We start from the raw sequence: 71,442 nt of genomic DNA, 5'->3' as shown, positions 1-71,442 counted from the left end.
TCAGGATGGAATTGTGCCTGAGACAGCAAAGAGATAGCAGGGTGGGTTATGGAGGAAGGGAATACATTAAAGTCTGGCACAAAGACACTGGCTCTGACTGTGAACATGCCCAGTCTTCTCCGTGGCCCAGGCCCTGAAAATACACAGCTCCTCTTTGACATGGCCCCTTTAAATACTTGGTACCATTCTGGTACTTGCTCTGGGAATACCCTGTTCCTCTCTAGTATTGACTCTGCACTTTCTCTGCCTTTGTGTGGTGATTAAACACAGTCCCACTGCATGTACCTTCCATAATGATCAGCCACTATGCCCACAGTGAGCGCTGAGACAGTGGCCCCCAAAGCCAAGGTGCTGACAGTGAAGGACCAAAGCATGGTGAGTGCATGGAGAGACATGGGTTCCTGGAATCGCTCCTTCCAGGTCTGGTTGAAGAACTCCTCAATCACCTGTGTAGGAGAGAAACAATTCATGCCAACTTCTTCTCAGCAGTCTTTCTCGCACCTACATTATGCCCAATGTGCATTCCGCTTTGCTAGTGAAACCACTCACTTCCTCATTGATCAGTTCAGTGATAGCATCTCAGGCAGGCTGGGACTTGAGCTGCCATCTGCCATTGTCATCACTGCTCGCAGCTCTGCTCAGCCTTCGTTCCATTCCTGTCACTCCTCATTTCCTCCAACCTCCAGTCTCTTCCCCTTCATCTCAGGACAACCCTATATTTCTTACCAATCTTTTCCTTCTTTCTTCATCCTCCTTCTTCCTGTTCTGTCTACCTTTACCCCTCCTTCCTTTCATCCCCGTTACCCCTCCAACTCCATCCTCCTCTCTCAGTCACCTTCCTTTCTCCTCGGACTTTATCAATGTCTTCATCTTTCCATAAGCCTCAATTCTCCTCTCCTCATCCTTCATCCCATCCCTACACTCAATCTTCATCACTCCGCCTCAGCCTTCCGCAGCTCCTTCTCAGCGATCATCTCATCATACCTTCTTACTCCTCACCATCTCCTTCCATCTTCCTTCAATTCCCTTCAGCCTTCACCCCCTCGCCCTCCATCTTCCTCCACATCAGCCCCCCCCTTTACTCCCCCTCAGCTTTCAGCGACTGAAAAGTGTTGACACCAAGGAGGCAGAGAAATTGTTCAGGGACTGGTGATGCAAAGGAAGCAAATGGGATGAAACTGAGCCAAGTGTGAAGATTTCAGACTGGATCATCAGGAAACATTTCCTGACAGTGAGGGGTTTGAGACTAGAGTCTCCCCAAGGGAAGAGATGGAAGCCCCATTGCTTGGGATAGTTAAAACAAGGACTGGACAAAGCCCTGGAGAACAACTGTAGGGAACCACCCTGTCCTGGGGGGGGGGGGGGTGGGCTGTACTGTTCTAAATAACAATGTTAAGATAAATTAACACTGTGCTTTTTAAAGCTGATGGCCTAAGTTCACCGTCAGTGAAGAAAATATCCTGTAATGAAAAGGAAGGATGGTCCAAGAGTTAGGACACTAACCAGGGAGTTTAAAGACCTATGTTCATGTCCCTGGTTTTCCTCTGTGACCTTGGTCAAGTCCCTTAGTCTCCCTTTGCCTCAGGTCACCATTTGTAAAATGTAGATAATAGCACTGCCCTGCCTCACAAGGGGGTGGTGAGGATAAAGACATTAAATATTGCGAGGTACTCAGATAAATATGGCAATGGGGGCCAGAGAAGTACTACAGAGAGAATGTCCTGTTAAGTGAGTTCTGTGGAGGGCGCTCTGCTCAGAGCAGACCTACATCCTTTCCTGCAACGGTGAACATTAAATAAATGTTTCATTAAAATGCAAGAAATTGATTGAAATCTTGCCTGCTTTTCAGAGTGTGCTAGCGCCCACCTTTCACAAGGTGGGCCTGAGATAAGGCCTAATGTATGGTTTTCCTGTCACTTAGTTGTAGGAGTCAGTCCCTCTCTGCTCCTCAGCACCGCACATCCCATTTTCCAAGCTCCATGCCATATTTCCTTCTCCTGGACATTTACCATCTGTGGGGCATTGATGTTTCCTGTGTGGTAACCAATTTGCAACGATCTCAGCACTGAGGCCATCACTGACAGCACCAGGGACCATGTGACTGTTTGCTAAACAAGAAAATAATTGCACAACATGGTCAGTAAACAGGAGCTCAGCATTTCAGTCATGTGTCTACCAGACACTTGGGGGAAAGCATGGGTTTTTAAATATACCACTTAACACATCTCAATGTCCTGTAGTGTAGATAGTGAACACATAGGGTCAGCCATGACCAGCTGATGTCTTTTAAAGGTGCTAAGCCCTGTCTACACTAGATACTAACATGTTTATAACCAGTACTTAATTCAAATGTGTTTTTAAAACACAATTTCTTTTTCTAGTCTAGACAATGGGATCATTCCCCATCTCCAAGCTCTGCAACCTCAAAGCATCATCCTCTGCAGGGTGCTTCCACTCTTCTTATAACACCTGTCTCTGGGGGCAGGGACAGATTAAAGCATAGGCATTACAGGCCTGTGCCTAGTATCCCAGCTCTTCAAGTCCGAATTTCAGCTGTTTTGTTTCTAGCCCTGCTGGTTGTGAACAAAAACCTTGAAAGTGTGAGCTGAGTGTTATCAATGCAGTGGCGCCTGCCTGATTCAGGAGAGCCTGAAACAATATTCAGAGAGGTTTGAGCTGCTACATGCATCTCAACTGGGTGTTAAGTCTGCTACAGGTGGGGGCCCTACTCACTCACTCTACCCCAGTAGAGGATGCTGTAGTGGGGAGCCCTCACTGCTGCCTCCCCATCACAGGTCTGCTGGGGTATTGTCAACAGAGATCCCCACACAGTACCTTCTGCTTGTGTGGGTGGGTTTGAGCCCTCTCCCCTCCCGGGATGGACTGCAGAACATGACTCTCAGTTGGGTAGCTCCTGCCACTACTACCCCAAGCAGTGTGGGGCCTTGAGGGCCCCACTGAAGGGTATGCCTACTATGGCCTAGAATTGCCTTAATCTAGCCCTGCCTGGGACTCTGCCCCCTCACACCTCTACTCCCCCATGTAAAGCTGTTAATTTCCTGTGATATCCCCAGTCTCCAGAAGGTGGAAAGGAGGGCATTTAGCCCCAGTACAATCCAATCTCACATTCAATCTCACATAAAAGGAACTACTTTTCTTGTCTGATGTAAGGATACCTTTACCACAAAGTAAATCTGGATCGTATTTACCTTGTTCCAAACCATACAATGGTGCCGGCACCCTCAGTCCTGGCCAATGTGTGGGGCAATGGGGTTGTGTGTGACCCTGTCAATCCCTGGCAGGAGATTTCTCTCTGGATATTTTCCCCTTAAAAGGATTCTCCAGTGGTCAGCTCACTCAGCCACCCCCTAGGGCCTCCTGGGAGAGAAGGCAGGTCCCAGTTTTCTGGGCAACATGGGATTTGTTTGTGTGTAGCGTCATCACTGCCCATCAGCCAGCAGGTGGGATGGGACTGGCATCAAGGCTGGCCCTGTGTTCTCATGACTCTACCGCCACCTGCCCTATGACATCACAAAAGGCTCTGATAGCCTCAAGGTTCCACAACACAGGAGGCTGGGGAGGATGTTCATCCTTCCTTCCTTTCTCCCCGGTAACACCATGTAATGCTTCTCTGGTTTTGTTCATCCCAAAGCACTGTGTGCTCTACCAGCACTGACATGCAACCAGCTCTGGTGGAAGGCAGCAAGCAGCCAGAGCTCACCATGCTGCACAACAGGCAATGAAGGATAGTTTGGCTGTAAAAAGCCATCCCCACTGCTAACCCTGGCTCTTACAATTCAAGGGTATGAGCTCAGATTTAAGGTTGCATCTGAGACACTTGCACACAGCATGGAACGCTAATGATCTGTCTCAGAAAAGGGCCAAGACAACTCTGCTGGGATTTCAACTGGGCTTTCTGCCCGGTGAGTGCTCCTTAGCTGATTCTCAGACCCCTAAACCATCCCCTCGCTAAGTACATGCTCGCAACCGCAAAAACAAACATCAGCTGGAAAACCACAGCACTCAAAACCAGAAGGTTTTGGAAGGCCCATTCTGGAGAGAAATTGGTGTTACCCTGGGCCTGTTGAGATAGGAAAGGATTTACCTGGTTCTCAGCTGCTCCAGATGGCTCTTGTTGTGCAGTCTGTCTGCTGATGTTGGTTTTAATTAATCCAATTCTTCCCCTATGGTATCTTGAGTTTCCTTGTCTCTCTCCCCAGCCCTCTTACCTTTGAGTGACTTTCTCCCTCTAAGCTTCTTGATCTGCCCTTCTCTTGTTTTCTTCCTGACAGAAACACACACATAGAGTCCCGCTGAACGTCTCAGGCAGGTACATGATCCCAGGATGGGGTGATGAGGCAAGGGGTGCACAGAGATTGGGGGAAGAGGAGTGGCAAGGCGTTGAGTGCTGCATGTGTGTGGGGGTTGCATTATCTTACATCTGCTCTTCACATTCAGCAGAGGGGCTGGTGGGGGGAGCGTGGCATTCTGCACCAACTTGCGTATGTCAGAAATGCCATTGCTGCCCCAGGAATAAGGATAAATAGTGACTTCTCCATCCAATGGGCTTTCCTCCTTATCACCCTAAAGCCCATCCCTTGCTCCCTCTGTACACCTTACAAGTGAGTGAGACTCAGGGCATGTCTACACCACAGCCCCAAGTCGGCCTACGTTAGGCCAACTAACAGCCACCGCAGTAATCACTGCAGTGATGCATGTCCACACTACCCTCCTTCTTTCAGTGGTGCGTGTCCTCGCCAGGAGCGAGAGAGAGAGGCGGGGGTGTGTGTGGGGGGGTGCTGACAGGCAGTGCTCTTAGCTCCACGCAGCTCCCCACCAGGAGCCCAGCTGCCCCCTGGGCTTCTTGCCTCTCCGCTCCCAGCTGGGAGCAGGGGCCAGCCACCCCGGCTTCTCAGCTTCCTAAACATGGAGCTTCCGGGCAGCAGCCCGGCTTGGAGTGTGGGAAGCCAGGGCGAAGCTGGGTTCTAGCTGCCCGGCTTTCATGGAGCCATTAAGTTGACAGACAGCCAACAGCCGATGTAAGGGATGTAGTGTCTACACAGACGCTGGGTCACCCTAACTACACTGACATAAGTGCTCTGCCTCTCGTGGAGGTGGAGTTATTATGTCGGTGTAGTAAGGCACTTACATCGGAGGGACAAGACTGTAGTGTTTACACTGACATCATTAAGTCAACATAAGCTGCCTTACATCAACCTAACCAGTCTAGACTAGACCTCAGAGGAGAAGACTCTCTAGAAGATACCTGCAGAGGGACTGGACAGACCAGCGCAGGGAAACCCCCTTTTTAACATCTTCCTACAGAGAAATGTAGAGAGGTGAATTTTTAGAGGACATATACACAGGGGCTGAAAGAAACATTACCATTGGCCAGTCAGCACCACAGTGATGTAGGAAGCCCAGCACTGGAATAGCAGGGGATCCACAGGCAGGATTAAGGGGCACTGGCAGAGCTGGGTGGAGAGCCCAGCACTGGAATAGCAGGGGGGCTGCAGGGCAGGACTGAGGGGCTTTGGCAGAGCTGTGTGTGTTCCAAGGACTGGTGCTATTACTGGTTTGGAATGAGGGGAGGTAACAAACCCAGAAGCGGATCTGTAATATTTACATCCACCGTTTTTATTTTAGAAACATGTAACACAATCACAAATTAATAATAAGCATATAAAACCCTTCAGAAATACTCATAATGCAGACATAGAGAAAGAGAGAGAGAGAAAGAGACAGACTAAGATAGAGTGAGAGTCCAAGGCATCATACAAACGCCCTGATGTGCTGTATGGAATGCTCTAGTGCCCAGCTGGAGGGGAATTTCCTTTCCTTAGATACAGACATACAACCAGAAAGCTGTATCTTCCACAAATGATCAAGCGATCAGAGTTATGAGGAGAATCAAAGGAATGAAATCTGTATAATTTAGCCAAATGATGAAAGAGGGGAGTGTAACCGTCTATAAACTCTGAAAGACGTAAACAGCAAGGAGGGAGAGGAAGTCTGATGAAATTGAGCAACGAGGGAAATGTTCTTGTTAAATCACAGGAAATATTTTCCAGCAGCAAAATTTACTGGACTTTGTAATCATTGTCCACAAGGGAAGGGGTGGAGGCTCCATCACTTGAGTCATTTAAAACTCAGATTAGAGCAAACCCTGGAGAATATACGGTAAGGAACCTTGGGTGTGGTTCTTGAGGGCAATAGACAAGATGTGCCCTCAGATGATTTGGGGAGCATTGTTGTAGTTTTGTTTTCTTTAGCCAGCTATGGGATGACGAGGTCAGGCATATTAACTTCCCTGCTCAGTGTTGTATGAAGTCCAGCCATGTGATTCTAGCTTTGGTGTAAATGGACCCAACCTATTAATTCAGATCCAGAGTTTGTTTCAATCCAAAAATGCAGAGGTGCTCAGTGCTGGAGTTTGAGTTTGGACTTCCTACACAGATGTTGATGGAGTGTCAATGGGCATAACCACACTGGACTCTCCTTCCTTCTCCCTACTGAGTATTCCATTCAGTGAAACAGAGCTCTCAACCCTCAGATTCAAATGTACTATATGCACTAATGACAGGTTTCAGAGTAGCAGCCGTGTTAGTCTGTATCCGTAAAAAGAACAGGAGTACTTGTGGCACCTTAGAGACTAACAAATTTATAAATATTTATAAATATTTATTCCACTCTGTATGCATCCGAAGAAGTGGGCTATAGTCCACGAAAGCTTATGCTCTAATAAATTTGTTAGTCTCTAAGGTGCCACAAGTACTCCTGTTCTTTATATGCACTAAGTCTTGCTCTGCTAAGCTAAAGCAACTTTTCAGTCCTCTGGCAACTAAGAGATGAGAGTAGGGACCATTATTAACTGAATGTGTCTGACATACCCCATCAAGTAGAGGGCAGTAGTGTACACACACACACATACATAAACACAATACATTACAGTATTCCCTGGAGCCTCCAGAATGGATAGCCCAGCACCTGTAGCAAAAATTTACTCTATAGCCATGGACTAAACATCTTTCCGCCTGCCTGTCAGGTTTCAGGAGCTTTGGTCTCTATTCCTGCATTTCTACCTTTACAGAGTCCTATGTGTCTTGGATGACTAGTCCTGTATCCAGAAGGTTCATGCTACTTGCCTTTGTCTAAAGTTTAACTATAGGAACAATTGATAAGAATATACAGTTTTGGAATTGTTTTTATACTCACATCTCTTTAAATTACAATTTGTCTCTTTCAGACTTCCTTTACTGTTAGAAAAGAGGAACAGAGAAGCCAATTTTCAAGAAAAGAGGGTTGAATGCGTCAGCGTCTGGCCTGAAATCATCACCCAGCCTCCACAGGAACTAATAGTGGCTGAAAATAGTGTCAACTAACAATGCCCTTTTGCTGTAATACTTCAATTTTCAAGTAATCCTTGTGACTGTTATTAACATAGCCACCAAAAAGTCCTGAAGAACATAAGAACTTCACAAATACTGTCACATGCTTATTCTCTCTAGTACTCTTTTTTTTTTTTTAATTTGTGTCTGGAGGACAGAAATGTCCTTTAATGGAGCTGTGCATAATCAACTCCATTTCATGTACCAACCAGAGTGCCCTTTTTTCTCTTTAGTACCACATTTCTGCTTTACAGTTTTATTGCACCTCAAACCTACAGTATCATCTCTTAGAATAACTATATATCATAAACATCTTCTTCTTCTTCATTATTGTACATATTTTTACATATTGAAAAAAATAAATATTTACAATTAAACTGACACACAAATAAATAAACCAATGAAAACTGAGCTTTCAGACTAGCTGTACAAAAAGAAAAGGGGTAAAAAAACCCCGCTCTGGTAACTTGGTCCCCTTCTCCTGAGGCACCCACCAGACAGTATATATGACATGATGGCTTTTTGCATTTTGGTAATTACATTAAATTCCAGCGTAATACTGCACACAGACGGTGGAACTGAATTAAAAGTGGGAAGGGATGGCACTGCGGAGTTGTTTGGTTGCTTTAGCTCACTGTACAAAAATAATAAGTTTAAAAAACATAAGAGGTTGCTATGCACAAAAATACCTTAATCCCTAGGAGCAATTAAAGGTGAGAGCAGCAAAAATATTGCCCATATGTTCTCCTTCTCAGGTGCATAGCAGGTGGAGATGAGGTTATTTTTGCTGTAGCTCCTGATGACCTCAAGTGTTGAAAGCAGATGAGACCTCTCCACTTCAGACCATCTTAACACTGGCAGGGCTTGGCAGAAATGTGGAAGGGAGTGGTGCGAGGGGAAGAATAAAATAGCAGCAATTTTTAAATTGTTCTAGATTTTCTCCTGACATATATCTCTGCCCAGTCCTTGAAAGATTCTCCGCTTATTTCTTTAACAATGAAAAAGGGTCAAGAAGGGGGGTGTTAAATATTTGAGGTAACATCATTAGCAGATTCTATGCCCTTCAGTTCCACCATGGGGCTTTTCTCCACTGCTGCAATGACGCCACTTCCTTCCGCTTGTCCTTCAAAGCCCCTGGAGATGTCTTCAAAAGTCCTGCCCCTGGTCTCTGGGACTTTGAAGAAGGTGAAGACAAAGAAGATGACCAGGAAAACAATGAAGATGATGAAGACATAGGGACCACACAATTTCTACAGGGGGGAAAGAAGGGAAAGATTATAATTTGAAAAGTGCATAGGCCTAAAATCAAGGTACAGTCATTATCTCCTAAGATCAGAATCACAACACCCTCCCCAAAATATGGACTTATTTACTTTTAACGTAGCATTTTTAAAGGAACACCCCAGGCCATTTAAGGGTTTCTTAAAGCTTGATTCTGAACTTTGAATGCTATCATGACTGACAAAAATTGTGGCTTTCAAAGGGGGCTATGTTGACTGGCTATGTTGACAAAGTGTCCAGCTATTTGTGGATTATAAACATTAAGTGAAAACAAAGGAGTGGGGATGTTGTTTAAAGTGCAATACTCTCTTATTAGTAGCTAACGATCAGATCAACACAATGCTTTCCAGACTGTGTCTTACCTCTGCATAGGGGAAGAGCATTCCCACCAAGAAATTGGAGGTCCAATTGGAGCAACCAGCCACTGCCACAGCTGCAGGACGGGGACCTTGACTGAAGAGTTCAGCCACAATGAACCAGGGAATAGGACCAGGGCCAATTTCAAAAAAGGCCACAAAGCCAAAGATGGCAACGATGCTGATATAGCTAATCCAGCTCAAGACATCCTGCAAGGGAGGGAAACATGAATAGCTGTAATTTGACAAGCAAACATGGGATAACAGAACACATGCTCCAACATCTCTATGTCCTTAATTGTGGTATATAGTTCCCACTGTATGGGAATGTATATTCCCCCAAATCCCAACTGTACCCCCACTATAGATTCTCCTTTATTTATACTCAAGAGTCCCCTGTCTCCATACTCACCCCAATCCCTCTGAAGATGCCCTTTCCTTTACCTTTGGGTCCCCTCAGTTTCCCTCTGCATCCCTAACGACATCTCAACTCTACAAGAATGGGCAATTTGATTGCTATCAACTCACCTTAAGTGTCAAAGCTATGGTCATGAGAACGGCACAGAGAGCCATGCCTCCCAAGCCGACCAAATGAAGAGTCCTGCGCCCTGCACGCTCCACCAGGAACAGCTGCAAAAGTGGCAGGAGAGAAAAACATTAGATTAGAAAGTAACAGCCAAAGGGGCTGGCTCCCACATCATGACAAGCTCTGCAACCCCATCCCCAAGGAGTTTATCTCCTGTTTACCTCCACCTCTCCAGTGCTCATGTGGTCAGTGGCAGCCTAAATGGATGGGGACATAGGATACTATGTCTCGCCCTACCCCTTCACCCAGCGTTTTTCTATTTCTTTCCCCACTCTTTCCTCCCCCAATTCTTCCTCTGACTTTTACCCTTGTCCATATCTCTTCTATACCCTTCTATCTCACCCTCTCTTCCTCTTTCCTTCTTCTAGTATGCTCACGTTCCCTCCTGCCTTGCTCTCCTCTCCTGCTCTTTCACACTTCCCTTTGTGCCTCCCCTCTCCCTTCTGCAAATCTCAGCCACAGTTTGGCTGAAGAGAAAAAAACTGGCTCCAGGATAACTAACTTCAACTATTTTCCCCAAAATCTCCCTCCATGCAGATCAACACCAGCCATCATCTCACCAACCGCTCTCCGCAGAGCTACTTACCGATACGACAGTGAAGACTGTGTTAACCACACCAGCACCAATGGTGGCATAGACGGGCTGCTTGACGCCAGCTTTTTCGAAAATCCCCGTGGAGTAATAAAACACCTGGGAGCAGAAGAAGCAATTGGATATTGTTACAAGTTCCTGCACCTGAAGGGATGCCCCTTATTTTTATGCCTCTCTCTCCATGTGTCCAATAAGAGTTCAGACAAAAAGGTATATATTTCAATTCATGATCATGCAAGGACCATATATTGTCATACACAGGTATAACAATTTTCCATGGGAAAAACAAACACTGTAGGGAAGCATCCCTTTAAAATAATCTTTGTTCCCTGTTGTTCATGTAGTTATCCTTGAAATGGAGGTGGTCATGCTAATTCCTAGCTACACATCTCCATTGATGTGCTGAGCAGCCCCTTTCTAGAGCTGGGTTATAAAACACAATCGGATCCTGATGAGTTCCTGACGTCACTGAAGGTTTTATGGATCTCCCTTGACTCCAAGTGACCTGCTTCCAGGGGCGAGCTATAACATGCCTTCAGTGCCTGATGAGGTCATAAGGCAGCTGAATATTTCAGGGGGCTCTTTTTGGCAGGGAGTATCACAAAAATTGACCTCAACCGAAGACAGGAAGTGGAGTTCAGGAGCCCAGATTCTCTTGCTGTTGTATCTGGCTGACTCTCACTGAAGTCAATAGGAGACACTCATACGAAGCAGCAAGAGAACTGAGCCCAAGAAGTGAAACAGGAAGCTGACTTACAGCATTGATGCCCGAGAGCTGCTGAGAGAGCTGGAGTACGATGGCAATGATGATGGCCTGGCGGTAATTAGGTGAGCGGAAGAGCTCCGGCACTGTTGCTTTCTTCTCCTGGGACATCTTGGTGCTCTCCTCTTTCATCTCTTGGATGTCTTGGGCCACATCCTGTGTACCACGGAGCTTCTGGAGAACTACAGGGAGGAACCACACATAGAATACATGAGATGTCATCCATTTACATGCCCCAGCCAACGAGAGGCTTGAGTTCCACTCACAGCCCTAGTCTCCAATTCTCTGTGGGGGGAGCGAATGCTGTGAAGACTGGACCCCCTAGACATTAGTATTCTGCCTGGCTATGTGGGACAGATTGAGGCTCTATTCCTGGTCTTGGCCTCCTATTCAACCTGGAACTAAATGTGTTAGGAGCACAGTAGATGTCAGGCCTAGTGATCTGTGCCTCTGAGCTGGAGACCTATATTTGATTCCTGCTCCTGTTCACACACTCACCTTGGGGCTACTTAGGAGCACAGCAGAGGCTGAGTCCAGTATACCAAGAGGAAGACCTCTTTTCCTAGTCTCAATCACTTTATTTTCCAAAGATTGGGAGGGGCTGATAGGGTTGCAGAGGCCAAACCTGTTGTCCTAGGCCCTATCATTCTGCACTAGGCCATGTCAATTCTGGGCTTCTTACTCTTATCAGGAATGTGCTGGGAGCACCCTGAAGGGCAAGCCTGATGCCTCATAGGGACCAGGTAAGACGGTAGGACAAGAAGTAATGGGCTTAATCTGCAGCAAGGGAGATATAACTTAAATATTAGGAAAATCTTTCTAACTATAAGGGTAGTTAAGCCCTGGAATAGGCTTCCAGGGGAGGTTGTGGAATCCCCATCACTGGAGGTTTTTAAGAACAGGTTGGGCTAACACCTGTCAAGGATGGTCTAGGTATATTTGGCCCTGCCGCAGCACAGATGGGTGGACTTGATAACGTCTCTAGGTTCCTTCCACTCTTACATTTCTATGATTCTATGATTTTGTATTGTCATGCAGGAGACCCTGGATCAGTTACAGTTCTCTCACATATCCTGGACCTGTTGCAGGCTGGGGGTAATGTGGAGGGCAGATCTGGTGACCTCTGGGGATCAGCTGTCTACACTATCATGCAGGAGGTTCTCATATCACTCCTAGTCTTCCATTCCCCTAAGTTCAGTGCACGCTGGAATGGTGACTGGGCTGGCCAGTAGCTGTCCTGTGATGCCATTTAGAAGGGTCCACGCACCTGCTTGCGCTTTCTCTTCCTCCAGCTTGTTGATCAGCAGGAAACGGGGACTCTCAGGGCAGAAGGGCAGAGCAGCACACTGTAGGATGGCTGGGATGACAGTGAACCCCAAAAGCAGTGGCCAGAGGCTCTCACTCCCCATGATCTCCTTCAAGCCGAAAATCTAATCCAGTGAACAGGAAGAGAAAGAACTATTACGAGATAGTCCCCTGTGTTGAAAATTAAGTCTTTACCTTTTCTCCCCCTCAAGAATTACAGTAGTATGGTCAGCTAGCTATTCAACCCACCCATTCCTCCCCATGGCGACTACAGAATGGTCCATGAGGTCTCATCCCCCTCTAACGTGGATCAGCCTGTTAGCTCATAAAACCTTCAGTGCCCTCCCCACCAGCCATTGAGAAAGTCAGTATCAGGCTTACCTGTGCCACCAAGATGCCCACAACGATGCCCAACTGGTTGAGGGTGCCAAAGGCGCCACGCAGGGCGGTGGGTGAGATCTCGCTAATGTACATGGGCACAAAGCCAGTGCTGAGGCCACAAAAGAGGCCAATGATAAAGCGCCCAAGTATCAGCATCTCTACTGAATTTGCCATCTTGGAGAAGCCCATCAGGATGCCACCCACGAAGGCCAGGATGTTCACCAGTAGCATGGAGTTCCGCCTGTCCAGGACAGAGACATTAGCATAGGCCAGGGGTTATTGATGGGCAATGATAGGGAGGAACTTGCAGAAGTAATATGCCCAGCCAGATCCCCCTTCCCCAGGGCACGCTTCCCCACTCAGCCTTCCCTTTGTGCCTCACTCCCTTTGTCTGCTTCTTTTCCTCTCTCTCTCCCACTGTCTTGCCCTTGCAGGAATCGGTCCCTTCTCCCCAGCCTACTCTGTTCCATTGATCCATTTTTTTGGAGAGAAATAATTTCTCCTAATCCTTCCAATATCCCATAATTGAGAGACAAACTCCATGGTGGCTTAGACCCCCTTCCCAATGTACCTTCCAAATCGGTTGACAAAAAGTCCAACAGAGAAGGAGCCGATCATCCCTCCCACGGAGAAGATGGCGACGGAGAGGGACCACAGTGAGGTCAGAAGCTCGGAGGAGGTTGGGGTTCCTCTCCGGAACTCCAATGTTTGATTGAAGAATGCCTGAATAATCTGCATGGGAGAAAACACCCCCCAGAAATGGGAGGAGAGAGGGGTTACAATAAAATATAATGTACTGTGGGAGAGGGGGAGCTCTGTATGAGGTCAGGAGGTTCTTTTGTGACAAAGTCAGGGGGGTGGGGAGAGACCTCAGACATTTGGAAGCAGAGAAGCTAAGGTGGGTCAGGACAACTGAAGAGGAACCCAAAGTTTCAGAGGGAGAGAAGCTCAGAGAAGAGCAGTAGGACATGATTAAGAGGATGGAGAGACTGATTTACTTAGTATGATGAGATTGGGCAAGAGATGATTAAGGAGATAAGGCTAACTGTAAGTAGCGGAAGGATGTAGACAGCAAGGAAAGTGCTTCAGAGGGATGGTAGGTCTGAATGAGGAGAAATAGCAGCAATGGGACTAAAATGAGCAAAGGGAAAAGTTCTTTCACAAATGAGAACATTTCTGGTATCAGGAAACATTCCCCAGCGGTGAGGGGTATATGAGCAGGGCCGCCCGGGGGGCAAATGGGGCAATTTGCCCCGGGCTTTGCAGAGCCCCCCCGAGAATATAGTATTATATAGTATTGCAACATTTTTTAATGGAAGGGGCCCCCAAAATTGTTTTGCCCCAGGCCCCCTGAATCCTCTGGGCATCCCTGTATATGAGACTGTGAAATAGTTTCCCCAAGGGACTGAATAAAATCCTGAAGCACTGCAGGGAACTATCCTGCATTGCCTTCTAAGATGGATGAGATGGGAGGCAAGAGAACTTTTTCTGTTGCTAATTTTTCAGATAGATACCCTGTCTGATTACAAAGTGTTGCAGGGCCCGAGTTTCACATCCTGTTCCCCCAGCAGGTGGCAGCAAGACGCTAGCTTGACCACACACCCACTTCTCCCCTCCCTTTTCTGGTTATGACTTCTGTATTCCGGGAGACAGGGTGGATGTGGTAGACATGACTCACTTTTTTTGCATGGGATTTAGCTCATCTGGTTTACAAGAAAAAAAAGAACTACGTTTTTCATTTTTTTTTCTTGGTGGTGTTATTTGCAGATTACTTGCTCGGAATTTCCCAAGACAGTCACATCCCCCACTAAGCCCCCACTTTGAGCTTAATATGACACTTGATTAGATAGATAGATAGATAGATAGATAGATAGATAGATAGATAGATAGATAGATAGATAGATAGATACAGGGCCGGCTCCAGGCGCCAACTTACCAAGCAGGTGCTTGGGGCGGCCACTTTGGAGAGGGGCGGCACGTCCAGCTATTCGGCGGCAATTCGGCGGACGGTCCCTCACTCCCGCTAGGAGCGAAGGACCTTCCGCCGAATTGCCGCCGCAGATCGCGATCGTGGCTTTTTTTTAATTTTTTTTTTTTTGGCTGCTTGGGGCGGCCAAAACCCTGGAGCCGGCCCTGGATAGCTAGCTAGCTAGCTAGCTAGCTAGCTAGCTAGCTAGATAGATAGATAGATAGATAGATAGATAGATGAAAGCCTGAGAGATGAATCCCAGAATCAACAGGGGAAACTATAATCCCATGCAGCCCTCTCTCAGCTCTTTGCTGTCCTCTCCAACCCCTGAAAGGGCTGTTCTGTGACTCAGAACAGCTCCCACTCCTGCTTCATCACGATCTGTAAGGGAGGGTGAGAAGGTTTCTGTGGTTTAGAGGATGGCAGACTGGCAGCAGGAACACATCATTTTGGTGGGGATATTCCCCAAAGTAAATTATTTTAAAGGGGTGGAATCTGGATAGAAAACTAGATTGGCAGGAGGGTTATAGATTCTCCCCAAACTCTCCATGTGCCCAGTCCCTCCCCTTTCCTGGTTCTAATGTCTCCTCTATGCCAATGTTCCAGTTTGGCTTTCCTCTCCTTTCCCCTTTACTGCACAATGGAGGCACAAACTCCACTCCAGCCTCCCTCTGCATCCCCAAAATGAAGGGAGCAACCTCACTCCCATATTCCTGTGTACTTTGGAAGACACAGATACCCCACTTTCATGCTTTCCCTCTATTTACATCCAAATCATGCATGGACAAGGCTTCCAATTGCCCCAAACAAGATGGCGTCCCTTCATAATTCTTCCTCTGGATGTCTAGGTGGGACAGAGACTCCATCCACGCTCCCACTCCCACTGTACCTCATAAATGGGAGGACTGCATCACTCCTACCTGCCTGAAATGGCAAACTGACCCCTCTCTCTTTATCCCCCCATACCTGAAGTGGGACAATGACCCTCTTTAATCCATCTCTCCTCACCACAATGTAAAGGTGACCCTCTTCCTCCTCTTCCCCTGCAATAAAAGGATGGTCCCCTCTCTTCCTTTGCACTTCAAATAGGAGAGACATCATTCACGCACTAGCTCCTCGATGACCTTCCCTCTCCCCCTGCCCCTAAGCTGATCCTCAGCACCATCCTCTGAGGCAGAATGAGCTCTATGGAAGAGATGAGAACACCCAGATACCTCGAAACCCAGAGGGCTCTCTCTCACCTTCTCAGGTGCATTGATGACACCCGTGTTGTACCCAAACTGGAGCGATCCAATGGCCGCAACGGAAACGGCACAGAGAAGGGGACAAGTAATTTTCTGAAGAGAGAGAGGGAAAAATCAGTCATTTAATTAATTTTTTCACATTTTCCACACAAATTGTTTTACTGTTTAACACAAACAATCCCAGCTAAGAGCTCCTCAGAAGCCAGGTCTAGTGCCCGCTATGGGTCACTCGGGAAAATAGGGTTCCATCCCCAGTCTCAATCTTTCATTCCCCTGGGCCAACATGAGCCAGGAATACTGGATATAATGCTAATCATGGGAGCACATGTATACTCAGCCCTGTCATGTGACAGGGCACTCATGTGTGTCACACCCTGATTGCATGGGGTCAGAAATAAAACAAAATTGGCTAGGAACCTGCCAAGGTAACGGCAAACTATCCACACAAAGATCATCTGCCACAGACATTTCAAGAACCAGTCCTATTGGAGGAACAGAAAACATCTCAACAAATCCAAGCAGGACACTGGTGCTGCATGTTTTGAGGATACCCAGAATGCCACTGAGAATGGTCCTATGCTCACCCAGTCAGTGACAATGCAGAACAGGTGCAGCAAACATGAAGTGGTGGAGCCACATCAGCAGCTCAACAAGCCATTGCAGAAGGAACTGTTCTGAGAACAAGAAGTTCAGAGACCCACTGAGGTTCACAGTTATTGACAGATATTGAATTAGAGGCAGGATGGTTATCTCGCCTGTCAGAGGTTCCAGTTATACACCCTGGTCTCCATCCTCTATTTGCATTTCTTAATCGGCTGCACTAGCTACTGGCTGTTATTTTTGGTATGCTTCATTTAGAAGTAGATTCTGACCCCTGGCATGTTTTGTAAAGATTTCCCATGTCATGTGACTGGGGCCACTAAATAAACATAAGTCTCAGTACTCCTAGGATTAATACCTTTATTACAGTGGAGGCCACATCTAGTGCCCTGAGGAATTAGCTCTCTGCACTGCCATAAGAGGGCCTGGATTTCTTTCCCCATCCTGAGATTTTACTTCCTGAACCAAGGGCAGATGGCGTTTGAACTCTGTCTGGCAGGGTAGAAGGCAGCACTGCCAACTCTTGTGATTTTTTTTGCAAGGCTCTCAATATTTCATGTATTTCTTAAGGCCCCAGCTCCTGGAGTCAAGTGATTATATCAGAATCTCAGTTTTCATTAAAGTAAAAAGTATGTTTCTAGCACTGGCTGCTGACCAAAGCTGGAAAATATGACCCATGTGAACTCTAAGGGCTCAGAAACCAAAAGCCAAATAAAAAGTGTGCAACATTTTTCATAGTTTTAAAATCTCACAATTTTGGGAAGCTGTCTCACAATTTTTGAATGCTTTGAGTTGGCAACACTTCAGAAGTTCCATCCTTAATACCCTATCCTGGTTTCTCATTCACTAGGGGCTGGGAGCTCTTCCAAAGGTGTTAACAATGTACATTCCCAACCCTAGTGTTCACTCTCTAAGGCCAGTGAGGACTGGGAATACTGTGGAGACCAGTGTAGTACTTCCATTCCCAATTTCTGGTACCCTCACCTGGGGCCAGCAGAGACTGGGAGTGCGACAAGGTCAGACCTGGTTCCCTCTGCGCTGTCATGTAGAAGATTCAGATTTAGCTCTGCTCTCTCATTCCCTTGGGGTCAATGAGTTCTGAAAAGGCCTAGATTAGTGCCACCTAGAAGCTTGTTGGATGCAGAGGCTTTCAAGTGGCACAGGCTAGCGCCCAAATATCTCACAGATATTGATGGATTTATCCTCACAACTTCTCTATGAGGTAGGAATTATTATTATTCCCTCCACGTTGAAGATGGGGAACTGAGGTACAGAGAGACTAAGTGCCCCAGGGCACAGTGCGTCTGGGAACAAAACCCAGATCTCCCATTTTTCAGTTCAGTGCCTAAACCAAAAGAGCATCCTGTATTGCCATGGCTTACTCAATATCCAGGCCTGGTCTCCAGCTCCACAGGACACACCAGGGCACGATATAACATAGACATACTTTGCTTACATATTATACACACACATCGTATATATGGTATACATATGTTCTCTACCACGTTCCATGCGTCCTTCCTTTTCTAATCTATTTCTCACACTCAAGTATACACGACATGGTCTCACCCCATCCAACCCTGCAGTGAGTAGGACTCTGATTTAATGTATATTCTCTCCAGCCAGCAGCATATCCATGGAGCTCAGAAATACCAAGGCGGGAGCTACACAAACCACATTGACAGGTTGAGGCTTAGACGCTGGTGGGGAATTCAAAACACCACCCATACCCCTCCCTCTCACAATGGGCGACAATGGTATCAGACTGCATGTATATCATCAGGGAAGACCAGTTTTCTCTCTTTTCACTGGATGGAAACCCAGAACAGCAGCACTCATTGACCTCAACTGGGGCAGCTTCTTTACTCTCCTCTAAATGACCTTGACTGGGATGCTTGTTCGGCGCTCCCTCCCTCACGCCCTCACACTTTCCTCTTCTCCCAGAAAAAAGGGAAAGAAAGGCTTTGTTTTATAAACTGATGGCTACTTGAATATCCCTACGAGAGCAGTAACCCCCAGGTATCCTTCAATGAGCGCCAGCATCAGTCAGTTATTTGCTGCCACGCTCCCTCCCTCACTGTCTCTTCCCCAGCCATCATTGCCTGCTTTTTATCCTTGATGCTCTCAAACACACACAATTAATTAGTTCACAGATTAATGCGCACACCACACACGGACGCCCATCAACAATGCTGCCCACAATGGCTCTCTAGCTGAGTGTCGTGAGGGGGAGTGAACCTGCCATGTTCTCTTGGTTGAAATCCGAAGGCTACTCATTTTTTCTTTAAATGTGGCCTTCAAAAACCTTTAAGAGGAATTGTCCTTTTCTTATCACAAACCCATTGTCATCTTGGTCAACCTAAACACAAATGGCTCTCATTCGTCCAGCACAATAGATCTCATGCCAAATAAAACATGACAAGGAAAGCAATATTTTGAAAAACAACAACCACAAAAATGTACCCAAACAAATGCCATGACTTGCAACAACCCTACATAAACATCTTCCCCTCCCCCTACTGTGCATCCCCCATGGCTGCCACTTTCTCAGGGTCATCCTTAAATAATTATAGCAAAGGCTCGTCCTCATGCACATTCAGCGTTTGATTATAGAGCTTTCATCTGCTGAAAAGGCACACAAATAAAATAGTAAAAGAGATAGTAATAATAATCAAACACCAGGATGTTGTCTATAAATACACCTCCTGCCAAGGGATGCCCAACGATTCAAAACATTTTCAACAAGCCAGGCCAAGGGTTTCACAAGTCAGATAAATTGGGTAGCGCTAACCCAGAATGTATAAATGCTGGATGAACCCACGCAACCATGTTCAAACCAAGGCACGCACTTAACAACAAAACCATTTCTAAGCAGACTAAAAATATAAAGGCAAGGAGAAAAAGATCTGCTGTAGTTACCTTTTTGCTCTCCATGGTCCTTGGCAAATGCCTCTGAATGTCAAGACACCGCAGACCCACTGCCCCCTTCTTAATGAAGTCGTTGAAGATTTCTCAGATGTCGTGTATTTGCTTCCCACGCAACAGAATATCTGTAACTGTTTCTGTAATATTTTGCTCTGTACAATTTGCGGTATCTCTCTGCTGAGGAGCTGCCTTAGAGCAATCTATTTATGGCTTCTGCTGGGAGGTGCGGATATTACGGAGAGACTGAGCAAGACAAGACCCCGCCCAGGTCCCGTAATAAGTAAAGAAACCAAAAACAGTCTTGTGACCCTTTGTGACTTCAATGTTTCATCACTGGAAATTTAGATAAGGCATTTTCCTTCTCCCCTTAAAAGGCATTTGTGTGGGGGAGTCTGAGCAGAGCCCTTTTTATGTTTCACAGATACTACAAACCCTGAAAACATCACTCAGGAGGGCAGCTAATGGGATTTCCCATCCGTTCCAATTCTGATGGCTTGTATTATTTAATTCCAAACAGCATTTGGGAAGGACATGATTATGGAGATGGGTATTTAGCAGGCTATTGTTGCCATGCAAATATATAGCAATAAAATAATAATGATTTGTGTAAAAGGCTCCATATATAATTTGTACTGTGTTCAGAGATGGCAGATAGATAGATAGATAGATAGATAGATAGATAGATAGATAGATAGATAGATAGATAGATAGATAGATAGAATGAATAAAAGAGAGAGATGCTCAGTAACTGTGGCCCTATGGCCCCTCCCCCATCAAGACATGTGGAAGGGAAACACAGACCCCAAAAGCTGCATGGGATTTGGAGAGTGGTTTTTTTGACACAACACCCCATTCTCCATCTGAAGCCAGAGACCCTGTGGGCAGAGGTTGAGGCCTGATTCTGCTGTATAAACTGGGGATCTGCAATAGGAATACCATTGCCCTGGTGCTCCTCGCTCTGCTGCTGCTCCGTAGCAGGGAGTGAGTGCCATGGGGAGCATATCATGGCAGCCAGGCTTTGCAGGCAGAGGCCAGCTCCAGGGGGTGTCACACCGGTGTCGGGCTCCTTGTGGGGAGAGGCAAGAGCATGTCAGGAGTGCAGCTCGGAGCTGTGCCACCCGCCCCGCCAGCAAGCACCCTGGCTTCCACCGCATGGAGAGTCAGGTGCCTGAGCGGCCTAGGGGGCTCTCACCAGCTTCCGATCCACTGGCTTCTGGCAGGAGGTGACAATTTTCAAACTGTGGGGTGTGCCCTAAAACCTCTGTGCTTAATGTACGGTTGCCAAGCATCCAGTTTTCTACCAGAACACCCGCTCGAAAAGGGACCCTGGCAGCTCCGGTCAGCACTGCTGATTGGGCCGTTAAAAGTCCGGTCAGTGGCGCAGTGGGGCTCAGGCAGGCTTCCTGCCTGCCCTGGCTCTGCGCGGCTCCTGGAAGCAGCTGGCATATCCCTGTGGCCCCTAAGTGCAGGGATGGTCAGGGAAGCTCCATGCACTGCCCCCCGCCTCCAGTGTCAGTTCCGCAGCTCCCATTGGCCGGGAAACATGACCAATGGGAGGTGCAGGGGCGGCACCTGTGGGCACAGACAGCGCGCACTGCACAGAGCCACCTGGCCATACCTCCACCTAGGGGCCGGACATGGCAGCCGCTTGGGAGCATGGGAGCATGCGCAGAGCCAGGGCAGGCAGGAAGCCTGTCTTAGCCCCGCTGCACCAACGACCGGGAGCTGCCTCAGGTAAGAGCCACCTGGCCAGAGCCTGCACCCAAACCCTCCTGCCCCAGGTCAGAACCCCCCCTGCACCCTAACTCCCTCTCAGACCCCGCATCCACACCCAACCCCCAGGCCCACCCCTGAGCCACCTCCCGGTGCCCGCACCCTGCACCCCCTCCCACACGTCAACCCCCTGCCCCAGCCCAGAGCCCCCTCCCACACCCTGAATCCCTCATTTCTGGCCCCACCCTGGAGCCCTCACCTCCTCCTATACTCCAACCCCCTGCCCCAGCCCAGTGAAAGTGAGTGAGGATGGGGGAGAGTAAGCAACTGAGGGAGGGGGGCTTGAGTGAGTGGGGGTGGGGCCTCAGAGAAGTGGTGGGCAGGGGAGGGGCCTCGGGGCAGGGCAAAGATGTTCAGTTTTGTGCAATTAGAAAGTTGGTAACCCTAGCTTAATGGAAAACAGAAATCTGGGGGAGGGGTTGTGTGCCCCCAAACATTGCTTCTAGGGGTGCAAATATGCTTGCTCACCCTGGGCACTAAAATGGCTATTATTATTATTATATTATCGGAAAAGTTACAATTCCGACTCTTCCAACCATGCAGAGAGGCTTTCTCTCCATGCTCCTTGCAGCCCCTCCATAAACCAAACTATAACAAAATGGCTGCCACGCTCTCATTGGAGAGTGATGGAGACTTAGGCTTTCAATCTCAGCCAGAATAAATTATGTTCAACATCTTTATTAATGATCTGGATGATGGGATAGATTGCACCCTCAGCAAGTCTGTGGATGACACTAGGCTGGGGGGAGAGGTAGATACGCTGGAAGGTAGGGATAGGGTCCAGAGGGACCTAGACAAATTGGAGGACTGGGCCAAAAGAAATCTGATGAGGTTCAACTTTGACACGTGCAGAGTCCTTCACTTAGGATGGAGGAATCCCATGAACCGCTACAGGGTGGGGACCGACTGGCTAAGCAGCAGTTCTGCAGAAAAGGACCTGGAGATTACAGTAAATGAGAAGCTGGATATGAGTCAGCAGTGCTCCCTTGTTGCCAAGAAGGCTAACAGCATATTGGGCTGCATTAGTAGGAGCATTGCCAGCAGATCGAGGGAAGTGATTATTCCCCTCTATTCAGCACTGGTGAGGCCACATCTGGAGTATTGCATCCAGTTTGGGGCCCCCCACTACAGAAAGGATGTGGACAAATTGGAGAGAGTCCAGCAGAGGGCAACGAAAATGATCAGGGGGCTGGGGCAGATGACTTACGAGGAGAGGCTGAGGGAACTGGGCTTGTTTAGTCTGCAGAAGAGAAGAGCGAAGGGGGATTTGATAGCAGCCTTCAACTACCTGAAAGGAGGTTCCAAAGAGGATGGAGCTAGGCTGTTCTCAGTGGTGGCAGATGACAGAACAAGAAGCAATGGTCTCAAGTTGCAGTGGGTGAGGTCTATGTTGGATATTAGGAAACACTATTTCACTAGGAGGATGGTGAAGCACTGGAATGTGTTACCTAGGGAGGTGTTGGAATTTCCATCCTTAAAGGTTTTTAAGGCCCGGCTTGACAAAGCCCTGGCTGGGGTGATTTAATTGGTGTTGGTCCTGCTTTGAGCAGGGGGTTGGACTAGATGACCTCCTGAAGTCTCTTCTAACCCTAATCTTCAATGATTCTATGTAACAAAAACACTGAAAAACAATAAAGTTCACTATCTAGTTCAGAACCTTCAAATGTTTTGATTTGAGAATGTAGCAAAGGTTCAGAGTTGGGGAGGGAGAACAGTAGCCCATGACTTATTTCCTCATTGCCAGAAAGGTTGTTTAATGGCTTTCCATTGCTTTTTCCTATCTGATTGTAAATGATTCAATTTTAATTCCATTTACGTAACTCTGTTGCCATGGTCACTAGCACAGGTGTTGAAGCAGTTAATGTATCAAAGGCTCTATGGATGAAACACGGGTCCACAATGCAAAGTTTGGATCAGAATTTGAATTTTCCCATAGTTCTGGTGTGTCACCTTATCGTCCCACCACACCATTCTCCAGCAACCCACCTTGCCCCAGTGACCACTCAGCTGGGCGATGTTTTAAATGTAATGATCTGGGGCATATAAAGGCCAACTGCCCCAAGAACCCCAACAGATTACAAAAAGAAGAACAGGAGTACTTGTGGCACCTTAGAGACTAACAAATTTATTAGAGCATAAGCTTTCGTGGACTACAGCCCACTTCTTCGGATGCATACAGATTACAGTTCATTGCACCGGGGTCACACCAAAGGTCCTCAGGCCCAGATGCCTCCCAGATACCCTCAGAGTGTAGGAAAACTGTGAGTGTGGGCGGGAAGAAGGTTATAGCGTGAAGGGACACTGGAGCACAGGTGTCAGCTATCCACAAATCCTTAATGGACCCCAAATTCATCAACCCAGAGGCTCAAGTGACGATTCAACCCTTCAAGTCAAACTCTGTTGACTTGCCTACAGCCAAGTTGCCTGTCCAGTACAAGGGCTGGTTAGGAATGTGGACTTTTGCAGTCTATGATTATCCCATTCCCATGCTGCTGGGGGAAGACTTGGCCAACCATGGGAAGCTAGCCAAGAGGGTGGGAATGGTCACCCACAGCCAGGCTAAGCAAGCTTCCACACCTATCCCTTTTCCTGAGCTTTCTACAAGGGCCCCATCTGTGTTACCAGAGACCCAGACTGAGGTGGTGGAACCAGACCTCATGCCAACATCTGCGACAGCAGTAGTGGATCCCGTTGCAGAGACCCAGCCAGAACCAGTCCCAGAACTGGAACTGGCAAAGCAACCAACATCAAAACCATTGCCAGCACTGAATCCAGTGCTTGCAACCCCCTCTGCAACTCCAACGCCAGAGGGTACCACCGAGCCTACACTGGCAGCAGCAGCTAAACCTGCGCAAGAGGGTCAGCTGTAGCCTGAAATACAACCTAGTGCACCTGCAGAAAGCGGTTCACAGACAACGGAAACAAACCCATCGCCTACATTGCTTCCAGAGGGACCAAGCCCAAGTCCACAATCCAGTGAGGAACTGATGTTTCCAGCATCAAGGGAACAGTTCCAGGCAGAGCAGGAAGCAGATAAAAGCCTCCAGGGAGCTTGGATGGTGGCACGGAGCAACCCACCACCTCTCAACTCTTTTAATCGATCCCGGTTTGTTGTAGAAAAAGGACTTTTATACAAGGAAACTCTTTCTGGTGGGCACCAGAAGGACTGACATACTCAAAGACAGTTGGTAGTGCCAACTAAGTACCGGGTAAAGCTCTTAAGCTTAACCCACGATCATCCTAGTGGCCATGCTGGGGTGAACGGGACCAAAGACCATTTGGGGTGGTCATTCCACTGGGAGGGAATGGGCAAGCACGTTTCTATCTATGTCTGGTCTTGTAAGGTGTGCCAAAGAGTTGGAAAACCCCAAGACCAGGTCAAAGCCCCTCTCCAGCCACTCCCCATAATTGAGGTTCCATTTCAGCAAGTAGCTGTTGATATTCTGGGTCTTTTCCCGAAAAAGACCCCCCAGAGGAAAGCAGTACATACTGACTTTCATGGATTTTGCCAGCCGATGGCCGGAAGCAGTAGCTCTAAGCAACACCAGGGCTAAAAGTGTGTGCCAGGCATTAACAGACATTTTTGCCAGGGTAGGTTGACCCTCTGACATCCTTACGGATTTGGGAACTAATTTCTGGCAGGGACCATAAAAAGCCTTTGGAAAGCTTATGGGGTGAACCACTTGGTTGCCACCCTTTAACACCATCAAACAAACGGCCTAGTGGAGAAGTTTAATGGAACTTTGGGGGCCATGATATGTAAATTCGTAAATGAACACTCCAATGATTGGGACCTAGTGTTGCAGCAGCTGATCTTTGTCTATAGGGCTGTACCACATCCCAGTTGGGGATTTTCACCCTTTGAACTAGTTTATGGCCACAAAGTTAAGGGACCATTACAGTTGGTGAAGCAGCAATGGGAGGGGGTTACATCTTCTCCAGGAACTAACATTTTGAACTTTGTAACCAACCTGCAAAACACCTTCAAAGACTCTCTAGCCCTTGCTCAAGAAAACTTACAAGATGCTCAACAAGAGCAAAAGGCCTGGTATGACAAACATGGCAAAGAGTGTTCCTTCAGAGTAGGGGACCAGGTCATGGTCTTGAAGGCGCTCCAGACCCATAAGATGGAAGCATCGTGGGAAGGGCCATTTATGGTCCAAGAGCGCCTGGGAGCTGTTAATTATCTCATAGCGTCCCCAACCTCAAACCTAAAGCCTAAACTGTACCATGTTAATTCTCTAAAGCCATTCTATTCCAGAGAGTTAAAGGTTCTTTAGTTTACAGCCCAGGGAGGAGATGACACTGAGTGGCCTGAAGGTGTCTACTATAAAGAAAAAAGTAACAGTGGCATGGAAAAGGTGAACCTCTCCATGACCCTCGGACGTATGCAGTGACAGCAGATCAAGAAGCTGTGCACTAGCTTTGCGCCAATGTTCTCAGCCACCCCAGGATGGACCAAACGGCATACCACTCCATTGACACAGGTAATGCTCGCCCAATTAGAGCCCAACCTTACTGGGTGTCTCCTCAAGCCAAAACTGCTATAGAACGGGAGATCCAGGACATGCTACAGATGGGTGTAATCTGGCCCTCTGAAAGTACATGGGTATCTCCATTGGTTCTAGTTCCCAAACCAGATGGGGAGATACGTTCTTGCGTGGACTACCGTAAGCTAAATGCAGTAACTCGCCCAGACAACTATCCAATGCCACGCACATATGAGCTATTGGAGAAACTGGGACATGCCAGTTAATCTCTACCTTAGACTTAACCCAGGGGTAATGGCAAGTACCGCTAGATCAGTAGTTCTCAAACTTTTGTACTGGTGACCCCTTTTACATAGCAAGCCCCTTATAAATTAAAAAACACTTTTTTGTATATTTAACACCATTATAATTGCTGGAGGCTGACAGCTCGTGACCCCCCATGTAATAACCTCACGACCCCCTGAGGGGTCCCAACCCCCAGTTTGAGAACCCCTGCGCTAGATGAATCCGCCAAGAAAATGTCAGCCTTCATCGCCCATAAGGGGCTGTATGAATTTAATGTGCTCCCTTTCGGGCTTCGCCCGCCACCTTCCAGAAACTTGTAGATGGTCTCCTAGCGGGATTGGGAGAATCTGCAGTCGCCTATCTTGACAATGTGGCCATATTTTCTGATTCATGGGCAGAACACCTAGAACATCTCCGGAAAGTCTTCAAGCGCATAAGGGAGGGAGGACTAACTGTTAAGGCTAAAAAGTGTCAAATAGGCCTAAACAGAGTGACGTACCTTGGACACCAGGTGGGTCAAGGAACTATCAACCCCCTACAGACCAAAGTAAATGCTATCCAAAAGTGGCCTGTCCCAAAGTCAAAGAAACAGGTCCAATCCTTTTTAGGCTTGGCCGGATATTACAGGAGATTTGTACTGCACTACAGCCAAATCGCCGCCCCACTGACAGACCTTAACAAAAAAGAAACAGCCAAATGCAGTTCAGTAAACTGAAGAGTGTCAGAAGGCCTTTAACCAGCTTAAAGAGACACTCATGTCTGACCCTGTGCTAAGGGCCCCAGACTTTAACAAACCTTTCCTAGTAACCACAGATGCGTCCGAGTGCAGTGTGGGAGCAGTCTTAATGCAGGAAGGACCAGATCAAAAATTCCATCCTGTCGTGTTTCTCAGTAAAAAACTGTCTGAGAGCGAAAGCCACTGGTCAATTAACGAAAAGGAATGTTACGCCATTGTGTATGCCCTGGAAAAGCTACGCCCATACGTTTGGGGACGGTGCTTCCACCTGCCAACTGACCATGCTGCCTTAAAGTGGCTTCATACCATCAAGAAAAATAACAAAAAACCTCTTTGGTGGAGTTTAGCTCTCCAAAATTTTAATTTTAAAATACAACACATTTCAGGGGCTTCTAACAAAGTGGCTGATGCACTCTCCCATGAAAGTTTCCCAGAATCCGCTGATTAAAATCATCCTTGAAATATGAAAAATATTGTTAGTTTTTATATAATCAGTAATATGTCTAGAGGTGCAGGTATCTTATTAACTCTGTTTTCTCCTAGAGTTCCAAAAAGAAATCACAGCCGGTGTGGAACAGGCTGTCCAGCACCGTCTGTGATTTGGGGTGTGTGTGTCATAAATATACACAGGGCAGCTGTACTGAATTGCCTTACCTGTAAGGGGCTAATCAGTTCAATTAACCAAGTTGGCACCTGACCAGAAGAACCAATGGGGAAAGAAGATACTTTCAAATCTGGGGGATGGGGGAAGGGCAGAGGTTTTGTTTGTGCTCTCTTTGTTTCTTCCCTGTCTGGACGGAGAGAGGGATCAGGCAGGAAAAACATCTCCTGAAAACATACCTGAAATGAGCATCTAAGATTACAAAAAAGGTAAGTAAGGCAAGGAAATGTGTTAGATTATCTTTTGTTTTAGCTTGTAAATTTTCCCTATGCTAAGAGGTAATTTCATTCCTGTTTTGTAACTGGAAAGCAGAGTCAGAGGGGAATCCTCTGTGTTTTAAATCTTTTTATTTACCCTGTAAAGTTACCTTCCATCCTGATTTTGCAGGTGTGATTCTTTTACATTTTTTTAAATAAAATTCTTCTAAGAACCTAATTAATTTTCAGTGTCCTAAAAACTAAGGGGTTTGGTCTGTGCTCACATTGTAACCAATTGGTTGATATATTATTCTCAAGCCTCCCCAGGAAAGGGGGTGAAGAGGCTTGGGGGGAATATTTTGGGGAAACAGGGACTCCAAGTGGCCCTTTTTCCTGAATTTTTTGTCTAAATCACTTGGTGGTGGCAGCAATACCATCCAAGGACAAGGAAAGGATTTGTGCCTTGGGGAAGTTTTAACCTAAGCTGGTAGAAATAAGCATAGGGGGTTTTTCATGCAGGTCCCCACATCTGTACCCCAGAGTTCGGAGTGGGGAGGGAACCCTGACAGTGGTTATAGTAAAAAAAGTGGTTCTCTGTGGGGGAGGCTCCACATTTATCCTCACACACAATTTCCAGCTCACACCGATATATTGTTCAAGACTCAAGTCTTTTCTCCTAACTCACCAGCATCGCAAAGCTCACCTTGAATTTGAAAACCTCTGCTATGAGCACTGGGAATAATTAGAGAGGGGCCACAACCAAACACTCAATAGTTTGGAGATGCTCTACACAACTCAAATTTCACAGCTAACCCCTATCTCCATATTGGGCTGATCACAATCCCAGGATCTCCATATCCTCATGTTCCCCCATACCCTGCCTCCCTCTTCCCACCCACTCCCATGTAAGTGCTGGGAAATCCATATCTAAACATAGATTTAGATAGAAAATCTGCAGCTTCAAACCCAGCTCTACCAGTAAAAATATTTCTGCCATAGGAACTTAGCTGGCAAGTCCATCAGTGATACATGAGGCAGAATCGATTCTGGCTTGCAAATCCCATACCTTAATGGGCTCTGCAGGGCAAACAGGAGTAATAATTAGACATAAGCCTAAAATACAAAGTGGGAATCCAAACACCCCCAAAGACATGTGGAAAATAGACTCACCATTTTGATTAGAGGGTCAGGGCAAAATTATGATCCAGATCCAAATACCTCCACAAGTCAGACGTGTTTGGACCTGCAGTTTGAGTATGAGCCTAAGTGACATCACTACACTGGCAAGAATTTTTTAGGCCTAAGAGACACAGGGGATTAGGATTAGGGTTATAGATGTAGGGAATAAGAACGTTAAAGGCACTTTTCTATGTCCGCACTACTACACATAGTGGGCAATAGATCTATCTGTCAATCTGTTCTCATCACTCTGTTATCTAAGCCCCTTGCATATATTATACAGCCATTTCTGCATTACTGTCACATTTCCAATTCAGTAGGTGCTACCCCATATGATGAAGCTGTCTCTGCAATCTCTCTCCTTCCTCATCTCCATGTTACTCAGAAAATCTCTTCCTCCCTCAGCTCATTTCCTAGAATTTGAGTAAAACCTTTCTCACGTTTCTATTTTGCCTGAAGAACAAATTCTTCAGTGAGATGGGCAGGGACAAATGAGATGGTTATGTGGCGCATTTGCCTCAGGCTATGATTTTGTGCCTTAATTTTGTTCAGGTCAACATCAGAGCATTGTGAAAGAAAGAGAGTGTGCACAGGGGTCTGTGCTTTCCCTGGAATAGTAACTTCCATTGTTGAGGTAGGACACGGAAAGAGTGGAAAAGGGGAGGAAGGATAATGGAAAGACACAACATGAGAAGAGGGGAAAGATCCTGGTACCCAGACAACATGGTGATTAGAGACAGAGAAAGTGACAGAGCAGAGAAGCAGAAGAGAAGAGGAAGAGAGAATAATAGATAAAAGGAAGAAAGAACAAAAGAAGGGAAGGACAGAGAATGTGGAAGAAAGATAAGGAAAAAAACAAAAATAAGAGAGTGAGCAGGAGGCAGCGGAGGAAAAGGACAAATAAAGGAGGAGAGGGGGTGGAAGTGGAGAGGAGTGGAGGAGTGATAATAGAGGAGAGAAAGACACACAGAGAAAGAGGATGGAGGTGAAAGAAGAATGAGAGTGAAAAGGATGCAGATAGAGTGAACAGAGGGAGAGAGCTCCTCAGTTTACAGACGAAGGGAGTCAGCAGGATCCCTAACTCCAAAGACCATTACCACTGCACTGACGCAGTATGTTCCTGTGATGAAGGGAGCACCCAGCAACATGTCAACAAACATGAGGTCTGCAGAGCCAATGCACAGGGCTGGCCAGGAAAGCGCAGTCAAAGTGAGGCCGTTCTCAGAATGATGATGCTGGCTGCTTTCTGAATGCCACTCCCTGCTACGAGAGGGACGTGACATTGCCCAGAAAGTCATCCAAGGTCCTTCCTCTCCCCCCTCAATTCTTCAGGCCTCTTCTTCTTTGATTGCCCTAATTGGAAAAGGCTCCTTCTCAACATCTAGGGCAAAAGCCTAATTTTTCCTGATTGATGTTGTCAGGGCAACCAGGCCTAGTAACAAAAAGAGAAGGGGAGGCCTGGAAGCAGCAACCATGTGTTACAGGCTGATCTCTCTCTCTCTCTCTCTCTCTCTCTGTCCCTCTTCAAACCCTCTCTCTCCCTCCCTGTCTCCCTCCCTCCCCATTTATTTGCCTCCAGCAATCCATCTATCTAATCTATCTATCTATCACTTATAAAAAGTACTGCAGCACGCTCCAGGATTGGTCCACACCACTTCATCTCCCAACAGCAATGCTGTAATGTTTGGGTGTGATTACTGGAGAATACTGTAGTGTTATTTATATGAGGGACCCCTCTCTCTGGTATAGGTGTGGGGTTTTTGCTCTATTTCTGCTATAGCCTCTCTCTGCTTCTTTCCATATCCTTTTCTATTTGTCCCTGCCTCTTTCATTCCTTCTTTTAATTCAGGGCAGCCCAGAGGATTCAGGAGGCCTGGGGCAAAGCAATTTCAGGGGCCCCTTCCATAAAAAAAAATTGCAATACTATAAAATACTATATTCTCGTGGGGGCCCCTGCGGGGCCCTGGGCCTGGGGCAAATTGCCCCACTTGCACCCCTCCCCCCGGGCGGCCCTGTTTTAATTTAAAGCGATAAGTGAAGCCTCTGTGAGTTGAAGGCGCTGATCAGCAGGGCAATAACCAGGGCAAGGCAAGCAGGGCAGCCCTCCCGGGGCACAAAGCTGCAGGGGTGGAAAAATGGGGGGAGTGGTGATGCCAGGTGGGGCTGGTCCAAGAGGTCTGGCATCACTGCTTACCCAATGTCCCATTTTCACTTTAGGGAAATATGGTCACCCTAAAAAACAACAGAAAAAAAATGGTAATTGGCACAAATGGCCTAGTTACGGGTCTGCTGATCAGGCTAAATTCCAGTTGGTGTCAGGCTGTGAAAGGCATATGAGCTGCACAGAGGGGCTGATGGAAAGGGAGAGCTGCAGATAATGCATCTGAGGAAGGGGAAATCGGCAGTGGAAAAGGTGGCACGAGAGGGTATCACAGAGATGAGCGTGATAGGTTATGACAGGCATAGGCAATAGGTAACTCATGGCAGGGATTGCACTCCATAATTCAGTCCTCAGGATAGGAGTAGCAGGGGGACTGCTGGAAAGGACTGAGGGGCTTTGGCAAAGCTGTGTGTGGAATCTATGTCTGGAATAGCAGGGGGACTGCAGGGCACAAGGGAGGAGTGTTGGGAGAGCTGTTTGTGGTGGGGTTTATGCTTACACATCAGTTGCTTCTTCTCTCCTTGGACATTGGATGATAACAACCTGGCAAATTATGTTCATTTAAAAAAGCAGTGGAGCCACAGAGAGAATGATCAATACTAGGGAAAAGCAACAAAGAGTCCTGTGGCACCTTATAGACTAACAGATGTATTGGAGCAAGTGGGTATTCACCCACAAAAGTTTATGCTCCAATACGTCTGTTAGTCTATAAGGTGCCAGAGGACTCTTTGCTGCTTTTTACAGATCCAGACTAACATGGCTACCCCTCTGATACTCAATACTAGGGAATAACTTTTAATAAGGGACTGTTTCTCCAGGTTCCTGATCCGGACTGGGGCTTCACTGCAATACAAAGGTACCAAATCCAGGGCATCCCACCTGGCTGGTTTGGGGTTCCAATAGGGGAGCTGTGGGGAGGAGAGCAGAGAAGAGGCCTGGAGTCCAGGTCCATAGGAACTGAATTCTCCTCTGACTGCCCTGAAGTTCGGGCACTCCAGCACAAAGCAGGGTGCCAGTGGAGAACGTGCAGTATGTGACTTCTCTCTCCTCCACAAGTTAGTCAGAAATTCACTAGAAAAATATATTCTTGGGAAGGAAAACAAATGAGCCTGTGGTTTCCTGTGTGGCTAGAAATCACGTGTTTCTCTTAAAAGGCACTAAAGAAGCTCTTTCTCGTAGGTGCAGGGGGCACGGGGACAGCAAGACACAGGATGGTGGCAAGCGAGTCTAGTGAGCTGTAAATTGCTCTCACACATACATAGACATATACAGACTCAGACACACTTACACCTACACACTCACACAGGCATGCCTGTGCAGACATGCTTATTGACATGTTCCACTCCCAGCTGCCTGGCCTGGATCCCATTGCCTTTTGCAGCAGCTGCAGGGAGAGGAAAGGAGATGGGGGGGGGGGGGGCAGAGGAGTGGGAGGAGTCCCATTAAGCCTACGTGATTAGGGCAGCAAAAGTAATTGGAGGGGGAAAAGGACCCCATCTGACACCCTCCCCCAGCCCTGCTCCCCTTACTACTGAAGTCTAAAATTAGCTGCAGATGAGCGGATGACATCCAGAAATGGCACGATGCCCCCCTCTTCCCGTCAAGAGGGCCTGGCTCGCTGCAGGCTAATAATAGCTAAGCCACTCTGAAACGTTAGAGTTTGTGACACCTTCCTTCCGACTCCTTCCAGTAACCTCCCCCTCCCCTGGCCCTCAACAGTGGAAAGCTCCAGGGACACTCCTAGTATTATTATAGGAAGAATCAACATTGGAGTGATCTGAAGGAGGCCCTGTGTGCAGCACCCTGCCCCCCCCCCCCCCACCATTAAGTGTCATCACTAAGTACTTCCCAGAGGCAGGAGAGAAAGGACCCCAGGTTAATGCCACCTCTGAAGGACAGCTCCTTGAAGCACCCAACCCCCCAAGGATTGCTCCATGGTGCCGGCACCCACCAGAGATGGGGCAGCAAGGAGCTCAGGATATTGTCTCCTTTTCAGAGGGCCCCTCCGGCACTTCTGCAGCTCCATCCCCTCCCAGCCTGTGGTGTCATCATCAGGTACTCAGTGAGAGAGAGGGCACAAAATGGAGCTTGGGTAAATGTCTCCCCCAGTGATTTGCCCCTCTAATGCTGCTTCACTCCTCATCCTCCTGCCAAAATGCTGGCCTCTGGCATCAGCAATGGGGTCCACCAACCCCTTCCGAGAGGGGACAGAAGGAAACTCCTCCAAAGGATGGCCTCTCTAACAGCGCAGCAACTCGTCCCCTCATCCTGCAGTGTCGGCACTGAGGATAAGCTCCAAACTATTGGGCGCAGAGACTCAGTTCCGTTATATTCTGATGCAAGAGGTGAAACGACAACCACAAGAATTTGGGATACTGCACGCATCCCTGGCCAGGCATTGGCCTGTGGCAGGCTTACGGCCTTTTTCTGTGTGAGGGAGCAGTTTGGATGGGGCGGGCCTTAGAAGCACAAAATTTTTGTCTCCATCCTTGGAGTCCTGTGTGTCAGTGTGAGAGTGCGTGAGGGGGCTGGCCAGGGGTGTGTGTACGTGCAGAGCATCAGTCAAGAGGGATGCTAAGCCCTCTGAGTATTTCCTCTCAGACAACAGGAATTCCTCCACCCCGCAGGAATTTGTCTCCCTTGTCTCCCTCTCTTCTTTATGGAGAGAATCACACACTTTACCAAGTTTGCTCACTTTCTCTCTCTCTCTCTCATCTCATCCATATTGCTTTTTTTTCTTCACATAGAAGCACATCTCTCTCTTGCTCTCAGTCTCGCTCTCCCTCCTCCCCCCCCCCGCCCCCGGCATGAATCCAGCTCTCCTGGAGTGGCTCTTCTTGCATTCCTTTGCCTTTTTGGTCCTCTGTCCTTCACAGATCCTCTCCATTCTCATTAAATTGTATGTGTGCCTGCCTACGGCCCTGTGGACGTGCCATTTCGCAAATGAGAGTGCACATATTATGCCTGTGTAGCTGTGTGCGTATGGCTATGTGTACTTACGTTTGCACATGGATATGACGATGTGATTATCTATCTATCTATCTATCTATCTATCTATCTATCTAATTTGTGTGTGTGTTTGCATGTCAGCGTGCAAGTATTGGTGTGTCTTTGTTTGTTTATCCAAGTGTGAATTCATGTGCATTTGTATATCCCTGTATTTGTGTGTATGCACATTCACGCCTATAAGCCTGTATTGGCATATGTGTGTGTGTTAATGCCTATAAGCCTCTATTTATCTGTTTGTAAGCCTGGTCATATGCCTTGGCTGGTCTTTATGTGTGCACATGTCTGTATGTCTGTATTTGTCTCAATATGTGTGTGTGTGTCTATGTGCCTGTATTGGTGTATATGAATACATGTCTACATGTCTGTTTTGGTGTATGTGTGTGTATATGTCTACATGTCTGTACTAGTGTATATGTGTGCACACACATCTATATGCCTGTATCGGTGTATGTGTGTGTGCATGTTTTTATGCCTGTATCGTTATATATGTTTGTGCATATGTCCATATGCCTATATCAGTGTATCTGTGCATGCATGTCTATATGTGTGTATCAGTGTATGTGTGCCCCTAATTCTCTATGTCTGTATTTGTGTGTGTACATATTTGTGTATGTCTGTGTTTTTCTATTTGCGTGCATGTCCATTTGTATTGATATCTCTGTGTGCGTGTGTATGTGTATGTGGGGGGGGGGGTGCATGGATGCATGTCTGCATGACTGTATTTGTCTATCTATGGCATGTTTATATTTTATTATTATTTATCTGTTTATAGTAGCATCTGCTTTGTGTGAACGTTTTGAGGGTCTGGGTGTTTTCCTTTGTGTGTCCGGTGTACAGTTTGTCCAAGGACAGAGTTCTTAGGAACAAAAAGTAAGGCAAAACAATACAGATATACAGAAGCTTTTGGTACTTGGAAAGTTATTTGTATTTTGGTGTATTCTTCCCTTGGCAGGAATGAGGTCCCAGAAACCGGAAGGCGCACAGGAACTGGACGGGAGAGATAAGAGTTCAGCTGCACGTGATAGGTAGTTCAGCAGTATTGACCAAGACTTCACAAGAAATCTAGTTCCTTTTCAGCAACATGTGAGGGAGAATAAACACAAGTAAACTTTAATGTCACCATAAAGAATAAGGTAGGTCACAGCTACCCCTAGCTTGGCCTTTCCCATTTGGAGGCACTGTATGCATGGGATGCTATGGGCACTATTTCCTTAAAACTGTAGCACAGACCTGGGTGGAGGCTGGGGAAGATAAAGCGAAGCAGAGAGAGCGAGAGTAGCTTTATCATTGTCACATAAAACTTTAGGGAGCAGGAAAGGAGCACTGGCTCTGGAAATTACAGCTTTCAGAGGAGGAGGCACTATGAAAAGTGTAGAAGGAATGCTAGCTCCATGGGGAGCTCCTGACTGCTCCAGACCTAGCATCTTGCAGCAGAGCATGCCATAAAGAATAGTACAGTCGTGTCAGCTATGAAGAGATCACATCTACTACAGTCCCAGCCTCCTACAGCAAAAGGCTCTGTAAGGAACAGGGAGGGATCACTGGCTACAGGTAATTAAAAACTATTCCAGTCCTAGCATCTCTCAGCAGGAGAAAGGCTAGGAAATAGGCCTGGGGCACAATGCACAAGGAGCGCCTAGCTCAGGGGTGGCCAACCTGTGGCTCTGGAGCCACATGCGGCTCTTCAGAAGTTAATATGCGGCTCTTTGTATAGGCACCGACCATAGGCGCCGACTCTGTGGGTGCTCTGGGGCTGGAGCAGCCACAGGGAAAAATTGGTGGGTGCTCTGCACCCACTGGCAGCCAAGCTCCCCTCCCTGCTCCCCCGCCTCACCTCACCTCACCTCCACCTCTGTCTCCTCCCCTGAGCGCGCCGTGTCCCCCTTCTTCTCCCAGCGCTTGCCACTGCAAAACAGCTGTTTTGCGGTGTAACGAGCTGTAGGAGGGAGGGGGGAGGAGTGGGAACGCAAAACACTCAGGGGAGGAGACAGGGAAGAGGTGGGCCGGAGCGGGGATTTGGGGAAGGAGTGCAATAGGGGCAGGGAGGGGGCGGAGTTGGGGTGGGGACTTTGGGGAAGGGGTTGGAATGGGGGCAGGGAGGCGGGGGGGCCGAGCACCCACCAGTGCCAGGAGAAGTTGGCGCCTATAGCACCGACTCCAGGGCTGGAACTACAGGCGCCAACTTTCCAATGTGTGGGGGAGTGCTCACTGCTCAGCCCCTGGCTCTGCCACAGGCCCTGCCCCCACTCCACCCCTTCCCGCACCCTCCCCTGAGCCTGCCGTGCCCTCGCTCCTCCCCCCAGAACCTCCTGCATGACACGAAACAGCTGATCAGGAGGTGTGGGGAGGGCTGCCGGTAGGTGGGAGGCGCTGGGAGCAGCGGGGAGGGAGGGAAGGTGATGGGTGGGGGGCTGCTGACGTATTACTGTGGCTCTTTGGCAATGTACATTGGTAAATTCTGACTCCTTCTCAGGCTCAGATTGGCCACCCCGGCCCAGCTACTCCACACTTCTTGTCTCCCAGCAGAGAGTGCTGTAGAGAACAATACAGGAGCTCTGGCTGAGTGCAGCTCCAGCCATGCCAGGCCTGGCCTCTCCCAAAAGAAACTTCTGAACACAAAAGTGCAGGAACACTGGCTGCATTAGTGTCTCCCAGCTACCTCCAGTAAGAGTTGCTCTATGCAGCCCTGGCTGTAGGGAGTTCACAGCTCCTGTCCCAGCAGGAGGTTCAGTAGGGAACAGTGCAGAACTGGTTATGAGTTCAGAACCTCCTTCAGTAGCATAGAGATATTTTAAAGGTTAAATTATTTTGAAGGTTTAAATTATTAAAGGTTTAAATAGAGAAGGAACAGGTTAAAGAATATTTAGATAAGTTAGATGTATTCAAGTTAGCAGGATCTGATGAAATTCAATTTAGGGTATTTAAGGATCTAACTGAAGCAATCTCAGAACCTTTGTGATTAACTTTGAGAATAGAGGATGGGTGAGGTCCCAGAGGACTGGAGAAGAGCAAACATAGTACCTATCTGTAGAAATGGGAACAAAGAGGATCCGGAGAATTATAGACTAGTCAGCCTAACTTTGATACCTGAAAAAATACTGGAACAAATCATTAAACAATGGATGTGTAACCACGTAGTAGATAATAGAGTGATAAGCAATACCCAGTGTGGATTAGTGAAGAACAAATTAGGCCAGACCAACCTAATTTCCTTCTTTGGCAGGGTTACTGGCCTAATGGATAGGAGAAAGCTGTGGACATGATATATCTTGATTTCAGTAAGGTTTTTGACACAGTCCCACATGACATTCTCATAAGCAAACTAGGAAAATGTGGTCTAGATGAAATTACTCTATGATGGATGCAAAACTTGATGAAAGACAGTATTCAAACAGTAATTATCAATGGTTTGCTGTCAAACTGGGAAGACGTATCTAATGATGTCCTGCAGAGGTCAGTCCTGGGTCTGCTACTCTTCAATATGTTAATTAATGTCTTGGATAATGGAGTACTTATAATGTACTTATAAAAATTGTGAATGACATCAAGCTGGGATGGGTAGTTAGCACTTTGGAGGACAGGATTAGAATCCAAAATGGCCTTGACAAATTGGAGAGAGAAATTTGAAATTAGCAATATGAAATTCAATAAAGACAAGTGCAAGGACTTCACTTAGGAAGGAAAAATCAAATCCACAGCTACAAAATTGGGTATAATTGGCTAGGGGGTAGTCCTACTAAAAAGGATCTGGAGTTTATAGTGGATCACAAATTGAATATGAGTCAACAATGTGATGCAGCTGCGAAAAAGGCTAATATAATTCTGGGGTGTATTAACAGCAATGTTGCATGTAAGACATGGAAAGTAATTGTCCTGCTGTATTCAGCACTGGTGAGGCCTCTGCTGGAGTACTAGATACAATTCTGGGTGCCACACTTTATGAAAGATGTGGATAAATTTGGAGAACGTCCAGAGGAGAACAACAAAAACGATAAAAAGTTTAGAAAAGTTGACCTATAAGGAAAAGTTTTAAAAAACTGGATACGTATACTCCTGAGAAAAGAAAACTGACAAGGAATTTGACAGCAGTATTAAAATACTTTAAAAGCTGTTACAAAAGGGATGGTGATCAATTGTTCTCCATGTCCACTGAAGGTAGGACAAGAAATAATGGTCTTAATCGGCAGCAAGGGAGATTTAAGTTAGATATTAGAAAAAAAATTTTAACTGTAAGGATAGTTAAGCACTGGATCAGGCTTTCAAGGGAGGTTGTGGAATCCCAGTCATTGGAGGTTTTTAAGAACAGGTTTGAAAAACACCTGTCAGGGATGGTCTAGGTTTACTGGCTCCTGCCTCAATGCAGGGATCTGGACTAGATGAGCTCTTGAAGTCCCTTTCATCCCGACATTTCTATGATTTTGAATATCAAGAAGGCTGAAGCTGAATTCACAGAGATATTACAGGTGATGAACCTGTCTGGTGCAGACATGTTAAAACTGTGAACACCCACAAGGTAGAGTTCTGGATTTGAATTTGAGCCGAGACCCTCACTTTCTGTGTGATTTTTATACAGATCTAAGTAAAGCGTTTCACCTCTAGAACATCAGTTCCAATACAGCCCTAGATCAGAGGGGAGTGGACAGCTCGCCACGTTTGGGGACTGGAATACAAAATCTTTTACCTCAAAGGCACTGTAGCGGGGTCGTCACCCGCTCCCGCCCTGAAGGGCTTAAAACACCCCTGGGAGAGGGCTGTGGCAGGGCAAAGTAGCAAGCCTTGGCTGATTGGTGAAACAGCCACAACTGGGGCCACGCCCCAATCAGGCTGCAGCTGGCCCTATAAAAGGATTGCAAGCCAGGCGCTCAGGCAGTTCCTCTCTAGTGGTAGAGAGGGGAGGACCTGGCTGGGAACTGAAAGGTACTGGAGTAGATCAGTGCTGGGAATAGGGCAAGGGAGCCGGGAAGCTCCCACCTGGAAAACCCCCAGGCTGCAGGCCTTGTCTAAGGCCAAATAGGTACTGGGGTTGCAGGGATGCAGCCTGGGGGTAGGCAGAGGCAGCAGGTTCAAACCCCCCTTGCCGATGATGAGTGATATGCACTGCAGTCTGCTCCAGTGTGTGGGGGCTAGATGAGGACTGGCAGTGAACACTGAGGCAAGGTGGGGATTCCCCTGGGAGGGGAGCCCAGAGAGTGGGGGTACTGCCAGGGGGCAGCACCCAAGCTAAAGGGGCACTGGGGTCCAGGAGAGACTTGGGGGTCCAGTGACAAGCAGGACATTGGCCTGCAGAGGGCGCTCCAAAGGCTGGACAAGCTAATTCCCTGGACGACCAGCAGGAGGTGCTGCAGGGTGAGTCCTCGCATTACTACAGGCACCTTGTCCAATCCAACCCTGGACACCAGCAAGTACTAATTAATTTTAATCTGAATTCCTTCATTAGACACTCAAATTTGTTCCCATCCAATGGATGTTTGGTGGGCTCTCTCTAATGAGATGGGAGGTGTCTCCATCAAGTTCTTGGTGGGACAGGTGTAGATGTTGCAAAAACCACCATCACAAATGGGCATAGGGGACCCTGTTGTTGTCACTCTCAGCAGAGAGGCCAAGGACTGACCTGGCCAATGGAAATAGAGCTCCCCTTTTACCACCCCAGAGCAGGGATGAGGTGGTATATGTGGATGAAGCTCTCACAACTGCTGTACCCATTTCTTTGCAGGAGGAAAGGTGCTTTGGCTGAGGACAGTGCCCCTCCCCAGCTCAGTTCTGGTTTATTTTAACAGGTGGAAACCACCTGTACTTCTGCAGGCACTTTATTTGAGGGAGATTATATTCCTGTGCCAACTCTCCTGGCCAGGCCCTTATCTCTCTGCAAATAAAGCAAGTGCAGGGGAACAGGAAGGGAGAAGCTGATCCCGGATGGGGGAAGTAGGGTGCAGCTCCCCTTTCCCATGATACAGACAAGCAGGATGCTGCCCATTCCCTGATGCATGTTAAAATAAAGAAATTAAGGTGTAGGCTTGTGCTGAGCGGGGTTATACGACACAGTGGTTAAATGCTGGCAAATGCAGCCCGGTCTGCACTAGTGCTACCAGTGGTGGAGCTGCATGCCTGTTAGCATGGCAACAGACAGAAGGAAAATTGCAAACAAAGATGGAAAGAACCATAGACAATGTCCCACACAGTAGTGTAGTCAAGGATAAATCCGGATAAACAGTTTACTCACTTCTCATTTGGGGAATACGATATTTGCCCACTTCCAACCTAAGGAATAAAGCGTTTATTCACTCCTCTCTTGTGAGAAGCGAATCCTGGCTGCACAACTGATGTGCACATTATCTACCATCTGGTTACGCTCAGCAACAGATCATTGGGAAAATTGTGGCCTGTAAAAATCTGCAAGGAGCCATCCAGGGCTACTGCCTGGTACATCTGCTGACCGCTAAAAGCAGGTGACATTTATTTTTTTTACAGTTTTATGTCATTTTCTCCTATTTTGTAGAAAATGAAATGTCAGCAATCAAACAGTCTTTTGTTTTGGGGCAAGAAACAGAACGGTTCCTTGACAAGTTGGAGTTTGGTTTCTGAAGCTGAACAGTTTACCCACGTCTTTTTTTTACCATTACCCCCTGGTCTCACACAGTTTGTCTGTGCAGTGCCTGCTGCTCCTGAACCTTTTCCTCATGTGCCTTTCCCCTTCAGCCAGGGAGCTTGTTCTCACTAGGAATAGCTTTCTACAAAACGCAGTGGCTAATGTTTTAAAACCCCTGTGTAGATAGCACAAGCTGTACTTTTGCCATGTTTGCTGGTCGAGGTGACCCCTAGCAAGGTGTTTCTTGTTCACCCCCATGTGTTAAGGCAAGTGAAAGCTACAACTTGCCCTCTCCACACCATAGTTTTAAAACATTACCTATAAAATTGTTAAAAATCACCTCATGTAGACAAGTGCAGTCTTTCTCTACCCAACTCTCCTGTTCTCTGTCTCCCTTCTGTTCTCTATCCTTCTCCTCTTCCCTCCATCCCCCCTTTCTCTCCACCTGATTTTCTCTGTCACTCTCTGTTTTCTCTCTCCCCAAAAGTCTCCCTCCATCTCCCTGTGTTTTTTTCACCTGTCTCTATATCTTCCTATCAGATACTATATCTCTCTCCCCATCAGCCTCACTCTCCATTCTCCTCCCCATCATTCTATCAGTATCTCTAGACCTAATCCCGCCACGCTTGCCCAGGAGCTGTGGAGGAAGGATGTCCCAAGGTTACAGAGGGGTTAAGGGAAGGGGGCCAAAGGGGAGAGGATGGGGTGCTGCCCTTAGTTGTCCTACGGACTCATTCGCCTCCTGATGGTGTGACAGTAGTTGGCAGGGGGAAATGGAGCTTTGAGGCTGTGTGCTGGCACACACGTCCTCAGCAGCACAAGCACAGTGTGCTTGCTGCAGCCCGCAGGCCTGCATCTGAACTCCGGGGGAGGGGAAGCAGGCTAGGTAAAGGAAACTCAGAACAGGGCAGAGAGATTTAGTGCCACACGTGGATCTCAGAGGAGGATGGACAGTTGAGTGGAACCGGTATGGTGAATTATTGCTTCTTATTAAATGACAAAAAGAGAGTGCAGCTCATTCTGCTTCATTGCTTCCATTCGCCATCTCTCTGCTAAGGCACCTCAATCCTGCCTGCAATACACCCTGCTAGTCCAGCCTTGGGTGTCCTCAAAGCTCTGCTGATGCACCTGAGTCTTGACCTGAAGTCCATCCCCCTGATATTCCACTTCTGCCCTTAATCCCCCTCCCAAACTGTACCAATGCTTCTTCCATCCTCCCCTGCAGCCGCCTGACATTCCATTTCCACAGCTCTGCCAATGCCCCTCACTCCTGCCATGCAGCCCCCCTGCTATTACAATCCTGGGCTCCCCACACCTAGAGTACGAATGCATCAGTCATTCCAACAAGGTCAATTAGAGGGATGACCTTGCTGAGAAAGTGGCAGAGGAGCCAGTCCTTGTGCAGCAAAGAAGATGTGGGGAAGGAGACCAGACAACAAAAGGAGATTTTGCAACAATAAGAACATAGTCAAGAGCAGGAGAGGGAAGAAGAATGAAATTGGTAAGGCTGGAACATCTTTTCCCAACCACAAGGACCAGAGGTCCCTTGGGCAAGGTGGGGGTGGGGAGGTAATTTTGGTCAGCCCTTCTGTCAAAAACAAAATAATAAAATGTAGGGAATAAAAATGGAGAGGCAGAAACCTGCTCTTTTCGCCCCCCCAGCAAAAGTGATTAAGGAAGCTGGAAAGACAGATGTATGGGGGCAGGCTAAAGGAGTTAAATCTGTACAGCTTGGCTAAGTGACAACTGGGGCAGACAGGATAACTGCAGCCAGGGCTCCCAGCTGCCAAGCAGGGAACATAGCAGCTCTGAGAGCCTTAACTCCAGCCAGGGCTTGAAGGGCTGATAAGAATATGGAAGGTGGGAGGAAGTAAAACTGTTTGTGGCACTCCAGGATTTACTGTTTGACTTCCACCCATCACACTTTTATGCCCCTCCCCCATTACCACAGCATCTGAGCACCTCACAATCTTTAATGTATGTTGCCTCACAACACCCCTGTTAACTAGAGCAGTGCTATTATCCCCATTGTACAGATAAGTAACTGTGGCCCAGAGAGGCTAAGTGATTTGCCCAATGACACACAGGAAAACGGAGGTACAGCAGTGAATTGAACCCAGGTTTCCACAAGTCACAGGCTTGCACTGTAACCATTGGACCATCCTTTATCTCTTTCTGCTGTTCACCTGCTCTCTTTGCAGATCTCCCTCACTTGAGTAGGCAATGACTGGGAGGGAGACACGGGAAACAAAGGGAGAGCGACTGAAGGGGAAAAAGAATGAAGGAAGGAGAAACATACAAAGAGGAAGGGACAGAAAGAACAGCAAGAGTAAATGATACAGAAAAAAGGGGAGACAAGTTAAGAGATGCTGAAAAAGAAGAAATGAACAAGAGAGAGAGAAAAAAAAGATGTGTAGGAAAGAAAGAATGAAAAAGAGATGGAGAAAAATAAGATAAGTACTGAAGAGATGGAAAAGAAGGGAGAGAGAGAGAGAGAGAAAGAGAAGGAGAGCTGATGTAGAAACATCCCTGTTGCAACTGATGAAATCTGCCCCATTTCCTGGAAGTGGCTTGTGGGTTCTCTCTTCTGCCTCAACAAAAGTTGCTCAAGAGTGTTAGCTGAACCTTGAGATGGATGCTCAAGCAGCCACTGAGGGAAGTGAAGCAATGCTTCAAGGAGGGGGAGAAGAACATGTGCTCTCTGGGTGATAATAGGTCTTTTTTATCTCTAACTTCTGTGACATTTGTTTACAAACCTCCAAAAAGTCTGTTATCAGTCCCAAAACTCTTCTGAAGAACATTGGGAGGCATCACTTGGGTGTATAACACCAAAAGGTTCCCTGATGCTCACTGCATGTTTTCTGTTCAGAATATCAGGTCCACAACAGACAGTGTCTGCACCCACCGTCAGATACAGGATCTGCAGCCTATGCCAGGCCAAGAGGACAAGTTTCATTAGGCATTTGAGCACATTAATCAAGCAGAGGTTCTTCATGGGACAGACAAGTGGCTTCTACAGATATTTAGACATATCCTGATGGACACCTGCGTCAATCTCTCAGAAGAATCATTCTGTCAGGATGACAAGACATAGAAGTGTAGGACAGGAAGGGATCTCGAGAGGCCATCTAGTCTAGTCCCCTGCACTCAAGGCGGGACTACATAGTAACTAGGCCATTCCTGACAGGTGTTTGTCTAACCAGTTCTTTAAAACCTCCTTTCATCTAGTCCAGTCCCCTGCACTCAAGGCAGGACTACATAGCCTATTCTTAAAAACCTTTGCAAATTGATTGCTTGATTATTTGCTCCATTATCTTTCTGGATACTGAAGTTAAGCTGACTGGTCTGTAATTCCCTGGGTTGTCCTTATTCCCTTTTTATAGCTTGGCACTCTATTTGCCCTCTTCCAGTCTTCTGGAATCTCTTCTATCTTCCATGACTTTTCGAAGATAATCACTAATGGCTCAGATATCTCCTCAGTGAGCTCCTTGAGTATTATAGGATGTATTTCATCAGGCCCTGCTGACTTGAAGACATCTAATTTGTCTAAATAATTTTTAACTTGTTCTTTCCCTATGTTAGCCTCGGATCCTACCTCATTTTCATGGGCATTCACTATGTTAGACGTCCAATCGCTACTAAACTTTTTGGTGAAAACTGAAACAAAAAAAGTCCTTTAACATGTCTGCCATTTCCACATTCTCTTATTGTTTTTCCCCCCTCATTGAGTAACGGGCCTACCCTGTCCTTGGTCTTCCTCTTGCTTCTAATGTAATTTTAGAATGTTTTCTTGTTACCCTTTATGTCTCTAGCTAGCTTTTTCTCATTTTGTGCCTTAGTCTTTTGAATTTTGTCCCTACATACTTGGGGTGTTTGTTTATATTAATCCTTTGTAATTTGACCGAGTTTCCACTTTTTGTTAGACCCTTTTTTTTGAATTTCAGATACTCTAAGATCTCCTGGTTAAGCCAGGGTGGTCAATTTCCAGACTGCCTATCTACCCCACACAGTGAGATACTGCCTTCCTTAACAATGTCTCTGAAAAACTGCGAACTCTCTTGAACTGTTTTTCCCCTTAGATTTGCTTCCCTGGGGATCTTACTTACCAACTCCATTAGTTTGCTAAAGTCTGCCTTCTTGAAATCAATTATCTTTATTCTGGTGTTTTCCCTCCTACCGTTCCTTAGAATCATGAACTCTATCATTTCATGATCACTTTCACCCAAGCTGCCTTCCACTTTCAAATTCTCAAACAGTTCCTCCCTATTTGTCAAAATCAAATCCAGAACAGCCTCTCCCTCAGTTGCTTTCTCTACCTCTGAAATAAAAAATTGTCTCCAATACATTCCAAGAATTTGTTGGATAATCTGTGCGATGCTGTATTATTTTCCCCACAAATGTCTGGGAGTTGAAGTCCCCACCAAGTCCTGTGCTTTGGATGATTTTGTTAGTGAGTGTGTGTGTGTGTGTGTGTGTGTGTGTGTGTGTTTTTAAATAAAGCCTCATCCACCTCTTCTTCCTGGTTAGGTGGTCTGTAGTAGACCTCGACCATGACATCGCCCCCCCCCCTTTTTTTTATCCCTTTTATCCTTACCCAGAGACTTTCAACAAGTCTGTCTCCTATTTCTATCTCAACCTCAGTCCAAGTGTATATATCTTTGATATACAAGGCAACACCTCCTCCCTTTTTTGGTGTAATATCCTGGGGAAGGTTCTGTGATGGGTTGGACACCCTGGGATGTCCCCTGGTGTGCTGGGACGCCACTGAGTCAGACTATTCTGCCAGCCTGGGTCCAACCTGTCACAGTGGTGTAGTCGAGTAGCATAGTATGCACAGCCTATTGCCCTGAAACACCGGTGGTGATTTTAAGTGAGTTTTAAGTGTGGTGGCTGGAGAACAGACAAAGTGGTTACTGGTTTGTTATTTTCTGTTTGCTTATTTCGGGAAAGAGAAGTAGGGACAAAAAAGTAGGAAAATTAGTGAAAGTGAAGTTATCAAAAAGTTGCAGCTGCACAGGGTGCAAGCAGAAGAAAATGAAAGGATGCATAAGAGACAGATTTGTCACAAGGGGTAGGGGTGAGTAGAACTAGCTCCTGTCCAGTGGCTGTTCCCTCAGGTGAGGGGAATGTTTTGCCTGACAGTAGGGAGACTGACTGTCCAGATTGCTGGCTGTCAGGAAGTTGCAGTTAAGCAAGGGACAAATCCTGCTCTAGGATGCATAGGGAAATGTGTCCTGGAGGAAGGGAAGCCTTAGAGGGGGAAGGTGGGATCCGAGAAACTGCTGCGGGGGGCAGGGTGAGGATTCCATGGGCTCTGTAACTGGAGGCCAACCCACTTCAAAGATGGAGGAGGGTACAGGGCTTGCCAGTGAAGGTTCTGTCATGGTTGGTAGCTGTGAGCCCACAGCTGGACAAGGGACAGATTGTCCTCCGGGAAGCACAGGGGTGTGTGCCCTGGCAAAGGGCCCAGAGAAAGAGGTTAAGAAGGAATGTGGGGGAGTACAGGAGTGTTTCCCCACTCATTACAGGGAAGGGTTTGTCCAGGAGAAATTTGCTGGATCTGCATCTGTAATACGAGGCATCTCACCTGTGGCTCAGGTTTTAAGAGGGAACTGTGTAATTGACCTCTCTGAGGGGAGCAGCCGTACAGCTGACATCTTGGGAACAGCAAGAGGGGTGATCGAGGGTACCCCAATCCAGACCCCACTTTTTCAAAATGTTTTTCTTGCTGTACTTGTGAAAACTAAGCCTGTCTCTTTAAGGTGGTGGGGGGGGAGGGGTTTCTTCCAAGCATTTTGGTGTCTGTGAACATGCTAATGATCAACCTGATGAAGGGGCAGAGATAGCCACTTCCCAGGCAGGTAAACCCCTCATAGAAGATTAGGGTTGGAAGAGACCTCAGGAGGTCATCTAGTCCAACCGCCTGCTCAAAGCAGGACCAACACCAACTAAATCATCCCAGCCAGGGCTTTGTCAAGCCGGGCCTTAAAAACTTCTAAGGATAGAGATTCCACCACCTCCCTAGGTAACACATTTCAGTGCTTCACCACCCTCCTAGTGAAATAGTGTTTCCTAATATCCAACCTAGACCTCCCGCACTTGAGGTTAACTTGAGACCATTACTCCTTGTTCTGTCATCTGCCACCACTGAGAGCAGCTGAGCTCCATCCTCTTTGGAACCCCCCTTCAGATAGTTGAAGGCTGCTGTCAAATCCCCCCTCACTCTTCTCTTCTGCAGACTAAGCAAGCCCAGTTCAGTCAGCCTCTGCTTGTAAGTCATGTGCCCCAGCCCCCTGATCATTTTCGCTGCCCTCCACTGGACTTTCTCCAATTTGTCCACATCATTTCTGTAGTGGGGGGCCCAAAACTGGATGCATTACTCCAGATGTGGCCTCACCAGTGCCAAATAGAGGGGAATAATCACTTCCCTCAATCTGCTGGCAATGCTCCTACTAATACAGCCCAATATGCCGTTGGCCTTCTTGGTAACGAGGGCACACTGCTGATTCATATCCAGCTTCTTATCCACTGTAATCCCCAGGTCCTTTTCTGCAGAACTGCTGCTTAGCCAGTTGGTCCCCAGCCTGTAGCAGTGCATGGGATTCTTCCTTCCTAAGTGCAGGACTCTGCACTTGTTGAACTTCATCAGATGTCTTTTGGCCCAATCCTCCAATTTGTTTAGGTCACTCTGGACCCTATCCCTACCCTCCAGCGTATCTACCTCTCCCCCCAGCTTAGTGTCATCTGCAAACTTGTTGAGGGTGAAATTAATCCCATCATCCAAATCATTCATAAAGATGTTGAACAAAACCGGCCCCAGGACCGACACCTGGGGCACTCCGCTTGATACCAGCTGCTAACTAGACATCAAGCCGTTGAGCACAACGATCTAGCCAGCTTTCTATCCACCTTATAGTCCATTCATCCAATCCATACTTTTTTAACTTGCTGGCAAGAATACTGTGGGAGACCGTATCAAAAGCTTTGCTAAAGTCAAGATATATCATGTCCACCGCTTTCCCCATATCCACAGAGCCAGTTATCTCATCATAGAAGGCAATCAGGTTGGTCGAACATGACTTGCCTTTGGTGAATCCATGTTGACTGTTCCTGATCACCTTCCTCTCTTCCAAGTGCTTCAAAATGGTTTCCTTGAGGACCTGCTCCATGATTTTTCCAGGGACTGAGGTGAGGCCGTAGTCTGTAGTTCTGCAGATTTTCCTTCTTCCCTTTTTTAAAGATGGGCACTATATTTGCTTTTTTCCAGTCGTCCAGGACCTCCCCCGATCGCCATGAGTTTTCAAAGATAATGACCAACACCCCTCCCCACAGCTAAGCATCAGACACTGAGGGCTTGTCTACACTGGCACTTTACAGCTCTGGAAAGAACTTTGGTACAGACTGGGAGTGGTAACAAGAAAGCCCTATGAGCATACCACTTGTAAGCTAGTACCTGTAAACAGGCTTAGAGCTTGGCACAACAGAGAAAGCGAAACCAATCTAGACTGCTGTGTGGAAGGGGAAACTGAGGCACACGGCCTCATAGCATTGGTGGCTAAATGCCAAGACACCTACACATTAAAGGACATTGACTTCTGCATTATTTACACAGTGCTACACACCACAATGTTTTCTGGCCACCTGGGAACAGAAACCCAGAACTTTGCAAAAATACCTATGAATGACATTACAGTGTTTGGTAACATTTGGAGGTTGTATAACCAAAGCCAAAAATGGATTTTAGGCATACATTGATCAGTGACCAACCCTCTGGCAGTAATCTCAGAGGGGAGGTGTGACATGGCATTCCATATTATTTATGAAAGTATGCTTATGAAATGAATATGACATAACTGAGATATACTTTATGCAAGATGGCTTATGCGAGATATCATTGGAAAGGTTATGATTTACTGAATATGCATGTATATGCATATGTATTTGTATGCATGTATCATTTCTGTATCTGAACTTAGGAATATTGACTATATTTTTGTATTTTAACTATGTTACTTTGGGTGACGCCCCCTGCTAACACTTCAGGTACAATGAAAAAGCCGGACAGTGCTGATGGCCCATCAGCAAGAGACAATGGACAGTAAAAAAGCGTAGTCTTCCTGTGAACGTGTGGGTCAGCCTGTGAAGAATGGCTAGAAGGGCCCTACAGAGGCATGCGACAATGTCACCTGATACTGGAACCCATCTTGAATTCTGTACTTTTCCAGGAGAAGCGGTGGGGGAGTGTCAAACTAGGAAACAAAGGACTCCTGTGTTATGCAAATCCTATTTAAGGGTGGGGAATGAGGTAATCCAGGTTGTCAGTTCTCCCCCGCTGCCCCACCCAAGATGACTGCTGGAAACAGCTAAGACTGAACTGGGGGAAAGAACTGGACCCAGGCTGGAAGGGCGTCTGGCCTGAGAAGATTATTAGAACCACATTTAAGGTGAGAACTTACATATAACCAGTTTCTTTAGTGTATTAAGCTTAGTTTGCGTGCTCTTTTTTTATTTTCTTAGTAATCTGCCTTGTTCTGTCTGCTACCTCCTTAACTACTTAAAATACACTTGTTATAGTTAATACGTTTATTTATGGTTTACAATACAACCCAGTTTATGTGATTTCTAACTGGGGGGGAGGAGGGGGCGAGAAGTTGTGCATACCCCCCTCCACATTGAGGGGAGAGGCGAATTTTATATAATTTTGGGTTTGTACTCCAAGGGTTGTGGACATCTGGGTGCTGTGGCAAACCCCTTAAACTGAGTCTTTCCAGAGCAGATCTCTGTCTCTCTGTGCAGCTGGGTATGGCCCTGTCTGTGTGCTTGGCTGGAAAAGGCTGGAGAGCCTGGTAAAAGGGGGCCCAGGCTGGCAGAATAGTCTAACCCAGTGGTGTCCCAGCACATCAGGTGACATCCCAGGGAGTCCAACCTGTCACAGGTTCCCTTCAGCTTCTTGGAAAAAAACTTGGGAACAAACAAAGGAGCAGCTCACAGAATCTATCCCATATCTTACATTGCAGATCCTGCACTCATTTATGGAGTCTTTGAAGAAGAGGTGCCACCGGACTTTCATGAATAGTGGACATTGAGAAAAGAGCTGATTGCCTTTACAGAGACAACCATTTTGCACAATCGAGTCATAATTCTTAAAGCTGTGTCCTGAAATGTTAACCCCCATTATGGTTACCATACGTCCAGTTTTTCCCGGACATGTCTGGCTTTTTGGTACTCAAATCCCCATCCGGGGGGAATTGCCAAAAAGCCAAACATGTCCGGGAAAATACTCCCCTCCCCCCCCTGCTTACCTTGGCTCCGGCAGGCTGTGAGCTGCAGGCGGATTCCCCCGCGGCGGCGGCTGCTGCTGCTCCCCCCAGACACTTCAGCTTTGTGCAGCCGAAGAGTGGAGCTGCCCAAGCGCTACCGGCTTCACGGTTTGCCGGGCAGCCCCCAGGCCACCAGACCCTGCGCCCCCGGCCGGGCGCTTCCCCTCCCGGGCTCTGGCTGTGCTGGGGAAGCGCCCGCCCGGGGACACAGGGTCTGGAATCTTTGGGCTGCCTGGTAAACCGTGAAGCCGGTAGCGCTCAGGTAGCTTTGCGTGGCTGGGAGGGAGGAGGGGGAATGCGGGGCGCTCAGGGGAAGGGGCGGAGTTGGGGTGGGGACTTTGGGGAAGGGGAAGGGCCGGGGCGGGGCCAGGGCCCCGTGGAGTGTCCTCCTTTTTTAAGGTTTAAATATGGTAACCCTACCCACATGCACTCTGGCCACACAGCTCCTGAAGCCTATCTACCATGCAAGGGCCTGAGAAGTGCTGTATTTGCCTAGCAAGAGCAGCAAAGCCAAAGACTCCATAAATGAGTGCCTGATCTGCAATGTAAGATCTGGGATAGATTCTCTGAGGCAGCTGCTCCTTTATTTGTTCCCAAGTTTTTTTGGGGGGAAGCTGAAGTGGAACCTTCCCCAGGACATTACACCAACCAACACATGGAACCATTCCTGACATATCTCATAGACCTTGGAGAAAGCGAGACATGTATTATTGATAGCATTACAGTAGCTCCTAGAGTCCCCAGCTGAGATCAGAACCACATTGTAATAGCCACTGTATACAGACATCATGAGAAACTGTCCCTGCCCTGAAGAGTTTGCAACCTAAATGGAAAAGGGAAAGGAAGTATAATTATATCAGTTTTGCTGAAGTAGACCTGAGGCCGATAGAGATTAAGTGGTTTGCCTGGGGTCACAGAGGAAGTCTGTTGTAAAGCTAGGAATTGATTGCAGTGCTCCTGCATGCTAGACCATGACACCACCACAAGCCATTTTTAATCCTCCTTTGCAAAGTGAATAGTCAGTCTTGTTACAGGTGCCTAATATTGTAGTTACTGGGAAATAGATCTATTTCCATATATCATAGATCTAATAGCTCTATCATATCACATGATTTTAATGTGGCTCACTCTCTATCTAGGCCCCAAGTTCCTTTACTTGTATCAATAGCAGCATCTAACATTGAATGTTTCAAAGGATAAATGGTTGGAAGCCTGGAAAGTGTAGTTTGAGATAACAGACCTCAGCTTGCGTATCCGTGATTTGCACAGTTTGCAATATTAGTGGAATATGAATGTATCATATCCCGTCCACTCTACAGCCAGTATATGGGCACAGCAGAAGCAAGAAATAACTATAAAAAGCATATTTCACATTTGTGCCTAGTTATTATGGTATTTAGGTGTCTGGGGCCCACTAACATAACAATCAGACTATATAGATAGATGGGAAGGAAACAGATGGAAAGGCTGACTGGCATAGCACAATGGAGACCACTGCCCACAATATAGCTACTGTTATGAACAGCTAGTGTGTGTGTATTACTGTTTTTTATTGTATGGAATCAGAACTGTTCAACTGTGTGTCATAGCCCCTATACTGTTGTTGATGGGCGACAACAAGGAGTAATGGATTGAAACTGGGGAGGGGAATGGAGAGGAGAATGGATATAAGAAATCTATCCTACTGGTGAGGATCTCTTAGACTGTGGCCTAGTCTTCCTTAAGGACATGGTGGAAGCCTCTTTGACAACTAGAACTAGACAAAGCTCCGGAAAATGGATTGTAGGGAAGGAAAAATCCTGCCTTGATCCCAGGGGAGGGGTGAATGGAGAAGATGTGATCAAATGCTCTAAATCTTTTCTGTCCCTAATTTTGGCTGCTTGCTGGCCCCACTTCAAAAATTGTTGAAAACACTTGTCATCTGAGTACAATAACCCTTTGTAGACCAGCAGCCTCATCCTTCCTGTGCTTCACCAGCATTAAACGCAACTCGCTCCAATGTGACATCAGCTTTTAACACTGCCAGGGAGGGAGAAGGGGCACCTTTGAGCCCTTGTTTGTTTCCCTAGTTTAGAAAGGGCTTCTGAGATACACACACATCTCCACACACAAGTAATTGGCAGATACCCCAGTCCCTTGGCAGAAACCTGTGTTCATGTTCCCTGGGAGCCATCAGACCTCCCTTCCGCCTCTCCAATTCCATCCTTCTTTTCCCCATACATCATATGACTGGCAGATGTGAAGTCTTTTCCAGTCCATGCTGGATTTAGGTGTGAGAGGCTGAGGGATCCCAGCCAGGGTAAGTTTATACAGACAGAAACCAAAGGTCTGTTGGGGACACCTTCCCCTCATACACATGACTGGGTATAGGGTCAGCTTCTACGAAGGGGAGCATGAGGCTGGTATAGACTGCAGGAGAAATCTTTGAACCAAAAGAGGAAAGCCAAAGTTATGGAGGGATGGGAGGCAGGCTAGAGGAGATTAATGCACCCCTATTCCTCTCTCTGGTTCTCCTGCAACTCTCCCTGATAAATATCCTGCAGTATCTGATGCCCCCCATCTCCCACTAGTGTTCATCTGGCCTCCTCTGATACATTCCCCTAATACCTTTCCCTCCCTGCTTCACCCTTTCTCTCATGCTTTCCTGATCTGCTCACCCCATGCACTTTTGACCCCTTCCCAATCTGCATTGACTCTCCAGCAAGGCTGTTCCTCTGAGCCCTTCTCTGGTGCATTCCTTCTCTACATGCTTTCTCATACCTCTCTCTGTCTGATGTACCCCATTCCATGGTGCACCCAAGATATTTCCCTTAATCCCTCCCTAATGAAACACTGCGCCCCCCTCCCCCACTGATGCACACTGAAATCCTCATCCTCAGCCCCCTCCTTTGACATTCTCTTTGGCTGTTATATTAATTACCTTTGATATAGAATCCCCCACCCCCCATATTCTCCTCCAGTGTTTCCCTCCCACTCTGGAATCCCTGGCTTCCCCATGCCCATCAGCTGTGATGCTGAGGTCCTCTCAGGACTTATATCCTCACTCATCCCAAGCTTAGTTTCCAACCTCTAAATAGCCCATGTATTTCATGCCTTGGCCATCTCTCTGCCAGGAAATCTGGATGGAGGAGGAAAGATGTACCTATGCCAATACCTCCGCATCAGCAGAGCCAGCCACAGGATCCTGCAGCGCTCTGCTTCCAGGAGTTCCTCTCCCATCCCCACAGGCTGTAGGCACAAGCAGAGCCGGCTTTAGGAAGTGCGGGGCCCGATTCGAACAGTTTCGACGGGGCCCCGACAGGGATGACTTAAAAAAAAAAAAACACGTTAAAAAAAACACGTGGGGCTTGTACTCACTGGGCCACGCTCCTAGTCTTTGGTGGCGGGTCCTTCACTCGCTCCGGGTCTTCGGCGGCACTGAAGGACATGCCGCCAAAGACCCGGAGCGAGTGAAGACCCGCTGCCAAAGACCTGGCGCGCCGCCGGGTGAGTAAAAATTAAAAAGGTGCCTCTAGCCAGTGAAGGGATTCTCTGCCACTTCCCCCCCACTCTGGGTGACCCTGCCACTGGGCGCGGGGCCCTCTTAAGCGTGGGGCCCGATTCGGGGGAATTGGTGGAATTGGCCTAAAGCCGGCCCTGGGCACAAGGAGCCCATCATGCCACCTCCTTGCATTTCTCTTTCTACAACAACTGTTCCCTAAAGATGAAGGAAGGCCAGGCCTTGGAGATATTATCCCCACTTCCAGGAGAGAAGAAGGCAGTCCAACAAAGGGAAACCCTCAAGACTGAACCCAGAGCCCCAGGTCACTGTCCTGGGAGCCCTGCCCACAAGAGGGATTGAACAAGAGCTCTTGTCCTGTTTATGAAATGTCCGGGGGTGCTGTGGTGTAAGAGAAAGGAGGGGAGTGACCCAGGCCATACGCTGCCTTCGGCTGCTGGATCTCGAATGTAATCAAGGATGGATTCTCAGCTTCCTCTATTCCCCCTCTCTGTGTCCCCCACCCTTTCTCTCATATATGCTCTCTCCTTCCCCACCCTTATCCCCAGGGGAGGTCTCAGCTGAGCGGTTGCCATGGAGACAGTGCTGCCATAGCAACCAAATGATGGCAAAAGACTGAGCACTGTAGAGATGGCTGGTGTGAGATCAGCAATCGGACACCTGCTGAGATTGTTTTTTTTATGCTGCCACTACTGTGGTTTCCTGCCCCACTCCCACAAATAGTGAAAGCAGAAGTAAGGCTGGTCCCAGCTGTGAGAAGAGCCACCAGAGTATACTGTATGTGTTCAGTGCCTCCTGGCCTATCACCAGGAGCAGTGTGAAACATTTCACCCTCTCTGGTTTCTCTGCAATACTACATGCTTCCAGGAAAATTAGGAAGCACTGTACACACCACTTCTTCTCTGCCAGGTTCCCACTCCTCCAGACTGAGGCAGTCAGGTGGCTTTATTTTCTCCACTTTCAAAAAGGACTCTGCTGTCTTTTGTTCTAGTTTCCAGGCATGTAACACATTTGTAACTACTTCAGAGTGGCTCTTCGGCCCATGGACCTTGTTAGATGTTAGCACTAAGATTTCTGGCCTAGATTCTCAAAGGTGTTTGGGCACCTAACTCCCATTAATTTCAACAGAGAGAAAAGCTGGGTGAGGTCACATCTTTTACTGGGCCAACTTCTGTTGGTGAAAGGGACAAGCTTTGGAGCTACACAAAGCTCTTCCTCAGTTCCACTTCTTCCTGAGGAAGAGCGCTTTGTAGCTCGAAAGCTTGTCCCTTCCACCAACAGAACTTGACCAAATAAAAGATATAACCTCATCTACCCATGGCTGCAACACTGCATAATTTCAGTTGGAGACAGATGCCTAATAACTTTGAGAATCTGGTCCTTTGCCCTTCTGCCCAAGAATAATAAATATTTCTCCCCCAAAATAACTACTTTTGAATAAAAAAAAATCCAATCTAAATTTAAAAATTACCAGTGATGGAGAATCCACCACAATCCTTGGTAAGTTGTTCCAATGATTCATTACCCTCACTATTAAAAAAATCATGCCTTATTTCCAGTCTGAATTTTTCTAATTTCAACTTCCAGACATTGCATCATTGTATACCTTTCTCTGCTAGATAGAAGAGCCCGTTATCAAATATTTTTTCTCCACGTAGTTACTTATAGACTGTAATCAAGTCACCCTCTCTTTGTTAAGCAAAATAGATTGAGTTCTGTGAGCCTACCACTATAAGGCATATTTTCTAATCCTTTAATCATTCTCATAGCTCTTTTTTTTTAACCCTCTCCAATTCATCAACCTTCTTCTTGAATTGTGGACTCAAGAACTGGACACAGTATTCCAGTAGTAGGCTCACCAGTGCCAAATACAGAGGTAAAATAATCTCTCTATTTCTACTAAAGATTCCAGTTTACGCATCCAAGGATCATATTAGATCTTTTGGACACAGCGTTCATGTTCAGCTGATTATCCACCACCACCTCCAAATCTTTTTCAGAATCACTGTTTCCAAGGATAAGAGTCCCCCATCCTGTAAGTATGGCCTACATTCTTTATTTCTAGATGTATACGTTTACAGTTAGTCATATTAAAACATATGTTTGCTTGCACCCAACTTACCACAAGATCCAGATCAATTTGTACCAGTGACCTATTCTCACCAGTGACCTGTTCTCTACCCCAATTTTTGTGTTATCTAAAAACTTTATCAGCAATGATTTTATGTTTTCTTCCAGGTCATTGATAAAAACATTAAACAGTGTAGGGTCAAGAACTGATCCCTATAGGACCTCACTAAAGACACATCTGCTCAATGATGATTCCCCATTTACAATCACATTTTAAGATATATCAGTTAGCCAGTTTTTAATTTTGTATCATTCTAGTTTTTTAATCAAAATGTCATGTATAACTAGTCCCAAATGCCTTCGAGAAGTCTTAGTATATTATATCAGCACTATTACCTTTATCCAGTAAACCAGTAACCTCATCAAAAAAAGATAAGTTGATTTGACAGGATCTACTTTCCCTAAACCCATGTTGATTGGCATTAATTATATTGGCTTCCTTTAATTCTTTATTAATCAAGCTCCATATCAGCTGCTCCATTATCTTGGCAAGATTAGTGTCAGACTGATTGGTCATCCCATTTATCCTTTTTAAATATAGGCACAAGATTAGCTTTCTTCCAGAGTTCGGGAACTTCCTCAATATTCCTAAATTTATTGAAAAGCAACATTAATGGTCCAGTATTTCCTCAACCAGCTCTTTTAAAACTCTTGGATGCAAGTTATCCAGACTCACTGATTTTAACGTCTAATTTTAGTAGCTATTGTTTAACATCCTCCTGAGTTATTATTGGACTGGAAAGAGTGTGTGACAGACCCAGACCAGTTTGGTGCAGGAGTCTGGTAGAGGCAAATATACTGGCCACTGCATAAATAGTTTTCTATTCCCTGAGTGACCAGAGCAGGGGCTGCCCTAGAGCAATCAGGAACCTGCTAAAACTAATTAAGACAGGCAAGCTAATTAAGACACCTGGAGCCAATTAAGAACTTACTGGAATCAATTATGGCAGGCAGGCTAATCAGGACACCTGGTTTAAAAAGGATCTCCCATCAGTTAGTGGGGGTGTGCAAGGAGTGAGCAGGCATGCTGCTGGAGGACTGAGGAGTACAAGTGTTATCAGGCTTCAGGAGGAATGTCCTGTGGTGATGATAAAGAAGGTGCTGGGGGGGAGGCCATGGGGAAGTAGCCCAGGGAGTTGTAGCTGCCATGCAGCTGATACAGGAGATGTTGTTGATAGCTGCTGTCCACAGGGCCCTGGGCTGGAACTCAGTGTAGAGGGTAAACATACGTTCTCCCCATCCCCTCAACTCCCTATCTAACACAGGAGGAGTTGACCTGGTCTCTGAGACACACCAGAGGGGAAGGTCTAAATTTGGAAAGGGATCTGGCCTGTCCCTGACCCACTAGGTGGGACAACAGAAACTGTGGAGATTGTTCTCCATTTCCCACATGCTGGCCAGTGATGAGGTTAGCTGAGTGAACGGCAGGTTTGAGCCTCTAGCAAAAGCGGCCAAACAGATGGATGCTGTGAATCTCTGAGGTGAGCAAATCTGCCAGAAAGCGCAGGACCCACCAAGGCAGAGGAGGAACTTTGTCACAAGTGTCATTATCATATGATATACTACATCACCTGTTTTCTTCCGAAATACAGAACAGAAATATTTATTAAACAATTCTGCCATTTCTGATCATTCTACCATTTCCAGCTAGTAATGTATCAAAACCATTGTTAGGATTCTTTTTGTTCCTAATATACTTAAAAACCTCCTTCTTAGGCCTGGTCTACACTACGGGTTTAGGTCGACTTTAGCGGCGTTAAACCGAATTAAGCCTGGACACGTCCACACAACGAAGCACTTTCTTTCGACTTAAAGGGTCCTTTAAACCGGTTTCTTTACACCACCTCTGACGAGGGGATTAGCGATAAAACCGGTCTTTGCGGGTCGGAATTGGGGTAGTGTGGACGGAATTCGACGTTATTGGCCTCCGGGAGCTATCCCACAGTGCTTCATTGTGACCGCTCTGGACAGCACTCTCAACTCAGATGCACTGACCAGGTAGACAGGAAAAGACCCGCGAAGGTTTGAATTTCATTTCCTGTTTGCCCAGCGTGGAGAGCACAGGTGACCCCGCAGAGCTCATCAGCACAGGTAACCGTGATGGAGTCCTCCCAGGATCGCAAAAGAGCTCCAGCATGGACCGAACGGGAGGTACGAGATCTGCTCGCCATATGGGGAGATGAAGCAGTGATAGCTGAACTCCGTAGCAGTAAAAGAAATGGAAAAGTATTAGAAAAGATCTCCAAGGCCATGAAGGACCGAGGCCATAACAGGGACACACAGCAGTGCCGCGTGAAAATTAAGGAGCTACGGCAAGCTTACCACAAAGCCAGAGAAGCAAACGGAAGGTCCGGGGCAGAGCCGCAAACTTGCCGCTACTACGCGGAGCTGCATGCGATCCTAGGGGGTGCAGCCACCACTACCCCAACCGTGTGCTATGACTCTCTCACTGGAGAAACACACAGGGAAGACGGTTCGGGGAACGAGGAGGATGATGACGATGGAGGTACTGTAGGTAGCTCACAGCAGCAAGGAAGCGGAGAAACCGGTTTCCCCAACAGCCAGGATATGTTTGTGACCCTGGACCTGGAACCAGTAACCCCCGAACTCACCCAAGACCCTCAGGGCACACAGGAGACCTCTGGTGAGTGTAACTTTGTAACTATTTGTAAACATTACAAAAAAAAAGCAAGCGTGTTTAATGATTACTTTGCCCTGGCAATCGCGGCCAGTACATCTACTGGAAAAGTCTGTTAACGTGTATGGGGATGGAGCGGAAATCCTCCAGGGACATCTCCAGAAAGCTCTCCTGGTTGAAATGGGGTGATTTTATTAAGGGGACATTCAGAGGCGCCCGTTCCTGCTCTTCTGACCAGAAATGTTCCCCGCTGTTAACCACGCGGTGGGGGGAGGGGTGAAGTGATCATCCCAGAGAATCGTGTGTGTGTGTGGGGGGGGGGGGGTTTACTTGTGTTTGTGCCGCATGTTAACCGGGAAACCGCAGCCACTCCTTTTACATTGAAACCCCATTTTAAATGGACAACCCAATTCATCCTTGATATGGGAAATGCGCTGCTGTTTGCAACCTTTCCCGCATGTTAAGAAGGTTAAAAAAGCCAAAACACTGTGGCCTACGATGGCTGCCTGCAAGCCGAAATATGCGACCTTGTAATGAAAGAGTGTACCCATTGTTCTCTAAAATGTGTCTTTTTTAACCACCTCTCCCTTCTCCTCCGCCAGCTGCAAATGTTTCTCCTTCGCAGAGGCTCGTGAACATTAGAAAGAGAAAATGTAGGACGAGGGACGAGATGTTCACGGAGCTGCAGATGTCCGCCCAGGCTGATAGAGCACAGCAGAATGCGTGGAGGCAGTCAATGACGGAGATGAGAAAAGCCCAATATGAACGAGAGGAGAGGTGGCGGGCTGAATCGCGGGAAGAACAGAGCAAGTGGCGGGCTGAAGACGATAGGTGGCGTCAGCTTGCAGACAGACGGCAAGAGGCAATGCTCCGTCTGCTGGAGCATCAAACTGATATGCTCGAGCGTATGGTTGAGTTGCAGGAAAGGCAGCAGGAGCAGAGACCGCCGCTACAGCCCCTGTGTAACCAACAGCCCTCCTCCCCAAGTTCCATAGCCTCCTCACCCAGACGCCCAAGAACACGGTGGGGGGGCCTCCGTCCACCCAGTCACTCCACCCCAGATGATCGCCCAAGCATCAGAAGGCTGGCCTTCAATAAGAGTTAAAGTTTTAAAATGCAGTGTGTCCTTTTCCATCCCTCCTCCCCCACCCATCCCAGGCTACCTTGGCAATTATCCCCCTACCTCTGTAAGGAACTAATAAAGAATGCATGAATGTTAAAAAAAAATGACTTTATTGCCTCTGCAAGCAGGAGGGGAGGGTGGGGTGGGGTGGTTGGTTTACAGGGAAGTAGAGTGAACCGGGTCGGTGGGGGGGGTTTGGAGGGTTCATCAAGGAGAAACAAACAGAAGTTTCACACAGTAGCCTGGCCAGTCACAAAACTCGTTTTCAAAGCTTCTCTGATGCGCACCGCGCCCTGCTGTGCTCCTCTAACCGCCCTGGTGTCTGGCTGCGCGTAATCAGCGGCCAGGCGAGTTGCCTCAACCTCCCACCCCGCCATAAAGGTCTCCCCCTTACTCTCACAGATATTGTGGAGCGCACAGCAAGTAGCAATAACAATGGGGATATTCTTTTCGCTGAGGTCTGAGCGAGTCAGTAAGCTGCGCCAGCGCGCTTTTAAACGTCCAAATGCACATTCCACCACCATTCGGCACTTGCTCAGCCTGTAGTTGAACAGGTCCTGACTCCTGTCCAGGCTGCCTGTGTACGGCTTCATGAGCCATGGCATTAAGGGGTAGGCTGGGTCCCCAAGGATCACGATAGGCATTTCAACATCCCCAATGGTCACTTTCTGGTCCGGGAAGAAAGTCCCTTCCTCCAGCTTTCGAAACAGAGCAGAGTTCCTGAAGACGCGAGCATCATGTACCTTTCCCGGCCATCCCACGTTGATGTTGATGAAACGTCCCTTGTGATCCACCAGGGCTTGCAGCAGCATTGAAAAGTACCCCTTGCGGTTTATGTAGTCGGTGGCTTGGTGCTCCGGTGACAAGATAGGGATATGGGTTCCGTCTATGGCCCCGCCACAGTTTGGGAATCCCATTTCAGCAAAACCATCCACTATTGACTGCACGTTGCCCAGAGTCACTACCCTTGCTATCACCAGGTCTTTCATTGCCCTGGCAAATTGGATCACAGCAGCCCCCACAGTAGATTTGCCCACTCCAAATTGATTCCCGACTGACCGGTAGCTGTCTGGCGTTGCAAGCTTCCACAGGGCTATCGCCACTCGCTTCTCAACTGTGAGGGCTGCTCTCATCTTGGTATCCTGGCGTTTCAGGGCAGGGGACAGCAAGTCACAAAGTTCCATGAAAGTGCCCTTACGCATGCGAAAGTTTCGCAGCCACTGGGAATCGTCCCATACCTGCAGCACGATGCGGTCCCACCAGTCTGTGCTTGTTTCCCGGGCCCAGAATCGGCGTTCCACGGCATCAACCTGCCCCAGTGACACCATGATTTCCACATTGCTGGTGCCTGTGCCTTGTGAGAGGTCTATGTCCATGTCAATTTCCTCATCACTCTCGTCGCCGCGCTGCAATCGCCTCCTCGCCTGGTCCGGGTTTCGCCTTGGCATGTCCTGGCTCTGCATATACTCCAGGACAATGCGCGTGGTGTTCATAGTGCTCATAATTGCCGCGGTGATCTGAGCGGGCTCCATGATCCCAGTGCTAGCTATGGCGCCTGGTCAGAAAAAAGGCGCGAAAGTAGTATCTGATGGACCAGGAGAAGGAGGGAGGGCGGGAGGGAGGGAGGGCCGAGTGACGACATGGCGTACAGGTACAGGAACAGGGAGAAACACAAACAACTGTCACACAGAATGGTCCCCCCAAAGATTAAAATGAAAACCCTGGGCTTAGCAGGCCATTGATTTCACGGAGGAAGGGGAAGCATATGAATACAGAACAAATCTATTTTTTACATCTTAAGGTGGCAGCCGACGGTGCAGCATGAGTGACAGCCATACCAGTACGACGATGACGGATACCAATCATAAAATACCATCATCTGCCAAAAGGCAAGGGGCTGCTGCTGTGTAGCAATGCAGCCCCACGTCTGCCAGCCCCACGTCCGCCAGCACCCAGCATCGCCCTCGGCCTCTTCTGGGTGCTTAGCAGACAATACTGGGCAATTGGCAGAAAATAGTATATTACGACTGGTAGCCATCATCATCGAAACAGTAGCATGTCTGCCCAGGTGGCCATGATTGACAGCCACACCAATACGATGACGACGGATACCAGTCATAATATACCATCGCCTGGCAAGGGGCTGGTGCAATGCAGCCCTACGGCTGCCAGCCCCATGGCTATCACTCATGCTACACCGTCTACCGCCAAAAGGCAGTTAGCAGCTGCTGCTGTGTAGCAATGCAGTCCCACGTCTGCCAGCACCCAGAGGACATATGGTGACGGTGAGCTCAGCTGAGCTGAGCGGGCTCCATGCTTGCCGTGATATGTTGTCTGCACAGGTAACCCAGGTAAAAAGGCGCGAATCTATTGTCTGCGTTGCTGTGACGAGGGGGGAGGGGCCTGACGACATGTACCCAGAACCGCCCGCGACACTGTTTTGCATCATCCGGGCATTGGAATCTCAACCCAGAATTCAAAGAAAAGGCGCGAACCGCTTCTCGGCTCTCTGAGCTGTGGCGCAAACGTAGTATCTGACGGACTAGGGGAAGGAGGGAGGGGGGCCGAGTGACGACATGGCGTACAGGCACAGGGAATTAAAATCAAGAACGGTGGCTGTGCATCAGGGAGAAACACAAACAACTGTCACACAGAATGTTCCCCCCAAAGATTAAACTGAAAACCCTGGGCTTAGCAGGCCGTTGATTTGACGGAGGGAGGGGGAAGCAAATGAATACAGAGCAAATCTATTTTTTACATCTTAAGACGACGGTGCAGCGTGACTGATAGCCCTCGGCATCTTTCTGGGTGCTTGGCAGCAAATACGGGGCGGCGTATGACGATGGTCTTCAGGCCTATTGCACAATCGGCTGCTCGGGGAAGACTCTGCTAATGTGCGATGACCCGACTTGTAATAGGACGGCTAATAGTCGTAATACACCATTTACTGCCAAAAGGCAAGCCCCACGGCTGCCAGCACCCAGATCGCCGATGAAGGCTACCAGTCTACTGCACCGTCTACCGCCAAAAGGCAGTTAGCAGCTGCTGCTGTGCAGCAATGCAGTCCCACGTCTGCCGACACCCAGAGGACATATGGTGACGGTGAGCTCAGCTGAGCGGGCTCCATGTTGTCTGCACAGGTAACTCAGGTAACCCAGGTAAAGAGGCGCGAATCTATTGTCTGCCGTTGCTGTGACGGGGGAGGGAGGGGCCTGACGACATGTACCCAGAACCGCCCGCGACACTGTTTTGCATCATCCGGGCATTGGGATCTCAACCCAGAATTCAAAGGGGCGGCGGAGACTGCGGGAACTGTGGGATAGCTGTGGGATAGCTACCCATAGTGCAATGCTCTGGAAGTCGACGCTAGCCTTGTACTGTGGACGCGGTCCGCCGACTAGAGCACCTAGAGCATTTTATTGTGTGGACACACACAATCGGCTGTATACAACCGATTTCAATAAAACCGGCTTCTATAAATTCGAACTAATTTCGTAGTGTAGACGTACCCTTATTGTCCTTACCTCTGCTGGCTATAGATTTTTCCTTGTGTTCCTTTGCTTCCCATATCAATTTTCTACAGTTCCTGGCTTCTGATTTACATTCATTACTATCTACTTCCCCTTTATTCCATTTTATATATCTATTTTGTATATCATATATATATTTCTCTAAATCAGGCCAGTTTTTAAATGAATACGGCCTTCTTTCTTGATTGTGGCTTTTTGAGCATCAAGTAAAGTGTTTTTAAACATTTCCCAATTATTATTCACATTTTCCTGTTCAAATTCTTCCTTGCAGTTGTTTTTGTTCATAATTGCTTTGAATGTTGTGAATTTTTCCCACTTAAAGCAGCAAGTATATATATTATATATATATATATATATTAATATTACTGGTTTGAACTTCACTCTGTTTGCACTTTACACATGTGAACAAGTTGTGGTCATTTATACCTAAGCTACCATTAATTTTTAGTTCTGTGATCAGTTCCTCTTTATCTGCTAAGACAAGGTCTAATAAAGAATTCCCCAATGTTGGATGCAACACTATTTGAATTAGGAAATTGTCTTCTATAATATTTTAAAATTCCAAGGATGTTTTAGTACTGGCAGCATATGTCTCTCAAAATTAAGTCCCCCATGATCATGCACCTTCTTCCCCGCCCAGCACATTATAGAGAGGTGCTTAAGAAGCCAGTTATCCTGTTCCCTATTGTGATTTGGTAATCTATACCACCAATTAATACCCCGTTTTGTGCTTTATCTATTAGGACATTGATCCATAAGATCATTTTCTTCCAAGTTGTCAGTGACTCAGAAACAGGTAATGCCCTTTTTGACATAGACTGACACTCCCCTACCCCTTTTTCCCCACTTAATCCTTCCTATATGTTATAACCATTGATTTTAACATTCCAGTCACGTAACTCATCCCACCATGTTTCAGTAATACCAACTAGATCAAATTTATGCTTACAAATGAGCAATTCCAATTCCTCTTGTTTGTTAACAAGGCTCTTAGCATTAGTGTATAAGCAATTAAAGAATTTCTTCTCTTCATGTCCTTTGGTTCCTTGATTAATTTTGTTCTCAACATCTTGATTTTTGTGCTGAATGCTCATTTCTTCTCTCTTTTTACCCTCCCCTTTCGTTATTACTTTAACATCTCCTGACTATGCTAGCCAGTATGTCCCCAAGAAGATTGGTCCTCCTTCTACTGAAATGGAAACCATCCAAACTATACAGCCCCTCACCCCACTGAAGGTGGACCAGTGTTCCACAAAACCAAAACCCTCAAATGCACACCACTTAAGTAATGAATGGTTCACTTTCAGAATTTTCTGCCTTCTGTCTTCCTTCACTCACGCGACAGGAAGGATCTCTGAGAAGATCCATTGGACATACTTCTTCTTCAGCATGCTTCTGAGTTCCCTGAAGTCATCTATTGTCTGAGAGATATCCTGCAATCCAGTATCATTAGAGCTGATATGAACCATCAGCAGTGGATCCTTGCCCACTGACTTCAGAAGCCTATCCAATCTTAGAGTGATGTCTTGTGTCTTAGCTCTGGGAAGACAGCACACCATCCTGTTCTCTACCTGTCCCTTGCACAATCATAGAAATCACAGAAATGAAGGGCTGGAAGGGACCTTGAGAGGTTGTCTAGTCTAGTCCCTTCCGTTGAGGCAGGACCAAGTAAACCTAGACCATCCCTGACAGGTGTTTGTCTAAACTGTTCTTAAAACCTCCAATGATGGGAATAGCACGACCTCCCTTGGAAGTCTATTCCAGTGTTTACCTATCCTTAGAGTTAGAAAGTTTTTCCTAATCTCTAATTTAAATGTCACTTGCTGAATGTTCTTCAGAGTATAGAATCCCAGCAAGAATCATCCATAGTGGTGCACAGAGACCCAGCCTACACCTTGCTCCCATAGCTCATGAAGCCGTAAACCTGACACTTTGACAGCAGCAAGGAGTACTTCAACAACACGCTCAGCACGTGCAGAATGGTACTTGAATGTGCCTTTGGCCATTTGAAAGGCCACTGACATTGCCTACTCGTAAGTTAAGGCCTCAGTGAAAAAATATCCCCACAGTCATAGTTGCCTGCTGTGCACTTCATAATATCTGCTAAGCAAAGAGGGAGACATTTCCGCTGGACTTGAGGGTGGAGGTGGAATGGCTGTCTGCTGATTTTGAGCAGCTAGATACCAGGGCTATACGAAGAGCTCAACAGGGAACTATACAGCTCAGGGAGGCTTTGAAAGGCCATTTTAACAATGAGACACAGTAATGTGTGTTGCCGTAGAGTGCTGTACCTGGCATCGTTTTTCCCCCCACCATGGTATGAGCCTTGTAATGAGTGCTCTGTGTGTGGTAATATAACATTGCAACTGCCCCCATTGCTATTATCTGTGAATGATGTCAGCCCCAGCCAGCATATGTTGTAAACTAATAAAGATGAATTGTTTCCATAAATAGACTTTTATTCCAAACCTGTGAAAACAGACATATTTATAACTGAATGAAACTTTATAAATACAGGGAAAATAACCTCTGAAGGGGAAAGAACAGTCATTTCCATTTCACAAACACACATACACCAACCGTGTCTCTTACAGGTCAGTGTATGTGCAGCTGTGATTGTCTGTATTCTCCCGCAGGGTGGAGTGGTAGGGGTATTGCACTGGCCCCGGATACCACGTAGTAAAGGAAGGGGTGTGCAGGGAGGTCTAGAATGCAGTTCTCTGTGGGCTGTGGGGGGAGGTGAGAATGGATCTGTTGAGCCTGAAGGTCAGTCAGAGACTGCACTGTGTCTGTTTGCTCCCTGAGAAGTGTTATCATCTCTTGCTGCCTGTTTCTCCTGTCCTCACTATCTCTGTCCATTGTGTACTCGAGCATCATCCTCCAAGCCCTCTGCTCAGTATCCAAAGCACCGAGGCTCGCAGGATCTCCTGGAACATGTCTTCCCTTGTCCTCTTCTTTCTCCTGTTCTGGCTGAGCCGCTCCGCTGGTGTGGATGGAGAGACCCTCAAGGCCACTTTTGCAGCTGCGAAAGAAATAGTGGAGAGAAGAACTATTGTGAGTGCATTCACGCCGCTTGATCACACAAGTTACAAGCACTACATTCTCACTTCTGCTTGGGATTCATAGAGCATGGCGGCTTTCCCAGCCATAGTAACAACGGCCCGGGGGCGACGGGGTGAGCTGGCAGAATACATGGGGGGAACTCATGGGCATGAGTATGTGCAGATAGGGCAATTGAACCGAATATTGGCAGCGTTTTCCACAGTCAGTGGTGATGTTAGCTGATATCTCACTCCGGAGGGTAACAGAGGCTGAAAGGGAACAGCTCCTGCACATATCTGGCTGCAGACCGGGTCTGTATGGTGCTATCCTGTGTACTGCAGTGGTGCCTGCTGAAGTAATTCCTAAGTGGTGTGGGAAAATGTCCGACTGCAGTGGAAGAAACAAGGCAGCTCTCCCCAGAAACTTTCAGCAGAGATTGCAGACTACCTCCATGAAAGCTTCCTCAAGATCTCTATGGAGGATTCACGGGACACCCCAGTGCACATAAACAAACTGTTCTGCAGGGCTCCCTCTGCTGAACTGTTGAGAAGCAGATAGCAACTCTACCTCTATTGGTTATTCACTATCTCTTGAAGCGTGACTAAAAAAGAGTAAATGAACAGATGTGTCCCTGCAATGTCAAAGCAAACCACATACTTACCAGAGGTTCCTTCCCCTGCATCAGTCTTGCCAGCACTGGACTTCTGGGACTCGCTCAACTGCTCAGGAGTCAAAAGGGGTCCTGGCTCACAGCATCACTGGATCCCCTGGTTGCCTGTCCCCCATTCTCCTTCTCTTGTTCCTTGTCCAACACCTGGTTCTCAGGGTTAACTGTGGTGGCCTGTGACTCCAGCTCCCCTGAAGTATCCACGGGACCCTGGGGTGGGGGGGTTGCCCCCAAGAATGACATGCAGATCCTTGGAGAAGTGGCATGTCTGCAGCTACGCATCAGAGTGGCCATTCGCCTCTTTTGCCTTCTGGTATGCCTGCCACAGCTCCTTGACTTTCACACAGCACTGATGCGTGTCCCTCTTGTAGCCCTTCTCCCACCTGCTCTGAGTGATCCACTCGTAGATGACAAAGTTTCTACACCTGGATCAGAGCTGTGTCTGCACAGCCTCTTCTCCCCAGAGACCCAGGCGATCCACCACCTCCTGTGTACGCCAGGCAGGAGTGTTTTGCTGTGTGGAGCCAGCAGGGTCAGCTGGGCAGATGCTATATGAGCTCTTCACAAGCAAACAGGAATGGAATTTCAAAAATTTGTCGGCCTTTAAAAGGGCAGAGGCATGTACCTGTGTACCTGGCTGCTGGGCAGCAGAGTTCAAAATGCTGACCAGAGTGGTCATGGTGTGGCATTGTGGGAAACCTAGTGAAGGCCACTAACATCGACGCAAGTAATGCAGTGTCTGCATTGACACTGTGTCGCCCAACTATGTTGACCCATGTGCTGTGCTTCTCATGGAGGTGGAGTTATTAAGTCGGCATAACGGGCGAGTTACATCGGTGGGAGCGACATTCTAGTGTAGATGCTTACACAGTTAGGTTGATGTAAGTTGCCTTGTATCAACCTAACTCTGTAGTGTAGAGCTGGCGTGAGTTTCTCTGTCTCTTCCCACCTCTCTCTCTCTCTCTCTCTCTCTCTCTCTGTCAGCTTCTGACTCACTGCCTCTCTGAGTTTCTCTTCTCTCTGTGTCTGTCTCTTTCTCTTCTTCTCTCCCCAAATCTCATCAGTGGCCCCCCCGTTGTGATGGGGCTACTACTTCTCCAACTCCCCAGGCAGGGTACAAACATGGCCTCTCTTCTCCCTTCCACCTGCAGGGTGTTGTTTCATCCAGTCCTAAGGGAATCATTTTGCTCTTTCCACTTCAGTACTTCGCTCTTTGTGTATGTTAATCTTTGCTTGTTTTCCATTCCCAGGCTTTTATCATTTCTGCTTCAAAGTCAAAGATATGGGTTTTTGTAGAATAACAAAGGATTTTTTCCCCCTCCTAGACATAGATAAGGGGTGTCCGGGATCCGGGAGAAGATTGGTTGCTAATTACACAAAACCTGGAAAGAGGGGACAGAAGGGAGAACAGAGAATAATGAGGTTTCAGTGAGTAAATGTGAATGCAAAGGATTCTGGGTAGAAATCAGTGCCATGTAATATTTAGATAGGAAAGGGCCAGGTCAGACTGAATAACTGCAAAAAAGCATCCTGGAGACTCCCTGCAGGCAGGCCAGTATGTGATGGAAAGTTAGCAGGCTGCCTAATAGAAACCAAGGCTGGGGCTTCCATTCCAACAGCTCAGACCTCCCCCTGACAGGCACTTCCAAAAGGGTAGGAGAAAATTGCATCATTACAAGTGACTGGAGGCCACACTCTGGACATCTCTCCCTTTACCAGAGTGACATAGCCATAGTTTATGTTGACTTCTGGGCTTGGTTATAAGCCTGTCTGTTAACTCAGGCATCCACTGAGGAAGATGGGAGGAAGGTAAGACTGAGGACTGCTGAATATTAGGGGAGTTTTAGTCAAATGGCGGCTATTGTAGCCAAGGTGTGGTTAATTAATTGATCTTTTTGAATTGTAAATGCATCACATCTATACAATGGGTACATGTCCTATACATTGGAAAATAAATATATATATTATTACACTCTAGTGTGTGTGAGAGAGAGACACTGCTTTACAATGGATGGAATCAGAACTGCTCACCTATGTCTCAGAGGCCCTATACTGCTTACAACTAATGATGATTCTCCTTTAGCTCCAGTGATCACTTATAGGAGGAAGATCTGCTGCTGCTGCAAAGTTCTGAGTGGCCATGAATTGCAGCACAATGACAAGCTGTAAAAACATCATGAGACAAGAGTCATCTTACTTGTTATTGTATCCTTTTGTATTAAAAGGAAGAATGAAGAGCATTCTCTGGGTATGTCTACACTGCAATGTAAGCCTGGACTCAGATTCAGCCTCCAGCCTAACTGTCCCCCTTCTGTCCATTCAAGTGGCACTAACACAGGCCTCGGACCCAGAGTCCCAGAAGCCTGCGGGGCTGCAGGGTCTGAGCACAAGTCAAGTCTTAACCGAGGGTTCAAGCTCTATTGCTTTGCAGTGCGGAATAGCCTCGCTTGACTAAGATCCTGGACCTGGGAGTCCACCAAAAAGTATCCCACAATTCCGTGGGCCAACTTCCTTTGTCCTCTCTATCCCAAGAATCTTGAATCTACTCTATTGAAAACAGAGGCAACCACCCTTGGTGTACTGCAGCAACTCAGGTGAGTTAGCGTTAACCCTTCCATTGTCTTCTGACCACCGAGCTGCAAACACACCATCAGAGAGCCTTCAGGGTTTGCAATGAAGACTGAACAGAACAAACTTTTTGCAAAGCACGCTGCTTTGTGGTCATGGGAACACAGCCTGATTTTGGTAAATCTCTGATGCAAGGCCAGCAAACCTGTGGACTTAAGTAAGAGTACCAGGAATGACTATGCTTATTAGCAAATAACAAAGAGCTGGCAGCTTTGCAAATTTACCCAACCGGTGCCCAGTGCAAGGGAGTGGCTTAAATGGCTCAAGAGCGAGTACCAGAAACCCAGGGAACAGAACCACACCTCGGGCAACTCACCAAAATCCTGTGTGTTATGAGAAGTCTGGTTGCTGGGCACTGCGCTGAGCATGGAGCCAACAGTGGTGCATGATGACCTGGTCAGCCAGGATGGGGCCCCACTGTCTTCAGAATCCACCATAGGCACTGATGGGAACCTGCAGCCGTCTCCAAGTGGGGACAATGAAGTCACTCTGTTGCTGAGACCTGTTCCAGAGCAGACTTTGGAGCAGGATCAGCAGCAGCACATTCTGGGTCTGTACTCATACGGGCTGATGCACTCCCCAAGGAGCAGCCCGCGGCAGAGCCTGCAGCAGACACACATGGGACCGAAGCTGTTCCTAAGCCCCAGGAAGTTTCTGGCTCCATTTTAATGTTTATTAATACAGTAATGTGGCCAATGCAAAAGTTATGAGAACCCCAGCTAGCAGCCTGTATCTGCTAGTGGCGGATTACATGCCAGCGGTATGGCTCTTCCACCCAACCACCGCCACCACCTGGAGTTCAAAACGGCGACCAGGACATGGAAACAGCAAAGAACAACTTTAAAGTGTATTTTTACTAGAAAGGCACAGATTTTTGCTAGGCCATTCCTATTTCTTAAAAACAATAACCTTACATTGCCATGCCTGTAAGTACGCCACTCTGTAACCATTCTACAGTCTATCGAGGTGCCTGGAAACAGTGAACTCTATGAGTGTTTGGGGAAATGTGTTCCATTCACAAATCTAGTCCATTTTAGTCAGTGCAATCCATAGATGACAAAATAATTTGTCCCAAATATGACTGCAGTTTGAAATTTTCTTAGGGTGGGGAAGAGGGAGGGGAAATGTGCTGGGGGTGGGGAGGAGGAAGGCTGTGAATTTCTGCGTGTTTGCATGCTGTCATAACAGGGTATGCCATGCGGAATCTAACACAGCATCCTGTTGATTCCCTCATGAATTCTGACCCAATCCTGGGTGCTGATAGCTGCAAACTTTTCCTGAAGCAGGAACATATTTCAGGGAAGGGCGTATTTTCCAGGGCCACCTCGGTAGCTGACCAGCCCACTCCACTCATAGATTTGTTGTTCTAAGTGATTAACCAGAATGTGTCTAGGGAGCTTCAGAGGTCTGAAGCATCCTTCTCACAATATATTGAAGTTCAGTTTGTAAAAGTATCATTTTATGTCCTTGAAATTCCATGAGGATTTTCTCTGTGTTCCTGCAGTGAGCTATTTGAGACAATTAACCCCCCCCCCCTCCAAAGTCTTGTTCTGTTCCAGGCCCCTCAACCTCTGCAGGCTGCAGTACCTGCACAGCTCACCCACACTGCAGCAGAAGCCTGGCTCAATGGACCTTCACAGAAGCGTTTCCATGATAAACTTCTGGTTGAAGTTCTGGAGAGGGCCAACAAGCAGGTCTGCTACCAAAGACAGATGGCCTTACAGGTAGAGGAAAGGCATGCCGCATGGCAAGAGGAAAGGCTCAGGCTGGCTGCACAGCTTGAGGGAGCTGGTACTTGCTTTGTAGATTCTGGAACAGGAAAGGTGGCTAAGGGAGGAGGACAGAGCTCAGCAGAAAGTGCAGTTTGAGTGGCTCAGGTCACTAGTGACTGCGGCTCCTGCTGCATTACCCACACCACAGGCCTGAGTACCCTGCGTACTACCCTGTGCTGCAGTCCGGAAGTAGATTGGAAGACTCTATGGCTGCATGGCACATGCAATCAGGCCCCATGAGTGGATGGCAGGGCAATCTTACCCCATGCAGCCCTCCATATTGACCCCCTCCCCTGTGGATGTCTCCATCTCCCTCCTACAGTGTCACATGCATGGTGAATGGGAAAAGAAGGGAAAGGAGAACTGGTGGCCTGGGGACATGCCATGGTAGGGAATTTCTGTCTTGTACATGGTTTCACTGTGTGCACTTGTTCATGCACTTTGTTTTTTGTTTTGTTTTGTTTCTGTAAAGGTCTGTTGTTACTTGTGTTTTGGCATGGTAAGGGCAGCTGGCCTACCTGGGAATGGGTGAATGTAGTACAGCACTTTTCTAATACATGTTTATAAAGTTTATTTCATCAAGAAAGTTTATTTCTATCACAGCTTCACATCATATGAATAGGATG

At 47.3% G+C, this 71,442-nt stretch overlaps 2 protein-coding genes across 8 annotated transcripts; one reads left to right on the top strand and one right to left on the bottom strand.

The window, feature by feature from the left end:
• Positions 1-5,616: 5,616 nt before the first annotated feature.
• LOC101950830 (solute carrier family 2, facilitated glucose transporter member 3) lies at positions 5,617-19,826 on the bottom strand. Its single transcript, XM_065571534.1, has 10 exons — positions 19,385-19,826; positions 15,863-15,958; positions 13,224-13,384; positions 12,653-12,893; positions 12,234-12,396; positions 10,961-11,148; positions 10,198-10,302; positions 9,554-9,655; positions 9,032-9,235; positions 5,617-8,638 (listed from the first exon to the last, which is right to left on the bottom strand). Exons 1-10 carry the CDS (start codon positions 19,397-19,399, stop codon positions 8,411-8,413), a joined length of 1,503 nt encoding a protein of 500 aa, XP_065427606.1. The 5' UTR covers positions 19,400-19,826; the 3' UTR covers positions 5,617-8,410.
• A 13,121-nt stretch (positions 19,827-32,947) lies between these two features.
• Positions 32,948-59,302, top strand: LOC135976338 (uncharacterized). Of its 7 annotated transcripts, none has more exons than XM_065571523.1 (3): positions 32,948-35,014; positions 48,511-58,060; positions 58,657-59,302. In XM_065571523.1, the coding sequence occupies exons 2-3, from the start codon at positions 57,517-57,519 to the stop codon at positions 59,157-59,159; spliced, it is 1,047 nt and encodes a 348-aa protein (XP_065427595.1). In that variant the 5' UTR covers positions 32,948-35,014; positions 48,511-57,516; the 3' UTR covers positions 59,160-59,302. The 7 variants fall into 7 exon arrangements, with proteins under 7 accessions (XP_065427595.1, XP_065427586.1, XP_065427569.1 ...); XM_065571514.1 differs by having other exon boundaries at positions 32,948-35,432; XM_065571497.1 differs by having other exon boundaries at positions 32,958-36,004; positions 36,057-58,060.
• Positions 59,303-71,442: the final 12,140 nt, after the last annotated feature.

This window comes from Chrysemys picta, chromosome 1, assembly GCF_011386835.1.
Source record: "Chrysemys picta bellii isolate R12L10 chromosome 1, ASM1138683v2, whole genome shotgun sequence".
In the NCBI taxonomy this organism is placed as follows: domain Eukaryota; kingdom Metazoa; phylum Chordata; order Testudines; family Emydidae; genus Chrysemys; species Chrysemys picta.
This window is presented reverse-complemented; position numbering and strand designations above follow the sequence as displayed.

Bases quoted from the DNA above. Each gene is read 5' to 3' on its own strand.
- LOC101950830 (XM_065571534.1), bottom strand. The intron at 12,397-12,652 runs GTAAGCCTGATA...TCACTGGATTAG, and splicing joins TGGGCATCTTGGTGGCACAG to ATTTTCGGCTTGAAGGAGAT. The intron at 10,303-10,960 runs GTAAGTCAGCTT...TTCTGCTCCCAG, and splicing joins AGCTCTCGGGCATCAATGCT to GTGTTTTATTACTCCACGGG.
- LOC135976338 (XM_065571523.1), top strand. From the start codon at position 57,517: ATGGAGTCCTCCCAGGATCGCAAAAGAGCTCCAGCATGGACCGAACGG. The intron at 58,061-58,656 runs GTGAGTGTAACT...CTCCTCCGCCAG, and splicing joins GGGCACACAGGAGACCTCTG to CTGCAAATGTTTCTCCTTCG.